Source organism: Pteropus medius, unplaced genomic scaffold (genome assembly GCF_902729225.1).
Source record: "Pteropus medius unplaced genomic scaffold, Ma_sr-lr_union100, whole genome shotgun sequence".
In the NCBI taxonomy this organism is placed as follows: Eukaryota; Metazoa; Chordata; class Mammalia; order Chiroptera; family Pteropodidae; genus Pteropus; species Pteropus medius.
In genome coordinates, this window is record NW_024349224.1 from 939,414 (window position 1) to 1,006,566 (window position 67,153).

At 60.8% G+C, this 67,153-nt stretch overlaps 5 protein-coding genes and 1 non-coding gene across 38 annotated transcripts in view; 2 read left to right on the forward strand and 4 right to left on the reverse strand.

Annotated features, from left to right (window-relative positions):
* CUNH19orf12 (chromosome unknown C19orf12 homolog) overlaps positions 1-4,393 on the forward strand; it is an 8,509-nt gene extending 4,116 nt beyond the window's left edge. For 11 of the 13 annotated variants that reach the window (XR_005656822.1, XR_005656821.1, XR_005656826.1 and 8 more), the window contains 2 exons: positions 33-1,012; positions 2,150-2,284. Coding sequence is in view for 2 of the 13 variants with exons in the window: in XM_039880767.1 (XP_039736701.1) it covers positions 2,150-2,397; positions 3,910-4,047 (386 nt within the window). In the remaining 11 variants the exon portion in view is untranslated. Of the gene's footprint in view, positions 1-32; positions 1,013-2,149 lie in introns of all 13 variants that reach the window. The other 2 variants (XM_039880767.1, XM_039880768.1) reach the window with 2 other exon arrangements.
* A 3,793-nt stretch (positions 4,394-8,186) lies between these two features.
* LOC120617217 (uncharacterized) lies at positions 8,187-12,970 on the reverse strand. The gene is made up of 2 exons (XM_039880766.1): positions 12,561-12,970; positions 8,187-10,676 (listed from the first exon to the last, which is right to left on the reverse strand). The coding sequence occupies exons 1-2, from the start codon at positions 12,937-12,939 to the stop codon at positions 9,823-9,825; spliced, it is 1,233 nt and encodes a 410-aa protein (XP_039736700.1). The 5' UTR covers positions 12,940-12,970; the 3' UTR covers positions 8,187-9,822.
* On the reverse strand, positions 12,799-22,189 carry PLEKHF1 (pleckstrin homology and FYVE domain containing 1). Of its 17 annotated transcripts, none has more exons than XM_039880758.1 (5): positions 20,683-20,741; positions 16,567-16,732; positions 15,461-15,580; positions 14,903-15,007; positions 12,799-14,411 (listed from the first exon to the last, which is right to left on the reverse strand). In XM_039880758.1, exons 4-5 carry the CDS (start codon positions 14,979-14,981, stop codon positions 13,579-13,581), a joined length of 912 nt encoding a protein of 303 aa, XP_039736692.1. In that variant the 5' UTR covers positions 14,982-15,007; positions 15,461-15,580; positions 16,567-16,732; positions 20,683-20,741; the 3' UTR covers positions 12,799-13,578. The 17 variants fall into 17 exon arrangements, with proteins under 17 accessions (XP_039736692.1, XP_039736693.1, XP_039736684.1 ...); XM_039880759.1 differs by having other exon boundaries at positions 14,903-15,010; XM_039880750.1 differs by having other exon boundaries at positions 14,903-15,010; positions 15,461-15,932.
* A 14,347-nt stretch (positions 22,190-36,536) lies between these two features.
* On the reverse strand, positions 36,537-44,583 carry POP4 (POP4 ribonuclease P/MRP subunit). Of its 5 annotated transcripts, none has more exons than XM_039880771.1 (8): positions 44,324-44,582; positions 42,652-42,704; positions 40,872-41,095; positions 39,441-39,518; positions 39,224-39,285; positions 38,917-39,029; positions 37,658-37,759; positions 36,537-36,916 (listed from the first exon to the last, which is right to left on the reverse strand). In XM_039880771.1, exons 1-7 carry the CDS (start codon positions 44,328-44,330, stop codon positions 37,682-37,684), a joined length of 615 nt encoding a protein of 204 aa, XP_039736705.1. In that variant the 5' UTR covers positions 44,331-44,582; the 3' UTR covers positions 36,537-36,916; positions 37,658-37,681. The 5 variants fall into 5 exon arrangements, with proteins under 5 accessions (XP_039736705.1, XP_039736704.1, XP_039736703.1 ...); XM_039880770.1 differs by lacking the exon at positions 38,917-39,029 and adding an exon at positions 43,759-43,983 and having other exon boundaries at positions 44,324-44,580; XM_039880769.1 differs by lacking the exon at positions 38,917-39,029 and having other exon boundaries at positions 44,324-44,579.
* Positions 44,584-55,727: 11,144 nt separating this feature from the next.
* Positions 55,728-55,846, forward strand: LOC120617436 (5S ribosomal RNA). The gene has a single exon (XR_005656917.1). It is a non-coding gene; the product is annotated as a 5S ribosomal RNA (ribosomal RNA).
* A 4,265-nt stretch (positions 55,847-60,111) lies between these two features.
* The window catches only part of VSTM2B (V-set and transmembrane domain containing 2B), an 18,923-nt gene continuing 11,881 nt past the window's right edge, over positions 60,112-67,153 (reverse strand). Inside the window, exon 6 of the mRNA XM_039880774.1 lies at positions 60,112-60,607. Within this exon, the coding sequence (XP_039736708.1) occupies positions 60,519-60,607 (89 nt within the window). The 3' untranslated portion in view covers positions 60,112-60,518. The remainder of the gene's footprint in view (positions 60,608-67,153) is intronic.

A 67,153-nucleotide genomic window follows, 5' to 3' on the forward strand; every position in this document is an offset into this window, starting at 1 on the left:
GGGTGGCCCCCCTCGCCCTGCTGTCATTGCAGGTCACTGCAGGAGGGCCCCAGGGAGGAACCGGGATTTTCTGGGCACCATTTTCCATCAGCCCCTGCGGAGAGTGTCTCGGTCTCTGATGCAAACGGCCCAGTGCAGGAAAAGCAACAAACTGTCCCCGTGGAGTGGTCACCTGCCCCTTGTTCTACCACCTTCTCCCCTAGGGGGCCAGTTCCTGGCACAGAACGAAGTCTGGCCGATATCCCCCACGGCTCCTCAGAGGAAGCTGCTTCCTTTGGACCGGGAGCAGGGAGCATTCCCACCTGGCCGAGACATGGGCTCGGGGGAGTTAGAGAGCTGCCAGCAGGCCTGCTTGGGGTGCCTGCGACGGACCCCGAACCCCGGGGCATCTGCCGAGGGAGTGGCCAGGTGTGGCAGCTTGGCAGACAGGTGCGGGGCAGCCTGTGCGGGCTGCGGGGGCCTGGGGCGCTCAGCCTGGTGGAAGCCCTTCCCGCGCGCTGGACAGGCGACTGCTTCCTGCGGAGGCTGGCCTCGTCCCCCAGCTCGCTGGCAAGGCTTCCCGCTCTGCTCTTGCCTCGGCGGCTGCAGTGACATTCCAGGACCTTGCATTAAGCTGAGGCCACACGGGGAGAAAAATCAGCTCGTGGGCGGCCTCAGACGTTCAGCGCTGCACTGCCCTTTCCGAACCGAATCAGTCCCGATGTCAGCTTCTTGCCGTCCAGGAAGTGGCCAGTGAGGGAGGCGACACGGCCGTGCCCCCGTCCCCAGAGACGGTCCCGTCTTAGCCCCAGCCCTCTGGTGTGCCCAGGGGAGGGCTTGCTGGCCTCGTCCGTCACGTAGCCGCGTCTGGGTGCCACATGCTTCACTCAGGCTGGTGGAGGGCAGGACTCTGCAGGAGGACGGGCACTGGCCACTCGCCGCCCTGATCATGGGTGGGAGCATCGTTTGACCCAGAAAACAAAGGACATCTCTCTTCTCCAGAGAGTTGGGAATTGGCTGGTGACTCTTTGCAGTAAGTGCTGCTCTGAATCTTATTCTTGTGAGGGTCTAGTGCGGACGGCCGCAGCTGCTGTCAGCTCCGAGCGCGTCCCCAGCGTCATGGGGGGACGTTCGTGGGGAAACTTGTGCGTGGCTGGGTTTCCGCCCTGGACCGCTCCTGTCTCTCGGGGTGGAGGGAAGCCACCCAGGGGCAGGGAGAGCCCCCGGCGCGGGAGGCTGGCCGGCCCCCCTCCCTCCCCGAGGACGGCGTGGGTCCAGGCGCCTCCACGCTCAGCTTCCCTGCAGGCCGCAGGTGCTGCTGCCCGTCGGCCGCGTCCGGCCTGCACGCGGGTTCTTCCTGGCCGGCCACATGCTCTTAGATCAACATTTTTTCGGAACAGTATGCGATTGACCGAGATGTTGCAAAGACAGTGCCCAGACGTCCCACGTGTCCCTCCCTGGGTCCGGTTGCCCTGATGTTCACGCCCTGTGTCACCAGGTGCCTTTGTCGAAACCGATGCCTCCTCCCCGCCGTCCTCCAGGCTGTCCTTCATTTTTTCCGGGTTTTGCATTTCCGACCTTTTCCCGCCCCCGATTCCAGCTCAAGCTGCCACACTGCATTTCATCGTCGTCTCCTTAGTTCCCTGGTCTCGGCCCCCGCTGCTTTTTCAGGGTGACGGTTCGGAGGGCCTGCCCCGGCCTTTCCCCGCTGAGACCGGTACGGGTCCTTGCGAAGGTCGCCGTGGAGGTGACGAGCCCTTGCCATTTGCCCTGTCAGGGCCCGGTGACATCCAAGATCTCCCTGATGGTGTTCCCTGTCGTCACCCGGTCAAGGTCGTGTTTGCCAGGTGTCCACCGTAAAGTTCCTGTCACCCCTTTCTATGCGCTGAGCCTCTGAAGTGGGCACTGAGCCCCACCAATATTCAAAAATCATGAGGCCCGTGAGAGATACAAATCTGGGGTTCTGCGTGGCATTGGGGAACCACGGCCCCTTTAGATGGGGTCCGCGCTCTCCAGGCCCTCTCAGCCCGTGTCACCCCTCTCCGTTCCCTGCCTGGCGACCCGCTTGCGAACCTGCCCACTGGCCGTGACGGGGACTCACTCCCAGCGAGCACCCTCGGCGGTGCCTTTTGAACCGGCCCCGCTAACAGCAGCCTCCGTTGCGTTCCAGGGGGCGCCGTCGGGGGCCTGCTAGGGGCCTGGATGACCAGTGGGCAGTTTAAGCCCATCCCGCAGATCCTGATGGAGCTGCCGCCCGCCGAGCAGCAGAGGCTGTTTGACAAGGCTATGGCCATCGTCAGGCACCTGGAGTGGACAGACGCCGTGCAGCTGACGGCGCTGGTCATGGGCAGCGAGGCCCTGCAGCAGCAGCTGGTGACCATGCTGGCCAACTACGTCACCAAGGAGCTTCGGGCCGAGGTGCGGTACGAGGACTAGGCCCCAGGAGCGGGGCTCCCGGAGGGGCCGGGAGTCGGGGCGCCGTGCGTCGTCGCCCGTTGCCTGGAGCCGGCGCGGCGGCCCCCGCGGGACAGACCTCTGCGGCGCTGCGGCGTCACCCCGTGCCAGACGTCGCAGGTGAAGTGGGCACGTGGAGCGGCCACGCCCCCCGCCGTGCGCGCTGACCCCGCGGCGGGTCTTCCGAGCCCACTCCCGCGGCGAGCGGGCGGAAGGTCGCCGTGGTCGGCCTGCGCATCTGCGCCGGTGACGTCTGTCCCCGCCCCCGGGACATTGTCGATGTTTGCCTCCCAGGGGCCCCCTCCCGCCCAGTCACCACCGCGTGGCCTCCGGGGTAGGGGGTGCGGAACAGGACGGTCGGTGCGCCCCGGCCTCCCCCTCCCCGGGCTCACAGCCCCCCACGGTTTTGCTTTTTAAATGAACTACTTGCGGTGAGAGGGACCGTCCTTCCTGGAGTGGTCAGGTCACAGACCACCTGTCGGAAAGGCATCCGCCCTCGCGTTGCGGGGAGGCCGCGTCCCTTGCGTTCACAGCCGCACCTGGCCTGCCCCAGAGCCCCACCCACCTCACTGGCCATTCGCCCACGTGAGTCCGCGGAGCATCTGCAAGCCGCTCACTCCCAACATCCGGGAGCCGAAGGGCGGGGCGGGGGTGGGTGGGTGAGGGGGGGATGAGGGGCATCCTTCCTGTGGCTTTAAACAAGGCGAGAAGGCCACGACCCCAGTGCCAGCCCTGCCCTTCTGGCTGCTTTGGCCGCCCATGCAGTGTGCGCCCTGTCCCCAGCCTCCTCTAGCAAGCATAGTGCCCGGGGTGGGGGGACTTGGGCTGCTCTCCAGGGACAGCAGCTTGCGCCTCCCGCGGGTGCAGGGGACAGCCGGGCTCCACGTACCTGAGGAGACCTTCAGGGCCTCGAGCCCCGAGCCTTCGTGTCTCAGAGCTTGCTCTCCAGCGGCCTGGTCTAGCCCAGGCCACACTCCTGGAGCTGACACCGCAGGCTCCATCTTTCCCGTGCCCTTTGAGTGATGGAGGCAGGGAAGGTCCGTTTAGAGGATTCTCTGAACTCAGAGAAGGTGACTGGGGCGTTGGGGAGGCACCGCCCTTCCCCCCGTTCATTACTCATGTGCCGGGCCCTGCTCTGTCAGGCCCAGGGGACACAGATGGTCTCAGCTCCGAGGTCCCATGCCAATATGTCCACTGAAGTCCCTCCCCCAGCCAGCTTGCCTTTACCCTTGGGAAGACTCCCAGGAAGGAGACCAGTTTGGGGGTGGATGCAGCGGGCCTTGCTGAGCTGTCACCCTGCTGAGCCCCCACCTGGAGTGACTGGCTGTGGGCTTTGAGGGCCTCCCAGACCTTCAGTCCCCGGGAGCTGAAGGCACCTCCTTGCCTTCCCGTCAGGCTGTCCTCCCAGCCCCTGCGTTGTCCTGTTTATCTCAGTATTTTTTTTGTAAAAATCCCCATTTATTTATTTTCGAATAGGCCACACCGGTCAGGTACAAAACTCAGGGGACGCCAGGAGGTACAAACGTAAAAGGGGCTTCGTCTTACACCGACCCCTGCCCCAGCCCCTCCCCAGATGCATCAGTGATCGACTCCTGGTGCATCACCTGTTTTTAGTCTTTTGAAAATGATTCATTTCCTTTTATTGGTCAACGTTTATTGACGAAAACGTAGAAAAATCCAGAAGAATATAATGACATAAAAACCACTACAAATTCTACCACTCAGAAAAAACACTGTTAGCAAGGTGTACTTCGTGCAAACCTTTCAATGCCACGTGTGTGTGTTTATAACACGTGCATTTTTGAACACTTTTACCAAGTCAGCATCAGTGATGGAACTAACGACCCTTGGAAATGTATGTGACGGCTGTATGACACCCCGTTGCACATGGCTGTACCCCTAGTATGGTTCCTTTTGTGAGTTTTTATTATTACAGTGCTGCTGGACATACCCGTGTTAATTTTCTGTTCGTATTTTGGCTTATGATCGATGGCCTTTAGGACCGATTCTTCGAAGTGCAGTTGCTGAGTTACAAGTATGTGATATGTTTTTAAGGCTGTTGTTATATTCAGTCAGAGTTATTTCCAGAGAGGCAGCACCCTCAATAATTTGCTCTCCCAGCAGTAGGGCTTGGGGGTCTCTTGCTGTATCTTCACCAAGAAATAGAATGATAGTGACTTAAACCTTCTCATACGTGATGGGTGATTGCCGAGATCTCGGTTTCATTTGTTTTTCTCTGGATTATGGGTGGGATTAACAAGGTTGGGGTGACCCCCTGACAGCCACCTACCCAGGCAGCTGCCTGCTGAGGATCGCCAGGTCCCTGTGGCGGAGGCCCAGGGAGGGTGAGGGATCCCTGGCCTAGACAGAGGGCCGGCCCTGCCTGTGGGCGGGGTGGCAGCGCTGGACAATGGCGAGGGGCTCCCAGCGGTGTGTGGAGGCAGCCTTGGTGGGGGGACCCAGCGATTACAAAAGGGACCATCTGCTCCGGGTTGATTGTAACCTGTTCCGGGTGTTGGCATGATGGCACCGAGTGAGATTTTTTACAGGTAGATGGTGTATTTTTATCTAGAACAAACTTTCCTTTTCTGTTTTTTTTTTTTTTTGAGCTGTCTGGTGTGGACGTAAACATGACTGGGGTGTGTTGCAATGTGGCGGGCTGGGGGACAGGGCCTGGCGGCCAGGAACTCCTCCTTCCCCAGGAGTTGCTGGGAGGAGCCATGTAATGGGCACATGGCCACCCCCTTTCTCCTCATCCCTCTGAGCCAACAGCGCCTGCCCAGGTCACCAGCCAGGCCAGGATGCACGTGTCTCCAGGAGGCCTCTGTCTGTGTTGTGAGTTCCCCGAGGGCGGGGCCTTGGCCTGCCCCAGGCCATGGCTCCTGCGACCTGTTTGCATATAAACCAGAATGGCTCTCAGTCCCAAACTGTCAACACATGGCAGCTAAGGACCACCAGCATTCACAGACCAGACGTCTGCGGCTCTATTAGCCGGAGAGGCTCCTTGTTCTGCGTGACGACAGGGGTCAGGGGCACCATGAGGGCCTGGCTCGCTGATGGCAGCCTCGGGTCGTGGGGGACCCCAGACGCCGGCAAATGCAGGGAGCTGGGAGCATTTTTCTAAACTGTGGAGCTTAGCCATTTATTCCGTTTTTGTGGGTTTCAAGGGAAGGACTTTATTCTCATCTGCAATTAAGCACATGCAAGGATAATATCTAGTAGTATCTGTTGCACACCAATTAATCAGTAAAGGTAAGTACAAACGATCCAACTCAGAACTAGCAGGGTTGCGTGAAAACGCACGCGCGGGCACACGCACGTGCACACACACTGCAGACGCAGTCTTTTGGGAGAGATTTGAAGGAAAAAAGTCACAGGAACCATAAAATTGTATGTTTTCCAGCCAACAAATTTCACTTCAGGGGAAGCATTACAATAAAATGATTCAAATGGAAAAATGATAAAAGACATTCGCCACACAGCTGTTTACGAGAACAGGCGCGGGGAGCACCCCTGAGGGTGGTCACAGGGAGGCGGTGACCTAGGCACGCGGCAGCACCTCGGGACACGAGTAACCTGGGCTTGTGAGCAGCGTACGGTGGGTCCATGGGGTTCGAGGGGACGACCGCACAGTCTCTTGGCGACAGCCTCATTCTGTGGTGAATCGGGGCCGAGTCTCTCACTCGTTCCCTGTCCCTGGACTCTCCTGAGTCGGGCTGCCCTGTCACGTGACAGCCACCCCTCCCCTGTCCAGAGCCAGGGTATGGGCAGGTCAGCTGCATCAAAGTGCTGGCCACGGGCGAGGAAGGGGGCTTCCTGGGGGGCAGGGCATCCTGTGGGGGGGTGACGGGCACTCCTGGGACTCCCTCCGCTGTCCCACGGCCACCACCGCACTCACGGCCCTCCGGACGCTGGGGGTGTGGCGTGTGTCCCACACCGGGCAATGCTCTGTGGCGCCAGCCGCTGTCCTGCCGTTGTTCAGCTCCATTCTGACACCGAAGCTCACGCAGGCCCCGGGCTCATCAGCCCCACAAGGCCGCCCCCACTTCAGATGCCAGCGACAAGTCCCAGTTGTCACCGTGCTTCAGCCTGACCAGCTACACATCAGGGTTCCCATGACCCCCTCCTGGAACAGCTCACAGGACTCGGGGAGCCCCGTTCACCGGTTTATCGTAAGGGACATGATGATACAGATGAGCAGCCACATGGAGAGACACACGGGGCAGGGGCTGTTGCGGGGGCTCCTGTGCCCTCTCCAGGTGCAGCACCGTCCAGCACCTTGACGGACACATCGGCCCACCTCCACGCGGAGGACAGGGCGAGCCGGCTCTCACGGACTTGCCCCTCGCAAAGCGGCCACGAGGTGGGTGGCCCCCCGAATCTCTGCCCCGGATCGCAATCTCCCCTCTGCTGGGTCACAGAGCCTCCATCGTGACGGGTCACTGACTCAACCTCCAGCCCGACTCCCTCCCTGGCAGACGGCGGCGGGACAGAGGTCCCCAGCACCAGCCGTGGCTTCGGCTTCCTGGGGCCCTCTAAGTGTTGTCTCAGAACAAAAGACCCTCCTGTTACCCAGGAGACTCCGGGGGTCCAGGAGCTGAGCCAGCCCGGGGTGTGGACAGGGACCAGTAGATGCTGTGTGCATCGTTTCACACCAGGGGGCGCCCAGGTCCCAGCCCCCAAACTCCTACCAGCAGCAGGCGGCAGGGACTTGTGGGCAAATTGGTGTGTCATGGCAGAACAGGATTGTAGGGGGCCTGGGCCTGTCCGGGGGTGATGACCTGCTCCTGCCCCCCCAGGGCTGGGCTGCCAGTGCAAACCTGCTCCGTGGTGGCACCTCAGGCCCCCTCTCTGTCGCTGAGCGCCTCTGCTGGATGCCAGCTCCGGCGTGGGCCCAGCAAGTGGCTGGCGTAGCCCTGGTGGAGAAGGTTCCCCTCCTTCCTGGGCCAGGCCTGCGTCCCCAGGCGGCATGTCCGGCAGAGAAAGGAAGGCCCTTTGGCATTTTAAGAATGTCGGTAATTTGAAAACTGTGCAGGGGGAATTGCTGTGGGCAGCCAGGGGCTGGTGTCCAGCAGGACCTGCTGACAAAGCACGGGCAGGACGGACGACTGGCCCCAGGCCCCCGAGGCCCCTCCCCTCCCGCATGGAGCCTGGGAGGCAGGAGCTGTTCTCCAGAAACCCTCGCTCTGGAGTGAGATCTGGCCGGGCCCCTGAGGACATGCGCCGAGGACTGAAATTTCCCCTTGTTTTCGCCCAGAAATGTCGGCCGGGTCTGCCAAGCCCCTGCTCCCCCACCCCGCCCGCCCACCTTTCTGTCATCAGCTCGGGGACATTCCAGGCAGAGCCGGCTCCTTGGCTGGTGCGGGGAGCCAGCATGAGGCAGGACTCCGGGGGGACAGGACACTGCCCTGGCCCGCCCTCTCACCTGGCACCCATACGCTGTCCTGCAGTGTGCCTGCGCCTGAGGCCCTGGCTCGCAGCCCAGACGGTGACGGGGACAGTAGGCGTGCCCGAGAGCTCCCTTAGTTGACATTCGTCTCCCCTGGGTGTGACCTCCCTGCTCTCAGGCTCCAGCCCTCCCTTCAGGACCGGCCCAGTGGCCAGCCTGGCCTTTGAGATGGAGAATCAGGCAGGGGGAAGTAGGGGGCAGCCTGAGGAGGCTCAGGGGTGTCTGTGTATGTGTCTGTATAAGTGTGTCGCGTGCGTGCTCACGTGCGTGCGTGTGTATGGATATATGTGTGTGTGTGTGTGTATTATGTGTGTGTCGCGTGCGTGCTCACGTCCGTGCGTGCATGCACCAGGCTCGCTCCTCACTGGGACGAGGACACTACTCTGCAGGGTCCAGCACGGCCTGGCCCCGCCCCCTCTGCGGCAGCCCCTCTGGCCCCTAGTGCACCACAGACTCCCTCGGTTCGGGCCCGGGTTGCCTGGGAGAGGGGGGAAGGGGACAGGCATGGGAAGGGTCAGGGACACCCCGGTGTGCGGTCAGAAGGCCGATGTGAACGCCCGTGGGAGCGGAACAAGGGTTCGGCGAGCCCGATGGGTCAGTTTCAGACACAGGAGTTTGAGGTCCCTGTGACCCCAGCTCCTGCCAACGTCCCACAGGAGCTAGGGGATGTCACAGAGCCACCTTCGAAGAGAAGCGTCTGTGGCACACGGCCCTGGGCTGGGAGCTTGGGGGCCACAGGTGGACGATGGATAAGTGGCTCTCTGCCCTTGAGCTGCCCGGACCCGAAGGCCCACGTGGGCACCTCATGGGAGACGGAGGGTGGCTGAGGGGAGGCTGCCGCTGATCTGGGAGCACAGATCGGACAGCAAGCCAGGAAGGCTGCAGAGCGGAGGGGGCATCTGCACCGGGTCCCGAGGGAGGGCCCGAGCTCATGGTCCAAGGACGAATGGTGGGCATGGTCAGCAAGGAGCCCAGAGGAGCCCAGAGGCGGCTCCAGAGGGCGTAGGGAGCCTGAGCCCTCTCCTCCAGCTCGCCTTGCTCCCCGTTCTGCCCTCTGGCCACGGGCCCCACGGAGCCTGCTCAGGGCCAGGGCAGAGCCAGCGTGGGGCGTGTGGCCCCTTGGCGGGGAGCCTGGTGCAGAGAGGGGCAGGGACTCAGCCTGGCCAAGGGGTAGGTCCCAGACTCGGAGGTGGCCTCTCCACTGCCCACGGCCCCGGGAGGGTCACTTCCTGCAGGCCGGGTCAGAGGCAGGCCAGCGGAAGGGGCTGCTTTGGTGGGGGAATGTGGCCTGGGAGCCCCAGGTCCTGGCTGAGAACGGGGTAAGCCGTGCATTCGCTCGCTCCCTGCCTGGTGGCGGAGGCCGGAGGGGCCTGGCTTCCCCTGCGGCCTCATTCTGACTGAGTCTGAGAGAACAGGCGGGGGCAGGGGACAGGACAGGCTGTGGGAACCCACCAACACCAACCTGCATGGTGTCCCCAAGGAAGGCCTTGGGCCCTGCACACGGTCTGACGGCACCCCTCCGGACAGGTCTGCGTGTGCGGGCACTTCCTGCCCCTGACCGAGGGGGTGACAGTCGGCATCTGGAGGAAGTGGCTGGTCCCCAGCCCTGCAGAAAGAGGCCAGGGCCCCCGTTCGCATCCCTCATCACTGACTAGAGGCTCCAGGGGTGAGGCTCGGTTGCCATTGCAATATCGCCCCCTTTGGCCCACTCCTTACGTGGTTCATTAATCCAATCCACACATGGTTAGTGCCAGGGACAGGGGGAAATGGTAAACCAGAAGACCCAGAGCCCCGTCCTCGTGGAGACCACCATCTTCTGTTGAGGTCCTCCCCCGTCTCCGCGGCGCCACCAAACGCCACCTCCTCCAGGAAGCCCTCCCTGATCACACAGCTGTTCCCGGAGCTCCACCCACTGACTTTGTCTGTTCCTCTGTAAGGGCTCAGGCTGCCGCCCCTTCAGTTTTAGGATAGCCTTGTGTGAACTGGTTCTGCCTCCCCGGGACCAGCGTACAGATGGGTCTCAGTCGGAGGCAGGAGTCGAGTCCCTCTCCTCCATCATCAAGGAGGGACAAGGTCCCCTGGGCCCTGCCAAGCCCTGGCTGGCGCCCTGCCTCTGGCAGACGGTGCCGGAACAGTCCCAGTACCATGCAGGGGGCCCCTGCTTGAGAAGGCTCAGCCTCTGAGGACCCCAGCAGCCGACGCCCACAGGTGGGCCGCACTTGGCGCCCAGCCCTGCAGGAACACTGTACCCCTGCCCAGAAAATCCTGCCTGTCGGAGTCCCCAAACGCTGCGACTTCATCTTCCACCTGGAGCGACTTCCATCTGGGCCGATTCCAGTAAGGGCGCTCCTGGCTCTGCTGAGGTCGATGGGGCCCAGCGCACCTCGGATGTGTGTGCCGGGTCCTCGGACCCTCCCCTCAGCCGCCCGCGCCACTCTGCAGGGGCACAGAGCCTGGGCGGTGGCTGGGGCGCTCGGGGGGCAGGACAGCTGGTTCCCGTGTCCTCGCCAGGCCTTGCACATGGGAGTGTGAGGGTCTGGGCTCTGGCCCAGGGCGCCCAGCCCTGCTGCCACACCTCCAGCTTCCTCGTGGGGTGAGGGGACATCACAAAGAGCAGAAGCTGGATGCATCCTGAGAACCCGACCTTCTCCTGGTGGCCTCGACACAGGGCACCTCCAGAACCTTGGGTGACAGCACCTGCTGGGAAAGCCAGGCCTTCCGAGAACAGCCCGGGGGTGGGGAGAGGCATGTCCTGGCCTGAACCTCGACCCGAGCCAAGCCAGGCGGATGAGGCCTCTGCAGGGGAACGACCTGTAAGGACTCAGACGGGGCCCCCACCCTCCGTCCAGGGAGGTCCGGATTCCTCCGGGACACACGTCACCTGACACAGCCCAGGGCACCTGCTGTGCTTCCGAGCGCACCCTCTGCTGTCACCCTGACGTCTCTCTGGACAGGGAGGCCAGCCCTTTGGGAGGAGTTGAAGACAGCCGGCTTACAGGTGTCCAGCACCCGCCACTGCGGGCTGACGGGTCGTAACGGAGCCAAGTCCCCTCTCGGGGGTCCCTGGCTCTCTCCTGCATCGGCCCCCGGCACACAGCCGGCGCCGAACACCGTCAGCAGACTTGCTGCCCTGCCGAAGGCTCCTGCACCAGACGCGTCCTCGGGGCCTTTGCCCTTGCTGCTCCCTCCGTCCGGAAGGCCACCTCCCCAGCTGGCGTCATCCTCACCATTCCGGGGCAGCTCACCTCTGCAGAGTGCTGCCCCCACCCCCGTCATGCCTCAGCCCGTGCACACACCAGTACCGACGTCACCTGCCCCTGTGCCTGCCTGACCCCCTAGGCTGCACGCTCCTTGAGGGTAGGGACCTGTGCCTCTCACGTACCGCTGTGTCCCCAGCACCTGTCATGGCATACAGCGAGGCGTTTGCACCAACAAAGACCCTCCAAAGGTGGTTGTCCATGTGAACTCTCGGGTCCAGGCTGGCCCTAACGCCTCGGGGCTTAGGGAAGCAGCAGCCCTGCCCCAGGCCTGGGGCCGGGGGGACGAGGGGGCCAGGTCTAAGGGCCCCGGCTGAGGGCTGAGCCGGCACCTGCCCAGCCCTGGCGAGGAGGGCATGGGCCTCAGCCAGCTGCCCCGCCCGCTGGGGCCCTGTGCTCGGGGCCCAGAGCCGCACGGAAGGCTGGGCTGCGGGGATCAGCTGCAGTCTTCTCTCTCGTCCAAATGGATGCTGCCCTGGTTCTTTACTCCCCTGTGCCAGGCAGGGGAGGTTCCAGGGGACTGTGACCAGCAGGTCTGGGGCTGGAGCCAGACACCCCCTGCCCCAGCACCAGCTCTGGGGTGAACGGACGGAGCTGCCTGGTCTTTTCTGAAAGGAAACTGATGTCTTCAGGAAGTTACCGCTTACCCGTGACCTTCTGGCCGAGCCCTCTGCCCGGATAGAACCAGCTTGGACCAGTCTGTGTGCCTCTGAGGGCCAAGGGCTTGTAAACCAGCTAGTCACGCTCGAAGCACCGCTGACCCTCCCGCCCAGCCCGTGCCCCCGAGAGCGAGGCCTCAGGCAGGCCCCAGGTGCATCGTGCTTTACCCTTCCTGGCTGCCTGCTGATGGCAGGCGGGGCTGACGGTGGGCCCACGGTCATCCCTTCCGGCTGGCAGAGACCCCCGCTCTGCAATGTGGGCTCCGGCCAAGGCCAGCCAGGCGACGGGGAAAGATGGCCGAGCAAAGGCAGGCGACCGACTGTCTGAAGGACCCACTGCTCTGCGGCCAGGTGGGCCCAGCACCCGGAGGCCGGCATTCGTCTCCAGCCCAGCACACACCTGCTCCGAGCAAGGCTGGGCGCTGCCTCGGGGCCTCCCCACCTACCAGCACCAACCCCGGGGCGGGCCGGGCAGGAGGCCAGGTACACAGGAGGGCTCAGCCCGGACAAGCGGCTCCTGGTTTCCTTCGCTCTCCGTCCCTCCTCACAGGGCGGTGGCCCCCAACTTTCTGACACCAGCCACCGGGGCTCCTATGAGCATCTAACACCTGATGACCTGAGGCGGAGCCGAGGCGGCGATGCCAGCGCTGGGGAGCGGCTGCAGAGACAGATTTTGCTCGCCGGCTGCTCACCTCCTGCTGTGCGGCCCGGCTCCTAACAGGCCAGGGACCAGCACTGGTCCGCGGCCTGGGGGTTGGGGACCCCTGATGCAGAGAACTCCCAGCAGGTGAACGGGACAGCCGGCCATGGTCGCGGCACTCAGACCGACTGGCTGTGTCCCTGGGAACCAGCCCGGATGTGGCGTGAATATCTGACCCCACTGTGCTGCCCACGTCCCCAGGAACGCCCGGCCTGGTGGGCAGCTGTTGACATCCCCCTGGCGTGGCGTTAGCCTCTGATGGGGCGGTGCTGAACAACACCCGGACTCTTCGACCGAGCCGTCGATAAACTTTCTTTTTATTACTAGGTCCGTCTGGATAGTTTCCGCTTGCTGAAATTGAGTCCTAACAGAAAACACCGTTTTCCCACAGGGAGAGATAAGGACCAAGACAGGTATCTGACACCTGGAAAGAGGTGACATGGGCCAGAGGTCTTAGCAGGCCGCTCTGGACCACAGGACACTCAGGCTGGGGGCTCTGGGCCCGGTGGGTACCCAGGGCATGGCAGGGCCTTGCCCGGCTCTGGGTGAGCCCACATGCTGGGCCTGACAAGGCCCAGCTGACCAGGCAGGTGGCATCGGCACGGTGGGTGGGCAGCTCTGCTCCCTAGAGGCCTCCCAGGACTGCCAGCGGCTCCCGAGGGTGTGCCTGTGGTTCATGGCCTCAGGGAGGGGGATATTTCATCCAGTCCCACCTTCCCTCTGTTCCCCAGAGGTGCCTGGGGCTGCCCGGGGCTACAGATCACAGCGCTGTTGAATGGCATTTGTTCCCAAGAGGCCTGAGTGTTTTTCGATTTGCTAGATGGAAGGACAATCACTGGAAGTGGAAATAGAGGGGGTCAAGGTCGGAAAGCAAGGGCCACGCCCACTGCCCCAAGGGCCACGCCCACCGCCCCCAAGGGCCACGCCCACTGCCCCCACTGCCCGCTGGGCGGCGTCATCGCTGGGCAGGGTCCTGGGGTGCTCTGCACTTCGGGGACTCACTGTCTTAGGGGCCTGAGCAGCCGAGTCTGCTTGGATGCAGGTGACCCGGGCGCCCGTCCCTCACGTTTGCGGACGGGGTCAGCTGTGGAAGGATGACCAGGAGACGCCCTCGCCGTAGAACTTCACGCGGCTGGGCCAGTCGCCATCCCCACTGCCCTCCTTGTCCTCCTCAGAGTCGTCCTCGTCCTCGCCACTCGACGCTCCGCTGCCAGCCCCCGCGGGAGGCCCCGCGCCCGCGCCCGCGCGCTCCTGCGCCGCCAGCTCGCGGTAGCAGAGGCTGCAGACGCGCAGCGGCTTGGGCGCCAGGCGCGGCAGCAGGAAGCGCGCGCGGGAGCAGTCGGCGCAGACCACGAAGCCGCACTTGCGGCAGTGGTGGCGCCGCGTGAGCGCCGAGAAGCGCGTCTGCGTGCAGCGCATGCAGATGTCCGTGGCCTTGTCGGGGATCCAGGGCGCCGCGTGCTCCGTGCTGGGCGGCCGGCCCGTGGCCCGCAGCTGCCGCCGCACGCACTCCTCGATGTGGCTGATCCACTCCTGGCGCTCCGTGGCGGAGGCGGCCGACACCGCGAAGGACTTCTTGGCGGTCCGGATCATCCAGCGGTTCTTGGCCTGCAGGGTCTCCGGCAGCGGCTCCAGCGTCACCTCCTCCAGCGGGATGATGTGCTGGCTGTGGTACTTGCGCTTGCTGAGCACGATGCTGCCGTACACCAGGATGTCGTTGAAGAGGAAGAAGATGCGCGGCTTGGCCTTCTTGCGGCACTCCTTGGTCAGCACGCCCTCGCCCAGCAGCACGCGGCCCGGCAGCGCCAGCGGCTGCCCCGACGCCCCGAAGCAGCTCTCCACGGCGGCGATGCGCTGGCTGTTGATCTCCGTGTTGGCCAGGTGCTCCACCATCTTCCCCGCTGCGTGGCGCGCTGCGGGAGGGGCGCAGACAGGTGTCAGCGGGCCGGCATGGCCGCGGGCGGGGCCCCACCGTCCCCGCCCCTCTCCGCCATCACCAAGCCAGTGAGCCCAGAGGGCCGCCCAGCAGCGAGCCTTAGACAAGGAGTGAGTGCGAGGGGCGAGTGTGTGCCAGTCAGGGATGGGCACGCAGCAGCAAAGGTGTGCAACAGGACAGGCTGCCGTTGTGGGTGGTGGGGCCTGGGGAGCCTTGAAAGACAGCACAGAGCACACCTCAATGCTGTCCACCCAAGTGGCAAGGACACAGAGCCCCGACTGCTGCTGGCAGCTCCCAGGAGCACTGACTCACCAGAGCATTGGGCTTGCCCGAGGAGGAGGCACAGGACAGTGGGTGCCGGCACTAGGGTGTCTGCAACCCCAACCCCCCACTGGGACCCCCATCCACCAGGCCAGACCATCACGGACCCCGCGACCCGCTCATCCAGCCCACGAGCCCCGTGCTCACCCCGCCGGCTCTGCCGGTCAGCCGGTGCTTTGTTCCCGTGGAGCAAGACTGCCTCGCACCAACCTTGGCGGTGTGGCATCCCCAGACGGGAGGGGAACCCAGGCTCTGCTAGCAAGCAGGGGCCCAGAGCTTGCACCCCGCAGACGATGCCGGGAACCCCTCCACACACACGGGGGAAGAGGCCCACGCTGTCCCCCTCTGCCTGGCCCGGAGTGCGGAGGCCCCCTGCTGTGTCCACACGCCTTGAAGACCACCCGGCCGCTGCCAACCCCCAGGCCAAGCCGCCAGTCCGGCCTCGGCACCGAGCAGTGGGCATGGACCTTCGCCCGGCCAGTGCTTTCTCCCTGCTCGCCTCAGAAGGTTCTAGAACTCGACGTGGCCTGCATAAGCCCAGCCTTTCCCTCCGGCCGTTCTCTCCCTAAACAGAGCCAGCACCCGCCCAGCCGTTCAAGCCCCACCTCCAGACGCACCCCTTTTCCTGCAGCCCCGGCGTGCGGCCCATGGGCAGCGCCGTTTTCCTCACGCCTGGCCCAGGTCTGCCCACTCCTCCCCACGCACCTCCACGGGGTCCGACAGCAAGGCGCCACCGTGTCCTGCCCGGAACGCACTGTCCATGCAGCTCCTTCCTGTGACCTGGCTCAGCTCTCGCTTCCTTTCCGGAAAGGGTCTGACAGTCCCCTAGGAGCCAGGACAGGGTGGCAAATGGTGGCCTGAGGGGCCTGCTTTTGTAAATAAAGTTTGACTGGAACACAGCCATGCACATCCATGTGGCTGCAAAGGCAGAGCTGAGCGGTGGTGGCAGAAGCCACGTGGCCACGAAGCCTAAGATACTGACCACCTGGCCCTTTACAGAAAAGTTTACTGACCCCGTCTGTGGGACGTCAGCCCGCCGTGTCTGTTCTTCGCAGGACTCATCGGGGCCCGGTATGTCCCCGTCTGTGCACCGTGTGCCTGCGTTTTCTGTCCCTCTCTCAGATCCACGTGCAGGGGGGGCGGAGCCTTCTCTTGCTCCCTGCTGCATCCCCGGTGCTTGGAACAGTGCCGAGCACACAGGAGGCGCTTCGCAAGTGGGGACCCTTCCAAAGCTCCTGGGGGCCTGCCATGCGTGACTCAGCTCTCACCTCTGGTGGCCCCCTGCCACCACCCCCGCATGCCCGTGTCCAAGCACATGGCACACCCCTGGCCGAGCTGATGACGCGCTCGCTGCTTCTGGGTCACACTGCAGCTCCACGGGTCAGGCACCTGTGGGGAGGCGGAGCGGGGCCCAGCGTGGGGGCCGGAGGCGCTGCACAGAGGGGAGCTCAGCCCGAGTCACGGACCGCTCGCCTCTCTCAACCACAAGCCTCCCGAGCGGTGCTGCCCACAGCGCCTTACGTAAGAACCGCTGTTTTTAGGCTGCTGATCTTGGCTGCGTGTTGTAACCTAGCTGGTTATCGGCGACAGCCCTGGGCCATCCTGCTGGGGGGCGGATCACTGGGTCCCAGCTGTGGAGCATCTGGCAACATTCCAGAGGCCACTCCAGGGTCTTTGGGCGGCCTGAGGGCTCCATGGGAGGACCTCTGAGTGAAGTGAGGAGACACGCCAAGGGCCGTGACCCTGACCCGCAGTGGGGACCACAGTGCTTAGCAGCAGGGGAGATGGTGAGACAGCTGGGATCTTCTCACACAGTGGCAGAGCGTCTGCCGTTACAACTGCGCCCTACCCACGTGGGTCAACGTGGGCTGACAGCAGGCATCACACGCTGAGAGAAAAAGGCAAGCTGCAGGCTGGGGCGTGGGCGCCACGTGTGTACCAGTGACACGGCATTTAAAAAGGGCTTGAGAGCTCCACCTGTAAATAAAAACAGGTAGGACGCAACCTCACACCCGTGAGCATGGCGACCATCACACGCAGGAAACCAGGAGCGCTGGCAGGGACGGGGGGAGGCGGGTGCCCCGCACACTGCTGGCGGAAACGCGACTTGGTGCAGCCGCTACGGAAAACAGTGGAGATGCCTCAAAAAATGAACTACCTCAGGACCCAGCAATCCCACCGGTGGGCAAAGAACTAAAAGCAGGTCTCAAAGAGGTATCTGCACACCCACGGTCACAGCGGGATCATCCACGACGGCCAAGGCGCGGAAGCAACCCTGTGTCCACCAGCGCGTCCGTGGATAAACAGACGCGGTAAACACACGCCATGGAATAGTCCCTTCTTAAAAACGGGGTGAAACCCGCCAGACACAGGAAGAAAGGCCCCTGTGGGCCCACTCACAGGAGCCATCTGACGTAGCCGGATTGGCAGAAGCGCAGTGGAATGGTGGTCACCAGGGCCACCAGGGAGGGGAGGAAGGCGCCCCATTATTGAATGGGTGTGGATTTTGTTTTGGAAGAAAAAACAATTCTGGAGACATTTCACAGGAATGGGAATACACTTAACGCTACTGAACTGTACACTTAAAAATGGTTAAGATAGAAAAAAAGGACAGAAACCAAAGTGAGGAGAAAGGGGCCCGGGGGAGGGGACCTGCGTGTAACCAGGATGGGGCGCCAGGTGACTCCGGGAAGTGCGACACAGCTTCCTGTTCTTGCTCTTCCCTAATGTAAGGGCCAGAGGGGTGAGCCCTACCGGCAGGGGGCGCACCCCGCAGCCTCAGCGGTCACCTGGCACCCTCCCCACCACTGCCAGCACAGCCTCAAGACCTGAGTGGGGACTGCTGTGTCCTCCGGCACACCTGTGTGTCAGGCGTCTGGCAGGACTGGATGGAATGCCACAGTGCAGCCTCTGACCGAGGCCTGGCCCCTTCTGCAGCCAGGGCCGGCGGGCTCCGTGCCGGGGAGGCGAGAGCCGGCGGCTACACTGGCCCCGTGGGAATAATGGGCTCCAGAAGCCCGCTTGCCAGGTCCCCTCTGACTCAGTGACCCAGGTGGGTATAGGCGTGGAGGGAGCTGCAGGCAGTGGGGGACCTCCAATGCTCTCCCTGCCCCTCATAGGGGGTGCTGGACATCCCACCTGAAACCCCCACGCTGCTGTCCCCAGTTGGAGACTTACAGACCTCCTCCAGGTGGCCCCTGTCCAGCTGCTGGCAGTGAAACGTGGCCCAGATAGTGTGGGGGGTACCCGGACTCCGAGTTGACCCCATACGCTGACTAGGGTACCCAGAAGGCTCTATACTCCCTCCTCTGTGAGTGGGGGGTCCCAGACAACATCCTCCAGGAGCTCCCCAACATCCACCCACTCTCCCCGCGACCATAACGTCACACCCTGGTTTGACATGGCCTGGAGGTTTTTCTTGGTGAACAGGGCAGAATGCAACACCCACCCCCGTCCCCACTCAGCAGACGGGGGACCCTCTTTTCCGCTGTTCTCACCAGAGAATTGAACCTCCCTCCCTTAGCACAAGCCATCTCCGCTCCTCCTGGGGCCGGCCTGGGACCCTGGTGTGGTCCCCAGTGTGACAGAGGGTGGACACTCCCGGCAGTTGGCGTCTGGGAGTAAGGATGTGAACAGACCTGCTCTTCCTTGGAAGGGTTCGGAAGGTGGCTGGGACCCCTGAACGCACGCGATGCCACCACCAGAGCTGAGCTGAAGGTGCTCCGGATGAGTGCTGGGGCCTGGGAGTGTCACTGGGTGGCCAGGGTTCTATGCAGGACAGTTGAGGTATCACACGTGGTCTAGCCACGTCTGACCCGCTGCCGGCTGTTCTGAACACTGTTTACGGGAACACAGCCGCATGCGCCAGAGACGGGCTTGCAAAGCCTCAAATATTTACGACTCAGCCCTCTACAGGAAGTCTGGCGAGCCCTCGTCTACCCTGCATGCGCTGCTCAGGCACGATGTGCCTCCTTCCAAGACACCAGATGTGCCCTCAGGGAAGCATCCCCACCCCTCCTCCACCCACACAGCCTTTGGGGTTCCAGGGAGACGTCTGGGGCTGCGACCCGGGAACCTAGAAAGCAGGGGCCAGTAGGGGCCCTGGGGCCATCCCGTCCATCAGAGTGACAGTCGGAGATGCTGCTCATCAGAGAGGGAGATACTTGGCCAAGGTCACTGAGGGAGGATTTAGGACTATCCCTTCTTGGGTGAGGGCTGATTTACCACCTGCCTGTCTGTCTCTCCGGCCCCAGCCAGGCCCACCCCACCTCCACGCCTGCCGATTTCCCCTTCCAAATAGCTACTGGCATCCCGTCATGCACCAGGCACGGCCCCACTGTGCTAGGCACCAGGTGACAGCGAGGAGCAGGGATGAGGCCCTTCAGTGATGAGGCCCGGTGGGACGGGTTTATTAGAAAGGAAACCAACAAGGTCATTTCTGGCCCCGAGTGCTGAAAGCCACGAAGAAAAAGGCTGATGTGGGGGGTCAGCGAGACCTGGTGAGAAAGCGACCCGGTGCCAGCCCGAAGGCTGTGAGGGAGCCGGCCACGCGAGGAAGGAGCCGGCCACGTGAGGAAGGAGCCGGCCACGCGAAGGCCGAAGGCTGGGGAACAGCTCAGGGACACAGCCGAGGAGGCCGCAGAGGAGGGTGGGTAAGAGGTCAGGTCCCGGGGGCTGGCCTGGGCCCGCGTGGCAGGCCCACAGCCTGGTGAGGCTTGGCGTTTTCTCCAAGTGCGCTGAGGGGGTGCCATGGTCCGGTGTCGGCCTTGCCAGCCCTGAGCTTCCTGGAAGACACCCCCCCCACCCCCACCCCCAAGCGAGCAGTAACAAGGAAAACAAACCAGAGGCACCGCTGAGAGCTTGTAGCTGGCCAGGCACATTACAGGTATTCACTCCCTTGCTTAATCCCCACAAAAGCCCTGGCTGGGGAAAGTACCGCCCTGCCATCCGTTACTGCCCACGGCCCAGCCCAGTGACCAGGAAGCCCAGCTCTAAAACCACCACGCGCTGCTCTGGACCACAATCAGAAACCCTCAAGTCCAGAGAGCAGGGTCCCTCCCCAGATGGCTGATCCCGCCCACCCCAGGTCATGGGGCCCCTTGGGGTAGCCTGGGCTGAGTCTCTTAGCTCAGCGGGGCTGTCCAGCCAGCTGCCTTCCTGCCTTGGGGCGGGCTGGGCTGCCTCGCTTTCATGTCGCAACAGCCCTGGGGACCGAGTGTGCAGGGACACGGGCCGAAGTCAGAGTCATCTCTTGGCCGGCACAGACCCCAGTGGACCTTACGTGCCCAGGACACCCCAACACCAAGTGGGGATTATGTGCCAAGAACGACACTGGCAACGTTCAGATTCCAAATGTGTACTTCCCGTGGGCTGTGGGGGGTCAAGTGTCAGTGACTGGGGCCCTCCGTTTTGCCCCCTGCACGGCCTTTCCGGTGCTGGGAGAGAGAGAGGCGGCCACTCCAGGGAGGCTGCGGGAAGGAACCGCCGTCTCTCCGGGCCCAGCCCCGCCTCCTTCGACAACTCCCAGCACAAATCGCAGACTCAACCGCCTCCCGGCTCCCAACGGGAGGCGGGCGAGTACCAAGCGCTGCCACCCTCCCGCTCCTCCGCGCCCCGTCTGGCAGCGGTCCCTGCTCACCCCTCCAGACCCCAGGGACTGGGACCAAGGAGTGAGGCCCCGACGGCGCCGTAAGGCCGGGGCTCTGCAAGCCTCCCCTGGACCACGGGCGCGCCCCGACCCCTGCAGCGCACGGGCCCGGACCCCCGTGCCGTCCTGCCCGCTGTCCCCGGGGCCCCTGCAGCCCCCGCGCCGCCAGCCAGCAGGAGCGCCCTTCTCCGCGCCTGGCTCGCGTTTAGAGTGCGGGCCGCCCCGGCTGCGCGCCCCCCAGCCCCGCCGCCCCGCCGCCCCGAGCCCGGCGGGGCCTCACCTCCTCCGCCGGGGCCCCGCGCCCGCCGGTCCACTCGCCGGTCCGCTCGCCAGCACCGCGCGCCGCGTCCCGCGGGCTAGAGCGGCCGAGCGCGCGCCGCCCACGCCGCGTTCCGACTCTCGCCGGACACGCCCCTCGCGGCGGCTCCGCCAATCGCGGCCCCGGCACGCGGGCGGGGCGGAGCCTGGGCGCCCCGCCCCACGGCGCGGCGCGAGCTCCCGGGACCCGTGCGCGGGCGGAGCGGCCGGGGCTGCGGCGGGTGGGCCGGGCCCGCAGCCCTTCCGCTCGCTCCCGCCCCGGCTCCCCAGCCCGAGCCCCCCGCTTTCCGCCCGCCGCGCTCCGCACGCGGCTGCTCGGGTCCAGCTGGAGCGGCGCCCCCGCGCCTCGGCCGGGCCAGGGGCCCGGTGGACTGCGGCGCCGCCGCCTCTGGCGGGTCTGCCTGCTGCTAGCTGCCGTGGTCATCTCCCCTGGGCAACCGAGAGGCCGATCACCGGAGTATTAAAAGTCCGCAGCATTTTATCCATTTTATATTTTAAACTTTTTTTATAGTGGAAACTTTCAAACACACGAGAGAGACCAGTTTCATGGATTCCGTGTACCCATCACCCAGCTCCCACTAGACCCGCAGATTAGGCCCCCTCACGCCCACGCACCTCCTGTGACACGAATGAGACTCCGAGGGTCACTGCTGTGGCCTGCCCCCAACACCGGCTTCTTCCTGTTCCTCAGACCACGAGGTTGTTTACACCTCCGCGACTTCGCACCTCCCTCGCCTGCAGACTTTCCCATGCTGCCTTTTTGGCGTTCAGGTCTTGGGTGCAAACTGCCACCTCCTCAGAGCCTTCCTGACCACCCATCGCCCTCCCCCACCTCACCCGGTTTTATGTAAATCTCCCCCAACCGGAAGTCATCGGATTACTCACTTGTTTATGTGTTCAGGGCTTGTCTCCCCTCCTGGGCCCTGGGCCCCCGGCCCCATGGGCTGGACTGATTCATCTTGTTCTTGCCTTTGTCTCCAGGGCTGAGGACCCAGTTCCCGCTCTGTAAATGCCTGTCACCCAGGTGCACCTTGTCTTGCCAATAGGGCAGACCCTGGGGACTTTGCAGAGGCTCTGGCTCTGGCCGGTTCAGTGCCTGCTGGGCCCGGAACCAGGCCAGGACAGCAGCAGGAAGGGCAGCTGGTGGGCCCCAGGCCTCAGGGCAGACCTCCCACTCTGGCCTGGAGACCTAGTGCGAGAAGGCTTGAGCTGGGTGGTTGTGCCCAGCCTCCTGAATGGCTGGCAGAGGCTGTGAGGTGGTGCGCAGTGTGGGGATGCGCCTCTCGCCGCTGCCGTGGAAGGAGGCCAGGACATGGGCAAGGAAGGGAAGGGCTGGGGCCAGCGGGGAGAGACAAGGGAGAAGCCAAAGAAAGAGGAGGGGTCGAGCTGACAGGCAAGTGACAGGGCCACCAGCTGCGGTCTTGGCGCGCCCACGTCCCCACCACTGACACCGGCCCAGCTCCACCCCCTTCACTGCTATTACCCTCGTCAGCCAGGACGGACAGACAGTGTTTACTGAGCGGCCGACAGAAGCCCCAGCCTCGTGAAAGTCGGTGAAAGTCGGTCTTGATTAATGTGTCGCCAGCATTTCATATCGAGAGATTTCACATGAAAATCAGGATATTCACGGGGGCTGTCCGGTTTGCGGCACCCGCCCCCACTCCTCCTCCCCCACCCTGCCTCTGACACCGTCTGGTCCAGAGCAGGCTCCAAGAAAGGGGGTCTTTTCCAGATTCTGGAAAGCTGGAGGGAGGATGCATACCCGTTGGTCCTGGAGTCAGAAGACCCTGACTCGCCCTTTCCCACGGCTGTTATGGGGCCCACCCAGGCCTCAGTCTCCTCCTCTGTCCTTCCCTCCAGCTCTGACATTGCGGGGGGGGGGGCGGGGAGCTCTGGGAACCCCCCTGGAGGCAGCACAGGCCCTGACCCTCCCACTGTCCACCCCATCCCCACGGGGACCCGCCATGGACAGAGAAGACGTGGGTGCAGGGCCGTGCCCCTTGAAGTAAGAGGAAAAACTCGTGACTCAAGGAAAGGCAGAAGCTGAGTCAGCCAAGCCACAGGCTGTGGAAAAAATGAGGTCTCCCTGAGGACTCTGCTGCTCCTCGGGCAAGAAGCCCTTGCTGAGGGACGGCCGGCTTCCAGACCGTGGGAGTCGGGGCTCCGTGCAGGGCCAAGGTCAGGATTTTCGAGGTAGGGGCTCCGGCAGCCAGCTCTGGGAAACGCCAGGTTTTATTGGATCGTTTATGAGGTTCTGTCCGAGAGCCAAGCACTGCGTAGTATTAGCTCACCCCTCCCCAGGCCGACGCCGCAGCGTTTGGGAGTGAATCTCGAGACCAAATGCTTCAGCGAGAGCGAGAAAACCACGGGGCAAAATGCCGACAACTGGTGACGCCAGGTCTCAGTGACTCTAGGAGGACTTTTTCTGTAAAGGGCCAAACAGTAAGTACTTTGGGCTTGGCCAGCCGGGCTCTCTGAGGCGACCACCCAGCAGCCGGCCTGCGGGGTGCACGCAGCCCAGACCGTGGGCACGCACGAGGACAGATGGCACGTGGGGACGGCGACGTCTGGACGTCGCGGCATTTCTGTGGGTTACAAAGCATTATTCGTTCAGTTTTTCCCCACTCCTGCTTGGCTTGCGGGTCTCCCAGAGGCAGGCCAGCGTCTGCTAGCCTCAACTTCCCTTCTTGCCACATTTCTGTCACTTTGCGAATAATTGAAACCGACAATTTCGGGGGAGCAGAAAAAGAAAGTCGGGAAAACAAATAAAGAGAAAAAAAAAAAGGAAACAGAGATCGTTCTGCCGATAACAGGCAGATCTTGACCTTGACTCCAAACGAATTCGATCCCGTGGTTCTCTGAGCCACCTGTGGGGAATGTCCTCGAAACACTGAGTCTCACAGCCACGGAGGCGGGACGAGCGGCCAGGATTCCTATTCCCACGGTGACGAGGACGGCTTAGAGGAGGCCCCCTGAGGTGTTTGCAAACTGCAGGTTCAAAGAAAACCTCGCAGACCTTTGGGCTTGGGGGGGCTGCGGCGTCGGGCCGGACGGGGGACCCTGCCTGCCCGTGTCCTGCCTCCCCGGCGTCAGCGTCCACCCCGTCTGCCTGCGTGTGTGCCCGCGCTTGTCCCTCTAAGTCTGCACATCCTTCCCACGTTTGTGGTCCCTGTTTTGCCTTCTTCCCACCGTGGGTTTCCCCACGAGGCTCTGAGCGGGCCGAAGGGGAGAACGAGAAGAATGGAGAGAAACCAGGGCCTCTGAACGATGCTCGAGTGGGTGAGTAAGTGCCGCACGTAAATACAACCTTCAGGGGGAGTGAGACGCACCGTTTCTCAAACGGCAAAGCCGAGAGGCCCCCGGCAGCAACCGCGCCTCCTGTGGAGGGACAATCTGTGGGTACCCCTCCTTCGGAACATTCCCTCTGGCAGGGTCCACCAAAGCTCTGCACACGCCACCCGTGCCCCGGAAAGTCCATCCTGGGTACACGTCCAAGAGAAGTGAGGGCACGTGTCCACTACCGTCGATGCCCAGGGATGTTATAAAAACACGATTCATACTGGGCCCTAGGTGAACGCACCCAAATGTCCACCGGGAGCCGAATGGGCGATAAACGGTGACGTAGTCACACGAACGAACACTCCACGGAGTAAGGAGCACACTGCTGTACAAAGGAGCCCGCGCCTCACCGTGCCGACGGAGCGAAGCGGACGCAGACGCGGACGCGCTGTGCCCCCTGAAGTTCCCAAACGGCGGGACGGAGCTGCAGGGACGGGAACCGGCATAGTGGTTACCCCGGGACGGGGCCGGTATCCACGGGCCGGGCAGCGGGGAGCCAGACGGGTGCCGAAGTGTTTTACAGAATCTCCTCCATCTCGACATGGGCGATGACCCCGTGCGTGTGTGTGTAAACATTTACAAATCTGTACACTCAAGATTTGCACACTGCTTTGTATGTATACCTCAACAAACTACAGTAAAAGTAACTGGGGAAACTTCGAGCTTGAGTGCTTTAGAGGGTGAGCACATCCTGGCTCCGCGCGTGCCCCACCGCTGGGGCTGGTGGCCATCTAGGCACGGAAGAAAATCACTCTGAGAAGCTTCTGAGTCCCGATTGTTAGCAGAGGGGACAAAAAAAGGCCAGGGCCATTGTCCGTTGTCCAGGACTCTCTCCCGCTGTGCTGTAGGGAGAGGTTCTGCTTACGCGCCTGGGGGCTCCGTGGCATTTCCTGCAGGGGGGCCAGGGACAGAGCCCCCTGCCCTTTTCCAAAGCTGCAGACGAGAAGGCAGGGTTTTCCCCACCCCCTCGAACCCAGCATGCAGGACTCCGGCGAGTAAGACTCAATCAGCAAAATCAAAGATGAACAACAAGAAAACTCAAAAACACCCCACGCCAAAAGAAATCTAACAAAACTAGAAAAAACACGAACAAAACAAAGCGAGACAAACAAGCCATTGAGGCTCGGGATTGGCCTTTCAAAGGCCACGGAGAAACAGCACAGCACAAGTCTTTTCGGGAGGCAGCTAGAATTAACAGACGAAAGATTCCAGAAACGAAGCGAGACCCGTCACCTCCAGCCCCCAAAGCCCTAAGGGAGGAGGACGAGCGAGAGGACCAAGGAGAGGACCAAGTCCTGGGATGACAGCTCGGTAACCCTTCCAGCTGCGGGAGAGGAGGCTGCTGCTGCCAGCGCCTCTGGGAAGAGGCGGAAGTGGTCCCTGGCTTCCTGCCCCCCACCTGCAGGCTTTGCTGCGGGCAGGAAGGACCCCCTGGACCCATTGTTTTGATCTTTCCTGGCTGGGGAGCACAGCTAGAGACGGGGACAGATCACGTCCCCATTGTTCTAATCAGGGACCTGGCGAGCAGCTGACGGCTGTGGCTTCTGAGAACAGCTGGCTGACTACTCATCTAGAGCGCGCAGCACTTTGATCTCTGATTGCAGTGAAGAAGGTTCTGGACCCACAGGGCAGCGATTGCCCCTGTTTCCTATTGAAGTCGGTTCCAAGCTGTAGGCAGGACTCACGTGCTGGGCTCTGCTCCTGCACTGGTGTGTGTGGGGGGGTGTCCCATCATCCCAGCGGCTCTGCCATCCACAGTGACTGGGGCGCGTACTAGGAGCTCTGCCTGGAGCCTACAGCCAGGCCCTGCCGGAAGTGTGGACAGAGCCTGGTCCCTTCAGAGGCGGTGTTAGAGCCGGGTCATCTTAAGGCATCTGCAGCCTTACGTCAGCAGCAGTGACAGTGGCTGTGCTCACAGGGCATTTGCTGCGTGCTGGACAGTGGGCTAAGCCTCACGACAGCCCACTCCATGGTCACCGCGTGATCATCCCCTCTCGCTTGTGAGGCAGGTGGGGCTCACGAGTTTAGGGACCTTCCCTTCCCTGGCTGGTACAGGACAGGGCTGGAGCTGGCAGCAGGGCCGTCTGCCGCCGGGGTGCGTGCTGTTGGCGTGCACGGGGGTGTCCTCGCCGTCCTGGGTCACCTTCGCGTCTCTGGGGACTTCTCAGATCGTCATTCACGTCTGTTGTTGAATGGAAGCCGATCCAGATCCTCGTTCTGGGGACCCCTGTGCCTGACCCCCCCCCGCCCCCTAGGTCTCCCCAGTTCTGCCTTCCTCCTTGTTGGCGTAACCCCAGTATAACTGGGCTCCCTCAGTGTGCGGGCACGTGCCAGTCACAGAAAGGACCCCAGCCACAGACTGACGGAAAGGCTCTGACTGCCCTCGGGCCCCTGCGGGACTGCCATGCCGGAGATGCCCTCTCGGGCTCAGCCGGTGTCCGAAAGCCCTTCCTCCCCACGACCACCAGCTTCTTCCCCCCGCTGGACAGCAACGGCCCTCCACGACTGCCTTCCTTCCCCTGGTCCCCCGAATTCTCCCCGACGCTCGGCCAAGGCAGCCTCTTTGCCTCCTCATCTTTCCCCCAGCTCAGATTTCTGCAGCGCAGACTGACGCTGCCTCTCTGCTGTCTCAAGTTTTCTCTTCCCTTCGTCTGCTATCCAGACCCGGCCCAGCCAAGGGTAGGTCAGCAGCATAGCACCCAGAGTGCAAGAGTCCTCCCGCCCGGGAAGCTGGACAGAGACGGGGGAGGCTGACAGGACCCTGGCGTGAGACCCCAGTGTCTGCGGCGTGAGCGGGATGCATGGGAGGCAGGCCGGCTGGCCAGGCAGGAGGAGACAGCATCGCAAAGTGAGATTTCCCCGCCTGCCCGCGGACACACACCACCCGCTGTGCACAGACCTATTCATTTGTAAAGATGTTAGCGCCAGTCCAGCTGGATGGGCCCCCCGTGGGGTCCAGCATTTGAGCAGGTTTGAGGGGCAGGGTGCGGGGAGCCGCCCATGGCCTGATTCTGCCCCGATGACAGCTGGGATCGGCATGGACTGTCCCCAAGCAGCCAAGTGGCTCCTCACCCCTCCCGCTGCAGCCGTTCCGGAGCGCGATGAGCCGACTCTGGGGAAGATCATCATCCCACAGCGACTCGGGGCGCCATTGTCTCACGGTCTCATCGCATTCCAGGCTGATCGGAGCCCCTCGTGGGGACCGGACGCCTCCGCAGCCCCTGGCCGTGGCCTCAGGAGACGGCCGCCAGGCCTCACGGAGCCTTATTGCTTAATTAAAAACAAATTTCCGAGTAATTTACTTTTTTATTTTTCTATTTTTCGTCTTCCCATAAAACCTCCAGCCACACGAAGGGCCAGGGGTCGGGAGAGAAGGCCGCGGTCTCCAGCTCCGGCCGCCGGGCTGGCCCCCTGCCACTCACATGGGTTGATGGTGGATGGGAAACGCCCTGTGGGGCCGGGCCGCTGGCCCAGGGCGGGCCCGAGTGTGCAGGCACGGCTGTGGCTTGCCTGGGTTTCATTAAGTGAGGTCACCCTCAGCCCCTGACCCGGGTGTTGGTGTGACTGTCACAGCCCCTCCAAAACGCCACCACCCAAGTTGGGGCCTAAACCTACCCACCTGTGGCTGCTGGCCGGTCCCCGTGGGGGCCTTGCAAGAGTCCAGTCTGTGCCCTGGGGGGAACACAGCCCTGCCCTGCCCACTTCCCAGCATGGCTCTGGGCCACTTGCTTTTTCTCTCTGGGCCTCAGTTTCCCCTACTGAACGAAAGGGATAGGTCCCACCTGCCTCACAAGGTGCCGAGGGGATCGGAGTAGCCGGCGGTGCTGGAGAACCTGGGGTTCCCACTCTTGGATGGGCGAGGAGGACAGTTTTGGACGAGGAGACAGGAGTGCCAGCCTCCCAGCCTCCCAGCCGGTGTGGGGGCGTTCTCTCACTCCTTTGTGCCAGGATCCACGGGGAGTGCGTGCGTGTGCGTGCGTGCTGGGTGTGCAGGCGTGCTGGCAGCGTGTGTCTGCGGGGCCCGGTGTCCCCATGTCCCAGGGCGTTTCTCTGTGGGTGGAGAGCGGCGTTAAGGGCACACACTCTGGGGCCAAACCCCAGCTCTGCTTCGGGCGACTGCCCCAACCTCCCTGTACCTCGATTTCCTCGTCTACGAAATGGGGCTAATGCTAGCGCCGACCTCGCCGGTGAGCGTGGAGTTGCTGAGTTCCAGCCTCAGCTGGCAAGTGCTGTACACGCGTTTGCACGTCAATAAGCCTGTGTGCGTCTTCTTAAAAATCACACGTATATCGACTTCTCCAACTCAAGTCATATTTTCCCATAGGCTTTATTTTTTAAAATTAGGGATGAGATGTCTAGAAATAACTTTGTTCCTATGATAAAATAAAATCATCAAAAAGTGGCCAGTCTTTCCATGACAAGTCATGACTTATGCAGGAATGAGTGTGGCTTACCTTGGGGTACAAACTGCATAGAACCGCAAACTGACTTCTCTTCTCTACCTTATAATTCCAAATGCCTAAAAAATTGCCTCCTGAGTTTACGACTTTAATAGGAGTGCCGAGCCCCTCACTCTCCTCTCCTCCCCTCGTCACTTCAGAAATAAGAGCCAAGTGGCCAGAATCAGCTCTGGGAAGATTGCAATCAAGAGCAGAGATCTGAAGCCACTTCAGAAAGAGGCAGCCTTTCCTGAAAAATTTGAGGGTCATTCATTAGCATCTGCAGAAAAAACATTCCTGAGCAGAGAGCGCCCAGAGCTGCTCAGGGGAGAACTTGACGGTTAGCAGTGGGTGCCCAAGGGACATGCACAGGGCCCCGAGAGTGACTGACTGTCCGCGAGGGCAGGCTGCTCCCGCATCCCTCGAGCGGCCGCTGGGCTTGCCTCCTCTGAGAAGTGGACAGGACCCGGCGGCCTAGAACAGCCCTGCTGAGCTTGTAGGGCTGGGGGGCTTCAGAGTTGGGCGTCCAGAGCTCAAGCCCCCGCAGCTCCACCTTGCCAGCGGAGGGCCACTTCCCGAGGCTCCTCGGTGAATCTGGACATTGGGGCTGCTGTTAGGACAGGATGTGCAGCGGCTCTTGGGGCACCCGGTGGGGGCCGAGTCAGGGTTCGCGCTGCAGCTGCCACCGCTGGTGTCTGCACGCGTCTGCCCAAGGTCCCGGTGAGTCTGGAGCGCATTCGCTGGCCACCACCGGCAGGGCCAGCTGGAGGCCCTCGCACTGAGATGCGCCCGGTCCTCACTTCTGCCCCACGGGGTGGACAGTCCTGCCGTACGACGGGCAAGCCCGACTCCCAGCGGCCGACTGCCCTGCCCGGCCCGCAGGCTCGGAAGACGTGCGCTGGTATCCGAGCCCAGCTTTCCCACCACTAACTGGGACACACGACCAGGCTCCACCCCAGGGGTGGGTTTGTGGGGTGACCGACTGCCCTGCTTTGCTGGGGACCGTGTTGAGAACAGGGCGGTCGGCAAACCAGCCTGGGGCTGAGGGCAGGGCGAGGTGGGGCCAGGGACTGGGGAGAAGGAACTGCGTGTCTCCCCGCAGGAGGCCGAGGAAGTGAGGCTACCTGGGTCCCGGGGAGCGTGTGGGGCCGAGGAGAGAAGCGGCGGGCGTGAGCCTCGCCTCCCTCGTCTGGTCTGGGCAGTGGAGCACAGTCTCCGACGCCCGGGGACACGAGCTCTCCGTCTTCGCTGTGTATGGCCACGACTTGCCGTCTCCTCATCAAAGCCCGAAGGAGGCTGCCGCCGGGAACACCCCGGCCGGGGCCCAGGCGGCCGGCCGCGCAGACAGCGCCATTTACAAGCACTAGGCCGCTGGGCGACAGGATTCAATGGTGATCGTGGTCTTCACACTCTGCAGCAAGGGCCGCCGGGAGCCGGGAGCTGGCAGGGCTTCCTGCCTGGCAACGAGCAGTCCTGTCTCCCCCCGCCCCAGAGCGTAAGGGCTTTACATTCTGGGGTGGGGAGCCCCCGAGCACTCTGCATGAACGCCAGCTTGGGCCGGGGAGCCTGGCCGGTGACCCACCCGCCGCTGCGGGATCCTGGGTGAATCGGTCTCAGTATGCTCGGCCACAAATGGGCCACTCGGTGTCGACTTCTTGGGGGACAGTCCAGGGTCCATGCAGAGTTCGCCGTGAGGGTTCACACAGACGAGTGACAGGTCTCAGGTGCTTGGAAGCTGAGGCCACACGGTCGCATCTCCCAGGTGCTGGGGTGACGCTGCAGAGGGAACTTGCGGCATGATGCTTGTTCTACAGGTGAGCACGGTGGAGCGCTGAGGAGTTTGGGGTGCTGCCTTGCCTGAGAGGTGTGCCTGCCCTGCTCCCCACCTCTGGCCCCACCCTCCCATCTTCGTCCTCATTCTGCCGTCCAAGGGCCCCTTCTTCCGGCCTGGGCCCACCCCTCTTTTCTTTGAGAAGACCCCAGCCGCGGCCTCCTGCAGCTTCCTTGGCCCCACAGGCCATGCGCCCAGCCCTCCCTGGCTGGCTGGGGCCGACCTCCACTCACTGGGCCAGCTCTGCCCTGACAGGCCACCACTTGTCCTTGAGTGGAGGCCCAGGTAGAGATTTGGGGGGCTTGTGAACCTGGCTTGTGGCCTTACTATGGGGTGCTACGTGCACCCCTCAAGCCTGTTTCTGTGCATCCCTGACACCTCGGCCAGGCCGCTGCCTCCTTGCTGGTCTCCCAGCCCTGGCTCTGGCCGTCCTGGCTGCATGCTGCCCCCTTCAGTGCTTGAAGCCCCTGGCTGACACCCCTCCCAGCTCAGGGCCTCACTCTCCCCCTCCAGCTCCCCTGCAGGAGGTCCCCCTGCCTGCAGGACTCCAGCTCCGCCCTCTGGCCCAGCTCAAGGTCAGGTCCCAAGGGAAGCCTGCTCCACCTCCAGCCCTGCCAGGCGCCTGACCTGGGCCTCCTCTCACCCTGCCTCTCCCTGCAGCCCCCACGCCCTGTCCCACCCCTCACCGTCTGTCTCACCCGCTAGATGGGGAGCCCCATGTGGGCGGGGACCGGGCGACCACACCCTGGTGACTGTATTGCTGATCTCTTGGTCCCCAGAGGTGGAGAAGACGTAGAACGATGAGTTTGGGGACACACCCATTTCTTAGGATTTTAGGTCTCCTTGCTTTGAATCCATGGTTCTTCGGCAAGAGGCATGAGGTGACCCAACACAACCGCTAAAGGCCAGGACTGCAGAGGACACGCCCAACTTCCCGCGGCTTGCTGGGCCGCGGCAGGCGCGCAGAGCCCACACTTGCTGCAGTCCTGAGCTGTCGCCGGCCAGCCCCAGGCCACGGAGCGGGGCTCCTGTGCTTCCCTCCCGCCCTCGGTGCCCAAGTCCTGTGCCGCTGAGTGTCCCGCGGAAGGGCTCTGCCGAGACGGACCCCGCTCAGGGGTCCTGCGCACAGGGCTCGACTGATCGCTGCGTCTCCTGCCGACGCCGCGGCCTGCGTTTGGGGAGTGCCAACGCCACGGGGGCCACGCGGGCTGCCGGCGGGTGGCGTGTCAGGAAGGGGTGTGCGTGCCCTCCCGTGGGGACCAGCCCCTCCGGCCTGCCCTGGCCTTGGGCCTGCATTAGTTAGGAGCCCCGTCAGTCACACACTTTTGGGGGACAGAGGACAGCTAAGGACTTCCCATGTCACAGCACTGCAAGGCAGCTTGCTCTGGAGGGAAGGCAGGGCCATCGTCAGCTCCTGCTGTGAGGCGACCCTCTCTGCTCCGCTGGCAGACACAGTTTGAGTCACAGTTTCATGTTCTTCGTGGCTGAATCTGCAGGTCAGGAGTAAGCTGAGCCTTGCTCTCGGGTCTCGTGACTGAGCGCCGGGCTCCTTCACCGCAGCCTCTCAGGCTGCGTCGCCCAGCACCAGCACCCGATCCCACCTGCACCCTGGGTCCCATGGGTGGGACTGAAAGCAGAGAAGCAGCAGCCGCACGCTGCAGGCCGCAGCTGCTCATGGAGCGTGAGCTCACCTGGCTGAGCAGCCAGGAAGGGCAGGGCCTGAGGACGCGGGCTGCAGTGGCACCGGAGGTGGGGTGGGGTGGGGGGGTGGGGGCGCCCCTGGGGGCGCGGCCAGCGTCGAAGTGTGGAGTGCCGTGGGTCTCGGGCGCGGCACTCTCTGCCATACACAGCCGTGGCGGTGGGGGGGCAGCTGTCTGGGCCAGGTGGTGTCACCAGCCGGTGCCATGACTGCCATGTGTGCCAACACTTACGCATCCCTCGGGCCTCCCTTGGGCTCGTTTTCCTTCTGGTCGGACAAGCGCGTACGTGAGCACACCCGCGCGCAAGGCCGCGTTCTCGACTGCCCGGTGCTTACCGGTGCCACAGTGGGTGGGCGAGACAGAGGGGACCCAGCATTCATGGCGCTCGTCACTGGGTGGGGGAAGGTGACAACAGAAGAGCAGGTGCGGGTGCCAGGTGCTGAGAAACGGGCAGGAACTGCGGGACGGGGCCTGACGGAGGGGCCGGTGGGGGCTGCCGGGCGGCACGGGGGGCCCCCGGGGAGGGAGGCCAGTCTCCGTGGAGGGCCGGGTGCAGAGGAGGCGACATGCGGCTGAACGTCCAGGGGGAGAGGCCCGAACAGAGGGAGCGGCAGGTGTCGAGGCTGAGTGGGGCCGCGGCGTGCCCAGAAGAGGGGATGCTGGGGGCGGGGGCAAGGCACAGCGCACAGGCGCTGTGTCAGGGCTGGGCCGGCTGTGATCCTGTGTGTGGGAGGTCACTCGGGGCTGAGCCCAAGAGGGACACACCCGACTTGCGCTTCATAGGCTGCCGAACGCTTCCCGTGGCAGGTGCATGAGGGCAGATCTGCACCCGGGGCTGGAGCAGCACCGTCTTCCAACGAAGCTGACCGGGACGCATGACCGCGGGGCCCTGCCAGACGCCAGCCCGACACTCCACCGTCTCTGCATCTGTCTGCCTCGTGGTGCTCGTCCTTCACAGCTCAGGAAAAATTACCAAGAATGTTATTGACTCTAATTTTAATTTGTCTAGCACTCTTGTTAATGACGTCTATTTAAGACATCCATTAAAGGCCCGCGAGGTTAATTAAATGGACAATTCCAATACAGTTCTATTAGAGCCCCCTCTATTAAATTAATATTATAGACATTTAACAGATGTCTTAATTAGGCATTATGGCTAAGAAATGCAAACTAAATCAGAACGAAAGCCATGTCCAGAAAGCTTTTTACCATAATTTATGGTATTTGGAGCGGGGGGGGGTTCATGTTTACTCTTCAGAACCTGAGATCAGCCATTTGACAATTTTCTCCAGCACCCGGAAAACGCCATCCCAAGTCCACAGTCTTTAACCACAGTCCTGACGTCAGAGCATCTGCCGTCCGCTACCCTAACTGTCAGAGATCAGAGGGACCAGCTGGGGCTGCAAACGCCAGGCCGCCGAGCCCCCCTGGAGCCGACTTGGCTGAGGACCTGGCTGCCGGTCACATGCGCCCTGCTGGGGCCGGGACCTCCAGGGTCCCACTCCAGGAAACCTTCATCTAGCCTCTTGGCTCCGCTTGGCAGGTGGTGACAGGGTGACTGGGTCCGTAGAATCCCACATCCTGGCCTGGAGGTTCGAAGGTTTCCAGCAGCTCCTGACATTTCTCTCTTCCCACTTAGCGGGGCAGAACCTTCGGCGTCTCCGGTGGGTTTGGGACTGGCAGCCAGAGCCCCCCAACCTCCTCCCACCTCTCCTGGCCCTGATCCCAGTGGGCAGGTCACTTTCTGGGTCCTCGATGGCTCTGCAGGGCTCTGCCCTGAGCCTCAGTGTGACCACGCACTTTACAGGCCACAGCCGCCTGCATCCAGGGCCACCTCCTCCAGGAAGCCTCCCCTGCCCACCTTGCCCACTTGTGCGAGCATTTCGTCTAACCAGCCTGGCGCTGGCCCCCAAGGGCGGGCAAGGGAGGAGCCCAGCTGTTTGCAGAAATGAACGGGAAACAGCGATCCCAGGGCTCCTGGAACTGCAGGGAGCAGCTGGACCCAAGGGCCCGTCTGAGTCACGCGGCAGTGGTGCCGGGAGCTCAGCACCCAGCATCCGGGCTGCACGGGCTGGCTAAGGGGCCACGTGCCAGGTAGGGTGTGGGAGGCCAGGCCAGTGTCAGAACGGGGGCTGGGACAGCTCCATGGACGGAGACTCAGACTTCCATGTCGAAGCCCTAAACCTCGCTATGTATTTGGAGATGGGGCTTCTGAGGTGATTAGGGTTCAGTGAGGCCACATGGATGGGGCCGCAGTCCCACAGGGCTGGTGTCTTTCTAAGGGGCAGACGCATCAGATTCTTCTCTGAGTGTGCGCAGAAGGCTGCATGAGGACACAGCGGTGGCGGCCAAGGAGAAAGCTCTCAGCGGCCACGACTGGATGGCACCTTTGGACTTCTGCCCCCGGGTGGTGAGAACGGGGGGGGCTGCGGCACGGCCATGGCCCGTGCGCACTCGCCTTCCCTATAGGCGCCTCTGTTCCGCTGTGGTCCCTGCACTGCAGCCATGTCCTCCACACGGTTGGCCCTGGGGAATCTAAAGGGCCCAGGGCCAGTTCACTCTGGGGAACAACGGGTCACTGGGCCGACGTCTCCTGGCCCCACAGCCTCTCGCATCCCAGCCCAAGGCGTTAAGTGCCCTGTGGCTCATGGCCTCTGGGTCACGACCTCACTGTGTCTCACACAGGCCTCCATGCCCACAGCTCCAGCCCTCCTGGGGTCCTGCTCCCCAGGGAGTGGAGACAGGAGACTTCAGAGTACACGCTGCCCTCCGCGACAGGCCCTGGTCCTGTGCCCAGGCCTCGGGCCCTGTTCTGGGTCTCCTAGCAGTGCTCAGCGAGGCCGCTGCCCTGCCTGGCCTGGGCCCTCCCGTCCGCGCCTCTGCCCAGGAAGATGGTGTAGTCTTTGGGGCACAGGGCCCAGTGGCCTCTGGGGACAACAGGGTGTTCTAGAAACAGACATGCACAGCAGCAGCTTTGTGGCAGGTGAGTGTTCTTCCTGACTCTCCCTGGGGAGAGGGCGGCAGTAGTCTACAAATTAAACAGCCACTCACGGACGCTTGAGCCTCTGCCAAGTGAGAAACAGACTGCACGTGCAAGTGGCACCAACTTCTCCGGACAGTGACTGGTGGTCTCCCCGCTGCAGAGGGGGGGCAGGCTGCTGCGGCTCAGGACAGCCATGCTCTGCTGTCCTGAGCGGCACTTTCAGGTGGCTGGGGACAAACTGCTGGAGGCAGAGGACAGACTTCCTTGGGGCCCAGGTCACAAAGGGAGCACACGTACGCTTCTGAAGTATCTGCTCACCGTGCCGACAGCGGGCCACACCTTGGCCCCGGCCCCTCAGGGCAGGGAGCAGTGGATCTGAGTGTCCAGGCGGCACAGGGACGGCGCCACCGCCCAGGGCTGGCACTGGGCCAGGCTGCGCCTTCTGAGGCGGCGTTGGGACTTGAGCTCTGGCCCAAAGGCAGTGACAGCGGCACTAGGGACAGCGGGAAGACACTCGGAACCGGCCTGGCAAGCAGGGCGGCACGTGCCGCCGGAAGCAGTCAGGCCGCGGCCAGTCTGTGACTCTGCACTCTGAGCCTTTGGAGGCAGCGGCCCAGAGCCGCCTCCCGTCATAAACTCAACGGGTCCCTTCTCCCCTGGGGCGTTTGTCCTGGAGGGTGGAGTCCGAGGGCGGAAGCTGAGGAGTGAAGCTCGGGCATCGCTGCCTCTTTCCTCTCGGGGCGTGAAAGGAAAAGCACGTGGCACTTGCTCCCAGTTTGTCGCCAGGAATGGTCTGCCCTGACCTCACTTGGTGGCAAACGCCTGCTTCCCCGAGGGAGAGCAACAGGCGCCCCCGCCGCCTGGCTTCTCCGACACAGATGCCGGGGGACTGGTCCCCGCCCCACCCTCAGCCCCCGGGCCCGCCTCCACTGGGCCCCATGGGGAAGGGCCTCACCTCCGGGCCCGCGGGCACACTGCCGCACAGGGCGAGGGTCACAGGGGAGAGCCAGGCCTCGGCTGTGAAAACGGGACTACAGATGCCAGCGAAGTCCCCTGCTGGGGCCTGGCCTTGGGAAGAGCTGCAGCCGCCCCGCTCTGCGCTGACTCAGGAGCAAGAACGCGGCGCTGAGCGTCAGCTCCTGGTCCCGCTACAAGCCCCGTGAGGCACTGGACCCGGCGTCTCCCTTCGCGACCCAGCCCGGTTCTGATTCCTGGAGGATCGGGCCCTATCACCAAGCAACTGCCCCGGTCACTGCTCTCCGACCGTCTCAAACAGCGAAGTCTTGCTTAGGTCACAGTTCAGGAGCAAGTGCGACTTAAAGGACCGTGACAAAGATGCACCGCTGAGCAGGGGACACGTGGCACCTGATGGCAGGTGTCTCCAGAAGTGACGGGGAGGCCTGCCCTGGACGTCTCCCACCCCTGGCGCCCTCCGCGGGCCGAGTGCATGTGCACTACGCGCACTTAGTATCACGTAGGTGACGGACCTGTCACAAAAAACACAGAAAACAAAACCCAAGAGCCTGCCATTCGAGTCAGCCGGTGTCGAGCTACTGTTCTCTGCCTGTCTCCCCTTCCCGTGGAGGGGTGAAAAAGACCATCCCCCAAACACCCACCCGCACGCCCGGTCTCCGCTCAGCACAGGGTGCCCCCAGCGGGTGGCCGCTCTGACCGGCTCCGACCGGCTGGCGGCGGTGTCCACCAGGGCTGGGCGCTCGGGGAGTCTCCACGTCCGTGGTCGCGAGGGGCGCAGGAGGCAGCGAGGGCTCACAGGTCGATGGCCCCCTTCGCTTTGAACTTCTTTGCGGACCGCTCACTTGACCGGAGCTGGAACTTGCTCCCGTAAATGTAGGACACGAAGCCGTCGGTCTCCACGGCGAACACGCAGTTCAGCTTGGGGATCACTGCAAAAAGCAGCAGGACGGGGGTGAGGCTCCCCGCGGGGTGCGCGCTGACCGCCTGACGCCCGTCTCAGAAGCAAGCTGACCGGCATGGGGGACCCATGGGGGCACGAGTGGCGGGCTTGCAGGGGTCACTCCACCATGAGGCCTCTGCTCAGCCCTCACACGTAGCGCACCCCCTGACTTCCAGGATCAAAGGCTCTGCGCCACGCTCCCCGAGAGCTGCCTCACTGCGAGGGGCCCCGAGGTGTCATGCTCGCTGGGGAAGCCCGCACACCTCCGGAGGTTTGAAAGGAGGGAACAGACATAGGAGGCGGGAGGAAGGAGCACGAGGAACCAGCTCACAGACGACAGGACAGAACCTTGGACAGTGCTGAGGTCCCCAGACGCACGGGCTGCACCCGCCCGCTCCAGTGTGAGGTTTAGAGCTCACCCCCCCTCCAGCCCAGGGGGCACGCCGAGGCACAGCTCCAGGGACTCCCGAGACTGGTTCCCTTAGCCCGTCCCCGTCCCGCTGTGTGTGTAGGCACACCTGTGGGAGGCCCCAGTGGCCCTCCTGCCCTGGGCTCTATCTGGCCAGGCTGCAGCTGGGCCCAGGAGCAGCAGTGGCCTTGGGCGAGGACACAGGGTCAGCAGGTACCTGGGGCTGGTGCTGACTTCAGCCCAAATTGAACCTTAGAAGCACAAGGCGGGGCGGATAGTGATGGGGGCCCAGCGCACATGGCGCTCGGGGACAGTAGGTACCTTTCAGGCGGTCTTCTTTGGTGATTATTTTGAAAACATGCTTTGTTTCCTGCAGCAGGATTCCTGTGACACCCACGTAGGAGGGACACTTGGACTTTGTGACTGCAAAGGAAGAGACCAACATCACTTGGTCTCTGTGATGTTGGGGGGCCATGGGCAGCCAGCAGGGGCAGGAGGGGTGCCGGAGGGGCAGGGACGAGCTGCTGAGAATCTGGCTTCCCACTCAGTGCCTGTGACCGGGCGTCTCCGGAGGGGTCTGACGAGGGGTCTTTTAGAAGGCCTGTGGCCATGGGGGTGTGGGAAGGATTCCAGGGCCAGGAGGGCAGTGTGTCCAGCAGTGCCCAGAGCCAGGGCGCTTGGACACGGCCAAGTCTCACGGGGCCTGGCAACACCCACCCCTCACATCTTCCCATGCGCTTCCGAACTCTGGCCAGCATGGGACCCCTTGGGACCCCGCCACAGGCTGCCTAGGTGTGAGCGAGCAGAGCTGCCACTGCGGGCCACAGGCTCCTCGCCGGACCCATGCCCGGCACAGTGACGTCCGCCGAGCACCCGCTCCGTGCTCGGCACTGCCCTGGGAGGTGCTGGGCACAGCAGCGAGGACAGCCGGCGCCCTCTCACGGACCCGTGTTCCAGCGGGGCGAGGGCGACGCGGGCCGGGCCGGACCGGACAGCTGTGCCTCCTGCTAGTGGCACATGGTACAGAGAAAACAAGGACAGGGTAATGGCGGGGGCACCGCCGGCGATGGCTGACCCTCAGGGAGGTGACATCTGAGTGGGGACCTGAATGAGGAGTCCGCGTGTGAACACAGGACTCTGTGCGGAGCGAGGAGCAAATGCACAGGCCCTGAGGGGCCATCCCGGTGTGACAAGCAGGAAGCAGGCCTGTGGGCTCGGTCCTGCGGCCTAGGGGACCTGGGGGGGCACCCTCCAAGCCAGGTCTGGGCAGGAGCAGCGTCAGCCAGGGAAGGTCAGGCTGCTCCTGTGTCATCCAGGGAGATGGCGGTGGCTCTACTCAGGTGCTCGGACGTGCCGAGGGGGTGGGGTGAGGAAAGAGGGCGGGGGACACCTCCGGGGCTTTCGGCCTGAATTGCCACGGTGCGCGGTGTCCTGTGAGCTGTGGCGAGGGAACAGGGCGGGGCCGCTCTGAGGAGAGGCCCGGACTCGGGGCTGGCTGTGTGACGTCTGCCGTGCCTGCCGGACGCCCAGGGGGCTACATTCGCGAGTTCTGGGCAGAGGTCTGTGCTGGAGGTGACAACCTGGGAGCTGCCAGTCCACGGGGGACATTCAGGACCGTGGGACTGGATGAAAGGGGCTTTCTGTTCAAGATTCCGGGCTGTGGGCGCGTGCCCGCGGGAGACCGGCGGGGGTCCTGGTGGGGGGAAGGCACAGGGACGACCTGGAGTATATGGCAAGTGGCCAGAGCTGGCTAAGGTGGCTCCAGTGATCTCCTTGCTGCTATCTGGGGACGTCTGCGCGGCGAGGGACATGGCTAACACTACGACACAGCACTGTGCTGCCCAAGGGCCTGGGCCCCCCATGGCCACGCGACCCCAGGCGAATTACCTGAAATGACAGCGCCGTGAAGATCCGCCTTCAGCAGCTTGGCCTGGATCACCTGCGGCTGCCTGTGAGGCGGAGAGACGCTCTTATCGTGCGCCGGGACAGGGAGCCCCACACGCGGGCAGCCAGGCAGGGTGCACGGCTGGCTCCTGGCGCATTCACAAGCAGCATAAGAGCTGGGCTTGGCCCCGAAGGGCGAGGCTTCGGAAATGCAACTCACGTGTCTGGCTTGAGACCACCGCACAAGTCCCGGATGTACTGTTTCCAGAGTTCGTGCAGAGGAAGAAAGAGATTGTATCTGTGGCAGACAGAAAGGGGTCGAGAGTGAGGTGACCGAGCTTGGGATTATAATGTCCAGAGACTACAGGGCTTGGCTCGACGCCGAGGACGGCCTGGGGTCACTGGGACTGGGGGAATGTCCGGGTCTGCTGCGGACAGCCTGACTCAGGTCAAGGGCCTTCCCCTCTCAGAGCTCCCTTCCCTCCCTGGGGGCACGCTCCTGACGCTAACCAGACGAGGAATCCTCTGCCCCTCATCCTTCCTGCTGGCGAGGCCGGCTGTGACAGCTGGAGCGCAGGCAGACAGGTGAGGCCAGGAAAGGGGGTGGAGCAGCAGGGACACGCCCGGGGCAACTGCCTGGGTCCCTGACGGCTGTGGAGCCACCTGCCACACCAGCCCAGCGTGCTGTGCGTCTGGGCGAAAGGTGCGGGGAACTTCTATCCTGGTTAAGCCGCTGTGCTCTGGAGATTCTGTCATTGGAAGCTGACTAGGTAAAGTCCTCATTAGCCAGAACAGCTGGTTGTCACGCCAGACCTCCTGTGAGGTGACAGGTCTGTATGGAAGGTGAATGAGCACGTGGTGGGACGAAGGGGAGGGGGCGGGTGGGAGGACCCCAGAGGCTTCCCTCGGGGGCCATTATCACTCGTCCTGGTGCCTCTTGGAGATCTGTTCACTCGAGACCGTGGGTTAGAGAGATGAGGACCGGGAGCTCAAATCCAAAGTGGGTTCTGCCGGTGGGGACAGTGAGGCACAGCCTGGGTGGGCAGCAGCCACCTCCACCACCCAACGCCCAGCTGATTTCCCGAGAGGGGCCCTGGACGCAGCGACAGCCTTTACTTGTCTAGTGGGGTGTGGGAGGCTATTTGGCTACAGATCTTGAAGCGAAAGTCTACAGTCCTAAGACACAAACACAGAGCCTGGCCAAGGAGGGCGGGGTGTCAGCCGCGGGGAGGGGCAGTCCTCCCACGGTGTGCTGGTCTGGCTCAGAAGCTTCCGAAACATGTGGGCAGCAGTTCTTTGGCAATAAAACCCCAGGGGGTGAGTCTGTCTAGTGCTATTAAAAGCCATGAAGAGATATATATTAATACCCGTTCCTCTTTTCCTAAGAAAGCTGAAAGACAAACAGCCCGTTGCCACGGGCAACAGACTCACTACTGGCAAGGGTCTCATTAGTTAAGGCTAAGACGGAAGCCAGTCTCAGCCTGGATAGCAACAGCGGTGCCCGAGCTCGGTCCCAATAAGCGAGGGACGGCTGCCCCCTGGTGGCGGAGACGGGAGGGGCGCCACCGCCGGGTGCGGCCAGGTTTGGTTGGGGTCAGCCCCGGGGGAAGGCGCCCCCAGGGTTCAGGGGGTGGGGCGGGAGGCGGCGCACCTCTGCTGCTCCGGCTTGACGTCGAACAGCCGCAGCCCCCGCCTCTGCCTGGCCGAGAGGCCTCGGCACCGCTTCCTCTTCTCCTTGGGCGGCCGGCGCGCGAAGTACTCCAGCACCACGGCCTTGCGCTGCAGCTGGTCCTCGCGGGCCTGCTGGCTCAGGCGCGGCGTGCTGCGCTTCAGGAAGGCCCGCACGAAGGCCTCGGCCCGCTGGGCTCCCGGGTGCTGCGTGGGGACAGGCGGCGCCAGCTCAGGGCTCTGCGGGGCACAGCCAGGGCCCCTCACAGCACTCCCCAGGGACACGCTGGCTCGGTGGAGCCGCCTGTCCACCCGCAACCTCTCATCCCCCAAGTGTCCCTCATGCATAGCTGTCCGGAGGTGAAGTCACATCCAGATGCCAATTCGTGGCTGTCCCACAAGACAGCTAGGACAAACTCCGACTTCCTACCCTGCTTCTCTGAGCTTATTCTGATGAGGATTCAAAAAGCCACTGTATTTGAAAGAAAAGACCTCCCTGACTTTGGCAGGGATGAATGACAGAAATGTGTGACACCGGCGTTTATCCGCTCACGGCCAGACGAAGGCACGCTGAGAGGAACCAGGCGCCCTGGAGGGGGGCCCGGCCCTGGGAGGGGTTTCGTCACTGTGCCCATGTCACTGGGGTCTTCAGCTCTGTGGACCCGTGAGGCTACGCTCAAGTCTGCTCCCGCATCACCTGGGGACAGGAACTGTCAGCACTACTCCCCGCCCCCGCCGTGCTCACTCTCACGAGTACAGCACAGCATCCCGTGACCATGACTGAGCACAGGCGTTCAGAGGGCTTCTGGGCAAACTCATGGTCCTAACTGCGTGTGATTCTTGAAGGGACTCCAAGCATCACGCCTCTCAGGCTGGAGGCCACTCCCTACCCGCCATCTGTTCCCTCATCCAGGTGTGTCTGCCCTGGGTCTGCCACAGCCCAGAGGGCACTGTCTACAGATGTCCTGCCTCTTGTCTGGGCCATTTCCTGGATCCTCTTTGCACAAGGCTCGCTGTAAATACCCTGAGGCTAATGTGTCTATAATAATCAAGCTCTCCCCTCATGGGATTGGGGGGCGGTGTGTGACAACATGTGACATGCATAATCTTAAAAGTAGCTTGCAGTTAAGGAGGGTAGGCAGCTTCAACTTTGTACCTTTAGATGCTAACTAAAAATCCATATCATGACTATTATCACGGTAAGGGAACACTTATTTGATTGTTTTAAATTGTTTAAATAAATGACCCTTCCTTCACAGAGAAGCCAAATAAAAGTATATCGATCTTTCACAATCGTGATTTCAAGGTCTCTCTCTCCTCATGAATCGTGGGGCTTCTGCCAAACTGGCAGATCATGCTGGCAGCATCCAGATATAATCCCTAAACCCCACGTAGGAAACGAGATTTGCCTGCCCTCTTTGGGGGGAAGGGGGCACAGCGACAAGGTGCCTACAGTGGTCATACGGTAGTGCTCACCAGGGCAGTGTCAGGCGGGCATGGCTGGGCGCTGCGGGCACAGTGGGACCTGACACTAGGTCGGGGAGTCCCAGTCAAGCAAGCCTGACTTCGGCATGACGGGAATGGGGGCCAGCACAGGCAGACAGGCCATCGGAAGAGCAGACCCTGACCGAGCCTAACCCATCTACCGGAGACAGGAGTAGGAGCTGAGAAAGGACACCTAGAGCAGCACTAAAGGCTGGGAAGCCCCCAAACCATCTTTGTGATCACCTTTGTTGCCCCAGACTTCCTGCCAAGCGCCTTACCTGAACATCTAACTCTTTTGCCTCTTTCTGAGACAAGGCATGGTAGATCGCACCTGGGAATTAAAAAACAAAATGATTCCTGTTGGGTATGACTGTAAGACCCGAGACTTTTAAACTATGAAAATAACTATGCTTATTCAGAGACAGGAGAAGGTGGGAGTGGTACGAAGCACAAGTTCAGAGCTTTCTTGGATGCCCCTTACCCAACCCTCCGGCCACGTCCACTGTAGAAATGTCAAGGGTGTGCTTTAAAACAGCGGTTCTCAAACATCAGTGTGTATAAGAATCTCTGGGGGTCTCATGAAAATGTAGATTCTTGGGCCACACTCTCCTATCCTGCTTCCCTACCAAGTTCTCAGACGTTACTGCAGGCCAGCAGACCACACTGGGAGCCGCACTGCTTAAAATATCACAGGTTAACAGCCTGAGCAGTTCCTCGATTAGTCTGATAAAGTAACTCATGTAAAAGTCATGTGGTAGAGCTTTCCAGGCTGCAGATGGTGGAAATACCGAATTTTGTTAAGATATTTAAAAAGACTTTTCACATTTTAATATCTATGAAATTGGAATGTACCATACGACTGGTGTCCTAAACTGATAAAATACCGTAGATCTTTCCTTGAGCTCAAAATATACAATGATCCACGAGGTTTCAACCTCTAAAATCTTCCACACTCCTGTTTCTTACTGAATTTGTCTAAAGAAGAAAACCATGGCACTAGAGACAGAATATGGGTGTGAACAGAAGAATGAGACAATGGCCTGGTTTAAGGGCTAGAAGACTAGAAAATTTGGTTCACACTACGCTCTATAAATTTCATCCCAGCTCCCTGTGCATTTACTTGATAAAGCAAACCAAGTGGTTACAAGTTTTATATACGGAATCTAGTTCTCCTTCAAAGGTAAGCTAGGGATTAAAACCTGTTTGTAGACAGCAACTTATAGGGCCTGGAATCCCAGGAATGACTTTGCTTCACCTGTCACAGGTGCCTACCATCAGACCTGGGAGTCTTTTCTGTAACAATACCCGTCTAATACCTGGTTAAAAGCTACACGTTTGACCTCATTACGCTTTCTGAGCAAGCCTTTAATGTAGTTATCATTAACCTGACATAGGCGGGGACCGACAAAGGCAGAACTAAAAAATCTGCCCCGAAGCCCCATTTTAACGGTGTCTGCACTCCGCTGCCTGTAACCGTCTTGGATGCTTGCTCCTCCTCCTCGGCACATCTCCGCTCAATTCCCAAAGCCTTGGGTTAGCGATTTCATCGTCCAGCAACCTCCCAGCTTTACACCACACAAGGGTCGTTGACAGGCACCATTATCAGTACTCTACAGAAAGGGAAACCAGGTCGCAGGGAAGGGCAGAACCTTGACCATGGTCACCCAGGGAGGTCGCGGCCAAGTCGCGCGCCAAGACCCTGGGCCCTCCTCTAGCGCCACACACCACTGAGCAGCCCCCAGAGAGCCGGCCTCCAGCTCTGACATCAACCGGTAGCTCGGGGACTGGGCCAGGCTGGCCGGGCCTCCGGGCCTGTTGCACTGATGCAGGGCGGGGCAATCCCCACGGCAGTTCCAGCAGGACTCCGCAGCGACCCTTTTCACCTAGCTCCAAGTCCCCGATCTTTTACATCTCACCCCCCTCCAATTTCGTGGCCCTCCACCCGCTTACTCTTCATCCTCGGTCCGCTTCCGGCGCGCTCTGATGACGTCCCCTTCGGGCGCCGCTCGCCCTTTACCTCGCCCCACTTTCTTCAGCAGCCGTCGCCCACCAGGGCCTCTCTCGTCAAGGCTGGTGGAGAAGTTCCCGGTTCCCGAGCTCGCGCGGCAAGCTGAGGCCACAGGCTGACACGCTCGGACGCGGAGCGGGGGGTCGCAGGCGCGCCGAGCTCGTGGACGGCGCCTCCCGTGACGTCACCGCCGCGCGCCGACCTGGCGCGGCGCATGCGCAGGGGAGCGGGCTCCGCTGCAGGGGAGGCGTGGCTGGCCTGCGGCGCGGGGCGAGGCGGGAAGCTGCGGGGCGTGCGGAATGCTTGCTTCTGTCCTTTTCCTCCGCTTCCCTCCGCTCCCCTCCCCTCTCCTCCCCTCCGATCCCCTCCCTTCCGCTCCCCTCCCCTCCCCTCTCCTCTCCTTCCCTTCCCTTTTTTTTAAATAGCTCTGAATGATAAACTTTCAAACACGAATACGGTTTCTTCCCACTAGTGATTTCGTGAAAGTTCCACGGGAAGTCGCGGTTCGATGGCTTCATCGCAGGTGACGCCCACACAACCCCCCAAGTTTACTATGAACCACTTCAGATATACAGGAAAATGGAAGGAGTTTACAGTGAGCACCCGCTCTTAGGCTCTACAGTTAACGTTTTGCTCTGTTTGTACGGATTCCTTCTGATTGCCACTTTAAGACAGGCTCTTAGAAACTGTGACCCATAATCAAGACAAAATACTGTCACTAGAACAACATTATAGATGACTCACATGTTTGCACTGGAAGACAAGGTTTTCAAAACACATAAATACATCGAATAACTTAGAGGAAAAGATGGACGCAGTGGATGAAAAGATGAAGAATTTCAGTAGACACATGGACTTTCTGGAGCCGAAAAATACTTTTAGTGTTTCCTGTGATGGCAGGTGTCTCCATGTTCAGACTTGACATTTTCGTACCTACAGAGACTACATCCCCAGACCACACACCCTTCATTTGGAATCCTCTGATAAATCCTACGAGCCCCGAGGCCTCTCTGGGCCCCTGTGTCTTGCCTATTAAATAAAAGAAGGGAGCCATGGGGGTCATGTCTGGCTTCCCTGCAGCCCCTGTACGGCCCGGTGCTGGAGGTGTCAGGTCCTGGAAAAGGTGCTTCCTGTGCTCTCAGTTCCGAGGGCCCCTCCACGCAGCTGGGAGCCCTCGGGGGGTGGGGGGTGGGGCTTCAGGCATCTGAAGAGCTGGGCTGTGGAGGTTGCCGGCTGGAGAATGACTCCACGTCCAGCTGGTCCATGAATCGTCTTCTGTTTTCTCAGCACCCACGTCCATCCTCACCAGTGAGGCTTCATCCCTGCCTATCGCGGTAGCAGGAGGGCTGGCCCAGTTTATCCAGCGCTGGTCTGTGGAGCAGTCAGGCTCTGGGCTGGGCTACAGCCCTCTTTGTGAGCTGGGGATGGTTCCTCTATTTCTCTCAGGTCTTTTGACTCAGTGGGGGACCCCCACAGAGCCATGGAGTATAGATAGAGCATGGGTCTCTAACACACACCTGGAGGCCTGTTGACCTTTGCTTTTGGAGGGCTACTGGCTGTGAGGGACGCCACCACACTCTCCCCACAGGAGCCAGGAGGAGGGCCACAGCCCATCTGACCCAGGGGAGGGCGGGGAGTGTGAGAACGCGAGAGTGGAGGTGGCTGGAGGAGCCAGTGACGGCACGATGCAGAGTTTGACAAAGGTCGAGTCTGCTATGAACCCTATTTTCCTGTATAATGAGAGGTTCCTTGATGCCCGAAGAAGATCTGGCTTTAATATTAATTTAGCCACTTGGACTATGACAGGTTATATTAGCATTCATTATTTATTGGTTTACTTTTTCTCCCCTGGAGGTCTCGGAATGTTGGACATAAAGGCTGTCTGCAGTCCCAGCAGGATATGCGAGGCTGTCACGAGGTGGCGGCCTAACACAAGGATTGAATCAGAGGCTGGCGGCTTCTCCCCTGTCAGCCCGTCAAAAACCCGGTTTACCGACTGCTTCAGAGAGTCGCAGCCCTTGGCGCTAAAAACCACGGCCATCCAGGAGCCGGGTGTTTCCCTACTAAGTGTAACCTCATTTTGATGAACGCCTTCCCTGCCGGAAGGAACAGTTACAGACTCAGGCGGTTTACGTAAGATAGAGGTGAAAAGGAGAGGAATCGTGATAGCCTAGGGAAGGGGTGTGGTGCTACACGACACTCAGAAATTGATGGCGCGTTGGCGAGGAGGAAGGAGAGGCGGCCAGGACGGGCGGGTAGGCGGCGGCCTGTTCCAGTCCGCCGTGGGGCGGCTTGCGGGAAGGTGAGGATGCGGTTCCGCTCCCGGCGGGTTTGCTCGTTTGTGGAGGGGCCGTTTCCCCGTTCACTCTGACATGATTTTCTGCCCGGTGACCTTGTTATGACCAGGGCAGGAGACAGTCACACCTGCAGAGTAAAGAATGCGGCATTGGCAGTGATGTATGGACGTGAGCTCCTGAATTTCACGTGACAAGTGTCCTTTTCTGCGTTTATGGAGGTAGGAACTGAGACGAAGGGAGTCGAAGTTACTTAGCAAAATTGCTTCCAATTAAGAGTTGTTTATTTATTTATTTCGACGTTAGAGACTATACGGTGCCACTTATTTGTGACATCTGGGCTAGGAAGCACTTGATTGCGATTTTCTCTCCTTTTCAAGGGACAGCACGTGCTTGCGGCGGAGAGGCCCCCACGGAGAGGCCAGCGGGAGTGCTGAGCCGCCCACAGGCTGCCTGGGAGACTTGTGCCTCCGGCCCTGGCAGAGGTTGCTGCTAAAGAAGGCACAATGGCTGAATCTGACGCCGCTGGCAGGCACAGGGAGGGGCCGCCTCCTGCTGAGGCACCAGAGAGGGAGACTCCGGGGCACCAGAAAATGCCCCCGTCGCCTGCCCCCCGACGGTGCAGTCACTGGCCAGCTCCCGCCTGGAATTTCAACAGGAGACTCATTCTCTCCGGCAGAGCACTGCTTTCTCCAGCGTTTTATTTTGAAATACAAATACCCCTGCCGAAGGTAACAGATGACCCCTGCCGAGTGACACCATGAGCCCTGAGCCTGGCAGCTAAGCTCTGACTGAGGGGTCGGATGGGGGTCGGGGGGGGGCAAGGGGAAGACGCGAAGGGGGAGGCTTGGGGCTGACAGCACACTCGCTGATTTCACCCTCCGCCTTTACATTGGACCCCCGGACTTAGGATTTCGTCTGACAGGACCGAGTCTTGTGCCCGCTGGCCGTCCCTGGGGAGAAGCGAGTCATTTTCCTTGTCCTCTCCACTGAGGAGCGGCACCAACGACCACTGGTGGCTGCCCCTTCTGTGGGGTGGCCCCTCGGGTGGCCCCGCTGTGGCAGGCGCCGATACGAGGTGCCTGACTTCCCATCCCTCCCGCTCCTCTAAATTCCTCATCGTGCTTGGAAGGTCGTCTGTTATCTGTGCAGAAACCAGTCCCGAGGTGCGTGAGAGCCACGTAGGAGGCACATAAATTCATTCTGATGCCAAGGAGGCTCCCCCTTTTTTTTCCTTAGGAAATTGATCAGCATCATTGATCAGAAAAAGTGATGCCCTGTTGACCATATATATTCACATGAAGATCAGTGGTGTTAATTTTCGGCCCGTCAGTTCCTGCACCAGGCAGTAATGGGAAGGGATGAAGCTGTGTAGTGTGTTGCCAGGTGGGAGACTTGATTTCACCAACCTATTCACAGGTAACGAGTGGGAAATTGCACCTCGTAGAGGGGCTCTGAAGACGCAAGTGTAAACGCTGTTCCAGCTCTCTGATCCGAACGCCGGCTCTCCTTTCTGGGACAGGAAGACGACATGGCAGAGCCTGGAACAGCCCTGCTCCTTGTACCCCAGAGCTGTGGGTCCCCCCTCCCCCCACATACCCTTTCTTTCCTAAATCCCATGTCTCGTCACCATTGTAAGAAAAACCTTCCCTTGAAAAATGACAATTTACCGTCAAATATAGGGAAAGCCAGCGACAGTCCACCAGCAAAGGCTTCTGGGGGTTTACTTTGAGTGCCTTTTTGTTTTTTTGATGTCATGGGTTTTTGTGTTTTGGTCATGTTGAAGGCATACCTGAGTAATTCCCACCGTCGTGAGAAATGCGTGTCATGCTAGGCGGGAAAGTGCTGGCTGGGAGCCGAGGGGAGAAGCCCAGTGTTGGGGCCTCTGCTGTGGGGTCGTGTGTGCCTGTGACGGACGAGCTGACAGAGAGAGGGGACACTGCCCAGACGGTGGCCCAGCTGAATCACACACTGGAGCCCAGCCAGGCTGTGGCGCTGGCAGCTTCTCTGAGCCCAGGTTTTGGCTGAAGCTTCTGGATTCTCAGACGCGAGGCTGGAGCCTTCCCTGTGACATGTCACCGCTTTTCTGCATTTTCCTGATGCTGAATGGCAGTGACAGCAAGTGCCATGACGCCGGGCCAGGGGACCACATTTCCTTTTTCTACCTGCCCATTTAACTTTAAAATGCTTCAGGGGTGTTTTCAGCAAAAATTACTGTTAGAATAACGAAGAGTTATTTTCAGTGGCACCAGAAAGTCAAGAAATGGGGTTTGGATGAAATCAAAGGGGATCGTAGTGAGATAATTTGACCAATTTGACCAACAGGGCACACTAGGTGGTTGAGAGAAAGGGTTGTGGGGGTTCTAACCAGCAACGAGATCTTGAAAATGGAATAACCAGCTACTAGAAACGTTGCCATCTCCCACCCACCTGGCGTACATACATTGGGAAAAATACTCAGTACTCATAATTCAGATAAAATGGGCCCATTTCTTCAAAGACACAAATTACCAAAGCTTACTTAAGGAAAAAAAAATAACCCAAAGAGCACTGTGTCTATTAAAGAAATTAAATTTATAGTTAAAAATGTTCCTACAAAGAAAACTCCAGGTTATGGTGGCTTTGGTGGGGATGCCTACCGATCATGTAGGGAAGAATAATACTAATTCTATCCAAACTCGTCTAGACAATTGAGATGAAGGAACACTCCTCAATTCAGTCAGTGAGGCCAGCATTACCTTTTAATCTCAAACCCCGCCAAAAATATTGCAGAAACGAAAACGGCAAGTTAAGGTTTCTCATGAGCACGGATTCAAACATTCTCAACAAAATTTTAGCAGATTGGATCCAACAATACATGACTGAGTGAAGTTGGTGCCGGGAATGCAAAGTCAGCCCAATGCTTGAAAATAAACCGATGTAATTCATTTTAACAGACTAAAAAAGAAAATAGTTGTGTCAATAGATGCAGAGAAGTCGTCTGACAAAATCCAACATCCATCCGATCGTGATTTAAAATCCTCAGCGAGCTAGGAATAGAAAGAATTTTCTCAACTTGATGAAGAGTATTCAGCTACCGACATGTGTCACGTGAAGGCGGAGGTGCTTTGCCGTGAGGTCTATGACAAGACAGGATGTCTGCTTTTACCGTGTCCATTCGTTCTGTGCTGGACGCGCTGGTCGAGCAGGAAGCCACGCCACAAAAGAGGAGGCCGCATGCAGTTGCTGAGGGATTAGCAAAATCATCTCTATTTGCTAAGGAATCTACCTAAAAACTGCAGAACTTTTGAGTTTAGTGAGGTCATAAAAAAAAAAGATCAATGTGCACGAGCAGCGATCATGAGTTTAGATTGAAAATCATGCGATTTACATGAGCATCAAAAATTTGAAATACCTAGAGATAAATTTGGCAGATGTGCGGGTCCCGTGGTCGGGGGCCTACGACTCGCCACCCAGGGGCTTAAAGAGGCCTCAGCGCGTGGGGACAGGTAGGCCACGGTCGCGAGTCAGAAGGCTCGGTGTTTTGAGATGTCGGTTCTCTTTAATTTGATCTATGCATTCCACGCGATCCCAGTCAAAGCCCCCGAAGTTTCTTTGTAGAAACCGACAGGCTAATTTTAAAATTCATGTAGCCGTGCAAAGGTCCTCGAATGGCTAAAGTCGGTTTGGAAAGGAAGAGCAGAGCCGGAGGGCGTGCACAGGCCGAGGGGGAGCAGGCGAGTGGCTCTCCTGCCTGGGATCTCGCGGCCAGACCTGGATGCGGCAGATCTTCCGCCTGCGTCTCGCGGCCAGGGGCGAGTCACTTCGTGCTGCGGACTGAGGGCTGTGCCCACCCGGACCCTCTCGGTCACGTTCAGCGACCCCACGCACCTGTCCCCGAGCATCCGTGTGCTTCCCCTGCTAACAGACCGCACCTGCGACCTCCTGCGGGCTGCCCGGCCCCGAGGCCCCGCCCCGGCTTGTAGAGAATCTGTTTCTCCCGGAGCAGCCCAAACAGGACTGACTGCCGTGGGGGAAAAGCCCAGAACCTCTGATCTGGGGCAGGTCCTGCTGTGGGCGGACTCTGTGCTGCCCGGGGCTTCACCTAGGCTTCACCTGGGGCACGCCCTTGTTTGCTCTCTCCCGTCTCTATCCTGCCTCCCCCAACTCCAGCCTCTTCGGCACCCCACTTGCTCAACAAATCAATTGCACCCAAGAGAGGCAAGGACTGGCGAGCACTAGCCAGCCTCACGGCTCCTTATTTACTGTGCTTTTTCGCTTAGAGACTCAGCCCTGGGCTCCCCCTCGTGGAGAAACCTCTGCTGTCTCCATCACCCAGTGGCTCTGCTGGCGTGTCTGTGTCCCCTCACTAGGTGACTCTGCTGGCGTGTCTGTGTCCCCTCACTAGGCGGCTCCCCCGCAGCCAGGACCTGAGCCCCCCTTGTCTGGGTGTGCCCCGTACACACACGTTCCCAAACTTCCCGTCTCTTCATGGGGTTCTGCTTGGTGGGCGGCACGAGGTGTGATCCGCTGCCCCGACGGGACAGAGCTGGGACGTCCGAGGGGACAGCTGGACGGCGGCCCAGCTCTCCCCGCCGGTCTGGGGCCACTTTCCCAGCTCCGGGCTTTGCATGAGAAGTCACGTCGTCCCGCTCCCCGGCATTACAGCTCCCGAATTACACGCTCCCTCGCTGGGCAATTAAGCAATAATGCAGTCGGAACTAATGCAGCAAAGATGATGGGCCATTGGAGACGACGCTTCATTTAAATATTGAGCTCAGTGCAGACAAATAATAAACGTGCGTTTCTGCTTTTTTTTTTTTAACATAAGGAGGAATTGGTCTCAGAACAGTGATGGGTTTTGTGAGTCGGGGCTCCTGTTCAGCCCGCAGCATTCTGCCGTGAGGTGCATCTGAGCTGCGTCTCCCCCGTGGGACCCCCTCTGCTCGTCCCCACTGTGCGGACCCCTCTGACATTTCTCCATGGAGCGTCTGCTGCCTCGTACCTCCCACCGGCTTCCCCCTCCTGGGGCCAGGGCGCGTGCCGAGTCAGCGGCAGGAGGGGCCGTGGGGCCGAGCCCCAGCCGGGAGGGAGCATCTGGGGGTCCCACGGCAGTGGCCCCAGGAGGGGTCAGGCTGGGGAAGTCGGCCCTGGAGAGTGACGCGGAGTGACGTGGCCCCGTGGCTGCAGAGCGAAGCCCTCCTTACGGAGCCGCGGCGGCGGTCTGAGGTGGGGCCCGTCCTGCCCTTCGGGGTAGAGTGGCCCTTCCTGTCTGAGAAGTGAGGAGGCGTCCCCCGCCGCGCTCCTGCTCGCGACGGCCAGTTTCCCATGTTCCACGTTAGGCCGAACCACGGGAAATCGCCGACAACCGTTCTGATCGTTAAAAACGGCAGATTTGCTGTTATTTGATGAATGAAAACGGCAATTTCGGCTGGTTCGACCTAATAATTTTACTAATTCACATGACACCAAACATCTGGGGCCCGAGGCTCGTGGAAAGCCCTTTATTCTCAGACCTGGTGGGTTTAGGATCCGGCGTGCTGGCTCCCGTCAGCCCCGGTCTGTGGGTGGGACTCACGACCGTGTCCTCCCGCCTCATGCACGGGGTCACGGGGTGGCGGGCACAAACTGCCTGTCATCTGGTCAGGGGCCTTGAGCGTGCCGGGTTAGCGGCCTGCTGTCACGGTGGCTCTAAGAGCAGCACCCCCCCGGGCTGTGTTCCTTTGTTAACCCCAGGTTTTAGCTCTTCGGGATGAAGACACCCGGGGGTGAGCTCTGGGAGTGGCCGAGGTGATCGTGAGAGGCCGACTCTTGGATTTGCTGTGGCGGCATCTCGCCAAAAGCAGAACAATCGGGTTAAAAGTGCGAAACCCAATCTGCCGGTTACTTTGTCTTCGGGAGGTTATGCGACCAGGTTGGATTTTTTTTTTTTTTTTTAAAGAAATTGACTTAAGAAAAAGCCTTGAAATTCAGTTTTCCCTTCTCAGGGCAGCTTAGAGACCATGTTACTTATACAGTGTTTTGAAATTCTTAGCGAGAATAATATCGAAGAGGAAAAGAGTCCCTTTGTCCGAGACTTCTAAGCCTCCTCAAGTGACTTTACTCAAAACTCTGCCAGCTCCGTCCTTGCAAAGGGCGTTACGTGGTGGCAGATGGTGTTTCTGTTACAAACGGGGGTGGCGGGGGTGGGAACTGTCAGCTGTCACGTGACTTCAGGCCTCGGGGACAGGCAGCTCCTCCTACTTACTCTTTGGAGATGGCCGATGTCGTCGGTGCCTTGAGTGCGTCCCTGTCCCTCTCTCTCTGCCTGAATGGTCCTTGTCACTGGGCACACCAGGCAGGCATCGGTGCACAAACGCCCCAGCTCCCTCGTCCCGCAGTGGGACCACTCTGAGGTGTGATTCGCAGTCTCCGAGTGGAGTCAGCCTCACGCTACCATCCGGGCAGCAGGAAGCCAGATGACACACTCCTCTCTGGCCGCCTTCCCGTCTCTGTCTCTGTCAGACCGGTGGGAGGAGACCACCTCCTTCCCTAAGGCTCCAGTGAGGTCCTGGGGTTGCCTCTCGTTGTCCTGCCTCGGGCCGTGTGGCACTGTGGCAGGGAGGCGTGGTGCTCCCATCGGCGGGGCAGGAGCCACAAGCTGGTCACGAGACCTAAGGTCTGAGGGTGAGAGGGAGGGACGCCGAGGGACGATGCACAAGTTCTTACCACTGCAGTTACCACATATGCTGTGACACCATGTCCGGGGACAAGTATGTCCAACACGACCCTCTGTTTCTGGCTCAGAGGGCGGGGCCGCGCGCGCACCACGTCCGGACCCGGAACGTCGTGGCCTGGGTCGCCGGCTCCCTCGTGCAGCCCCCTCCCACAAACCTGCACACACGGGGAGCAGCATGATTCCCGAGGAAACAGCCGGTGCCACCGTGAAGACGCGATTGAGGCTGGCAGCCACCTGCACAGCTCTGTGTCCCTACCAGGGCCTGGGCCAAGGCCTGGGGCTGAGGTAACGGATTTGAAGATGGTTCCAGAGACTGAGATGGCGGCGGCAAAGCCAAGGAGGGCTGTGCTGTCCAGGCCGTCCAGAGAAGCAGGCAGAACGCCTTCCAGAATGATCTGCGGGGCTGAGGGGCTCAGGGACACTCACCCACGGGGCCCTCTGGACACCCCCAGCCCCAGCGTGCTTCCGCCGCACCTGCTCTTGGCCAAACACGCCCCGTGGCTGAGAGGGAGGGTGGGAGAGTGCGGTGGCCTGGCGGTGGCGGGGGGCAGGGGGAGTGGAGCGGGGTAGGGCTCTCAGCTGCCCTGCTTTGGAAAGGCTGAATGATGACCTCCAGGGGACTTGCAAATGACCTTCCAGCAAAAATCCCCCTTCGGTCTTCACCAATGGCATACATCGAGAAACCGGGAACCTCGTTTGCAGTAACAAGCCAGGACAAGACCCCTGAATTTTCTCTCTGGTTTAATGATTTCTGTTTCGCAGAGAACACACGCGGCAGGATGCCGAACACCGTGCATCCCTTTGATAAATAAGAATCAGTTGCTGAAATATTTCCTGCCCGATCGATTGTTTTCTTGGTCCCCGCCTCGTAAAATGTAGCGAGGAGACGGCAAGTGTCTCACCGGTCTGGCTGGTCTGAGTTTCCTGCGCTGCCATCGAGTGGTGCCTCCTTTGGACCCGGGAACGCCTGTCCGCTTGCAAAGCCTCGGCGTGTCCCGGGGGGTCTTGCACGGAGCCCGCCTCTGACACGCCTCAGTTCTATGTGCGTGGCGTTTTCCTTGTTACTTGTGATGTGTGGTGTGTCTGGCAGCCCCACACCTGTCTCCACCATGGCAGGCGTCCCCTCATTCACGCGGCCCAGCACCGCCTCCCAGGCGCCACTCCCGGCAGCTGACGCGACTTTGGGCAGGAGCTGGGTGTCACAGTGCTGCCCCGAGACCCATCCACGCTCATGAGTGGGCTCAGACACCCAGCAAGCTGCCTTTAGCTCAGACACTGCGACCCGCTGGGTCTCGTTTCCACAGCTCAGCTCACCTCAGAAAAAGATGCGAGAGGCCGCTGCTTTCGGTGACAGCCACTCGTGAACGAGCACTGAGTTTTGCCCAAGCGCCAGCAGCCCTGGTATGGGGGAATCCAGCTGCGTCGGTGTCTGAGAGGGCTCCCCATGCGTCAGAGCGAGGGCCCAGCTCAAACGCCACTTCCGCTCCCTTCCGCTGTTTGACGAGCCCCTGCCATGCCTCCCCTGCCCGCTGTCACGATTAATCCTTCCTCCCTGGGGTCCGTTTCCACTCCATCACTGTGCTCATCACTGTCACACTAAATTCCAGTCCACTGTGGATGTGTTCACGCCTCCTGCTGGGCCACCAGCTCCTTCGCGGGGAGCGGACCTTTCTCCTACAGGGGGATGTTCACAGAGTAATAGTCAATGTGTGTTTGTCGAATGAATAAAAGTGGCTAGTGACCAGGTCCTGCAGACCTCATGGGCCCATGGCCCCCGCGACACCCCAAACCCTCAGCCGCCCTTTGCTCTGAGTCCTGGTTGCCACTCGTCCAGTGCTTGGGCCAAACAGATCCAAGCCCTTTATGCCATCTTTTGGGGTGGTGGGGTGTGGAAGATCCCCCACCCCAGAGTGCGAGCTCCCCGCGCCGGTCACCTACTTGGTACCTCCACCTTCAGGCACCCTGGGGCCAGGTCTGAAAAGCATCAAGTGCCCAGAGGGTCCCTTTTCATCAAGTAGATGTTCTTCTGAAAACCGTTGGGATGTTACATCTTTATAAATTGAATTTTCCTTTTTATTTGGTAAAATTGTCTTTTCTTTAATTAAAAAATATTTTATCTCTTTCATCTTGTTACAGAAGTAATAAATGTTCATCACAGAAAAGTCAAAACCTCACAGCCAGGCATGAAAGTACACACAATCTCACCTGTCACAGAGACAAACTTTTAATACCTTGGTGTACAGCTTTCCAGACGTGTATGTGTGTGTGCGCTTCTCTCTCTCTGTGTAATAAAACTGAGATTCAAATCCTATTTTAAACATGTGACAGGAGCTTGTTATTTTTAAAGAAATCTAGGTCTACGGCCAGGCCACCCTGAACAAGCCCGATCCCATCTGATCTCGGAAGCTAAGCAGGGTCGAGCTTGGTTAGTACTTGGATGGGAGACCACCTAGGAAGACCAGGTGCTGTAGGCATAAAAAATTAAAAAAATAACGGATTGTAAGCTGACTAGGTCCTTGCAATCTGTGAGGTCAACCAAGGGTTGCCTTGCCTAAAAAAAATAAAATAAATAAAATAAAAAATCTAAAGTGATTTCTTCTAGAATGTGAATAATTTTCTCTGAGATTTATTCATGCTACTGGTTCAGGCAAGTCATCAAGTGTTTATGTTTGAGTGTGTCTGTGTCTGACAATCTTTGGGAATTTTTATCTGTCTTTGCCTCCATATCCATCTACCCATCCACTTACCCTCCCATCCACCCATTCACGTATCCATCCATCTACCCACCAACCATTCATCCATCCATCATCCATCCATCCATCCATCCATCATCCACTGTTCGTCCGTCCATCCATTCCATTCATCTATCCATATCCTCCGCCCATCTATCACCCACCCACCCATCCATCATCCACCCACCATTCCATTCCCATTCCATCATTCCATTCATCTATTCATCCATTCCACACCCAATTCCATCCATCCCACACATAATTCATTTCATTCACCCATCCCACCCCCCATCTGTTCGTCATCATTAGTCTATCATACATTTCCTATTGAGTCTTGAGAGATTGACATAAAGAGGCAGGCAGGGAGGCAGGGCTGGCTTGATTGAGTGCGTCCACAGGGAGCCTCGCACACTCAGTGCCACGGATTTACGGGGTTCCCCAAGGACCGGATCACACGGCCGAAGAGGGACGTTCCCACTGCACACATTACAAATGCGTGCTCTTTGCAGCTCGGAGCGGGCTCGCCGAAGATCAGCATCTTCTCTTTGAACAGCGTAATTGAATGTCTCACAGCCTGAACCCTCGCCGTATTGATGTGAATTAATTATTTGTGCATTTGTAATCTCCTGGCTTCCCTGCCCAGGAGTGCCCTGCGACGCGACGCTGTGCGGCCGCCTCCTCCCCAGCCGCCACCTCTACGCGGGAGCCTTTCGCTGTTCTAAAGACAATTAATCACTCAAACGGAGCCGGGTTGTGCTGGCAAAGGGGAGCCTTCCCTGTGAAACCGACGTCCCGCTCTGTGGGCACTAACCTGCGGAACGTGACTGCGGTCTGCCTGCATGAGAAGCACCCGTTCGGGAGGACCGGGCTCGGAGAAGCTGTGGGAGGTGGAGGTGGCAGCCTCGCTCCCTCAAGGGGCGCAGAGCCGGGCGGGCGGAGGGGAGCTGGAACCACGCTGTGCCTTTCGGGGGCGGGGGTGGGCAGGATTATGTTCAGCTGCAAACAGCTGATCAGGCACTTAGTCGGCTACGCAGGTAAGAGAATGTTGGTAGACCGTGTCGTAGACGCACAGCAGACCTTGCAAAACAAATGGAAGATTGTGTATACTATAATTTACTAAAAAAAGAAGAGGCACAGAAAAATCAGCTTCTGCAAGATAACTCGGGTTATCTACAATCTACTTTAATGTCTTCGCTGTGTTCTTAAATAGAAAACTGGATATGTGTGATTCGAAACATCAGTTACGTGCTTTGGGAGTGGGGTGCGGCTAACCCTGAAGCTCGTTGGGCTTTGGGCCTCTTTGAGGCCCGTTCTGAATGGCTGTGATGCCTTCTGGCCCTGCGAGGCCAGCAGACTGACCGCAGTAGTCAGAGGCAGGGTGGAGAGGGGCAGAGAGGCTCCTGTGTGCAGGCGGGTTTGCCCGCAGGTGCTCGCAGCCCGTGTGCCTGCACGAGGCAGGACGGTGGCGACAGGTCTGGAAGGGCTCGTAAGGAAATGTGGATGGAGATTGTGCTGTTTCGCAGGGGACGGCTGCCATATGCTACACGAAGGACCCGGTGGGTCAGTGCCACGAGGCGCCCGTGTCACAACTGGAGCATGCGGAGGCTTCTCCCCTGGAGCGGGGTGTGTCTGCGTCACCCCAATCTGCCCGGCTCCTCTCCCCGCCCTTCCTGCTCTCCGTCACTCCCCATCTCGCCCGGCCTCCAGCTAAGGCGGGCTTGCCCTGCGGTCACTTCCCTCCTCCACCCTCTGGCCTCCTCGCCCTCAGTTTGGAGTTTGTTGCGATGCTGACCCACGGCCCCACAGTCCCTCCAAGCCGACTGACCAGGTGGCCCTCCCGGGCTGGGACCAGACCTTCGGAACAACCCACGGTGCCTTTGTCCCAAATCGAAACAAACCGTTCCGTCCTCGGAGCCATCTGCCGTGGGCGGCGAGTCCGATCCCACAGTCTCCGTTTCTGGTGCGCACTTGACCCTCCTGGCGTGTGCGCCCCACGAAGTCCCTGGTCTGCCGTCCTTGTCCTCACCTTGTGCGCTGCGTGGTGGCCCCAGATGCCACCGTCCGCTTTGCACACTGTGCTTCTCCCTCCCAGGCCGCTGAGGCAGCAGGGAGGCCGGTCCATGGGGCCGCAGGGCCAGAGGGTCTTGCTTTGGCCTCCCGGGGACCCTAATTCCTCCTCGGTCTCAGTCTGACTGCCATTTGCCTCTGTTGGGGGGTTAAAGTCCCACCCCAGGGAGTGACCTGCCTCACCCACCATTTCCTTCCAGAAATGCTTGGTCCCCAGGAGGAGACCTCAGGGCCCACCCCTCTGAGCGTGAGGTGCTGCCTCTCCATGCAGAACACGGGGCAGCCCAGGAGAGCTGCCCCCCAGAGCACAGCGACCTCTCGCCGTGCACACCACACCGGGGCCAGCAGCGTCCAGGCACTGTCTGGCCGACGGCGTGTCTGCGGAGGGGGCTGGTTTGCATGACAGAACTGGCTCTCTGGCTCCTGTCCCTGGGGGGGTCTGGCATGAACTCAGCCCATCACGGACACGTCATTTCCATTCCACCGGGCGTCCGGGAAGGGCCTCGCTCCTTCTCGTGCACGGCGGGCCGGTATTTAACCCGACGTCGGCCCACGGCCGCATCGAGCTGCCTGCAGAAAGAGATAAGTCTTCAGTGCAGAGCCACTGTCCACCGGACAAAACCACCAGATTCACAGCTCGGCTGGTGCCGACCAGCAGAAGTGCAATGTGAGACCAGGTGTGGGGTTCGCCAGAAACTGCGTGCCTGATGCCGCCTTCTCCCCCGCAGCCCAGCCGGCCAGCGCCGCGCCGGGCCGTCGCGTGTCTGGGTCTTCCTGACGCACGGCCCGCTCCTCTCTCCCCTGCGAAAGCGGCCGCAGGCCTTGCCCGCACCGCGGGGACGGGCCGGGTCATGCCGGGGTGACAGCGGCGGCAGCCAAGGCCGACTGCTCATCGTGCTGGCGCCTCCAGTGCCGGCTGGCAGGGGAGGCTCCTGCACGTCCTGAACTGCCCAGTCGTGGTCATCAGAGGAAGGGAGTTCTTGGGAGGGTCTTGCACTAGCAATCAAGTGCCTGGACTGGAAGGCACGTGTGTCCCTTCCATCCGCAGCTCACTGGCCAGAGCCCGTTATGCGGCCCCGCCCACCACAGGGCGCCAGGAAGCGTGGTCCTAACCAGGTGCCGGCGAGACGGCATTCAGCGAGTGACGTCAGTGACAGGCACGCTTGTTTACAAACGGACCGCATTTTGTACGAATCCAAGAGATCTGGCTATTTAATGCGATCCTGGCACGGAATGAAGACTAACGGCCCCCAAGCCGTGTCTATTTCTTTTAAGGCGCGTGTAACCTGTCCCAAACACACGCATTTCAGAGGCTCAGAGCAATCTGCAGATGCACGGAGGAGTGTGGAAAGCCCCATCTGGTCACCTAATTGCCCCTCCAACTGGCAGTGAATCCAGTAACAGCAAATACCTCTAGACGCAGAATCTCGAAGAGGGCGAACGGGTTGGTTGATTAGTTTACACCGAAAGGGAGAGGCTGGCTCATGATTCATTCTCATGCTCTTGCCGGCGACCTGCTTTCCATCAGCTTCTCTCTCTCCTGGCTGCCCGGGACCTCCGGTCCTTAGGGGAGGCTGAACGAGCACTCCTGTCTGCTCAGTGTGGCTTTGGCCAGGTGCCCTGGGCTGTCCTCCATGCTGGCTGCATCTGGCTGAGGGTACAGCTGGCATCGAAGAACGGGTCACAGCATCCGGGCTGCACAGAGGCTTCACATTCATTCATACATGACTGTAGGAAGCTTATTTCAAAGTCATTTTTTATTCAACCGTTATTCAGCAATATACAATACAGTTTATAAACAAGTGTCAGACCTCGTTTCCAATGTTTATTTAAAAATAAATATTATTGACAGTGAATTTTAATTATGATAAGGTGTATCTTTTTTAAATCAAAATGTCTCAAAGGAAATAATTTACTTTAATAAAAAGAGGTAAGCCCCCAAAGAAAAAAAGTAAATTAAAAAAAATTCCCAAACACGAAAATCTACTAAAAATATTTTGCTTTGTCAGAAAGGCTGCAAGCCAATGTTTTCACGTCGCGTCCTAAAGGTAACTGCTCAACCATTCGTGCAAAATGAAGACCCGGAGGCCGAGTCTGGGAACGGGGAGCGCGCGGGAGAGAAACCGACCCCACGCGTCAGCGCAGGCCGACCGCGTCTCGTCCGGAGCCTGGGCGCATTATTTCGGGTGTCCTACATTTGTGTAACTTCCTCAAAAATATGCTTTATTTATTTCCCACATGGACTTAGTCATGCTTCTCAGTCTTTCACCGTCCGTCTGGCGACACGATCCTCGCCCAGGCTCTGAGGGGCCGCGTGGGTACCCAGGACGCGGACGCGGAGAGTCCGTCACTGCCCCGCCAGCTGGCCGAGGAGCTTATGCAGAGCTAACAGGACCAGGGACAGGAGCGGGTCTGTGGTGTAGGCGGGGCCCGTGCCTGCAGGGGACAAGAAAACGGGCACGGTTAGCACCTGGTCCACGAGGACCGAGCGGCCTGCCCGCGAGCAGACGGGCCCGCGAGACTGCCCGGGGCCCGGGGCCTCCGGACGGGCTGGCGCGTGGAGGCTGCTCCTGGGCGCGGAAAGCATTTGCTGACTGTTTCACTCCATTCCCGGCTCCCGGCCTGCAGCGGGGCGTGCTGGACGGCAGATTTAAAGTCCCGGTCACTGTTTCAGTTGACTGAAAAGACAATATGCTTCCCAGCCACCCTGTCGCCCCCAATATTACGTTGTAAAGTGCCCTCAGCGTTCAAGGCCCAACTTCCCCACTCCTCCAGGAAGACTCCGAGATTGCACACAACTCCAACCCGTCCAGCTCCTGCCCGAACTGCAGAGCTTGGCGCTCATCAATACCCTGACTTTCTGTGCAAGTCTTTCCATGCCCTTGGGGTCCAAGTGGGGAGCTCAGAAAGCTCCGGCTGGTGCAGGTGGGTGGGCTGGAGTTGCTGGGGAGTGAGCCCGGCACTATTCTGGTGGAGGTAACCCCCACTTGCTTCTCCAGTGCGGCACTAAAGAGGGGTCCCCTGGCCACGTGCCCTGCCTTCCTCCTGCCACACCTGGGCTGCCCGCCCGGCTCTCTACCTGTCCGTCATCATCGGTCGGAAGGCCTCTGGGGCGAGAAGGGGAGAGCATGCTGTGAGCCCCAGGCCTCACCCAGGGGATGCAGTGCTCCCGCCAGGGCTGTGGAGGGGAGCCCGGGCAGAAGTGCTGCCCGCTTGCTCCCGGGTGCTGCCCCCACCCCAGAAGTGCGCTGCTAACTGCTGAGTCCGCTGGTCCTCCCCGAAGCAGTTTCCCGCCCACCTGCACCAACGGAAGGCCCCGCCCCCTCACAGACCCTGCCAGCTGGGCTGGAGATCCCACCCGAGGGAGCCTCCGGAGACCCTTCCCACGGTAAGCAGACCTGGTGCCCACGGGAGCCGCGGCCAGGATGCCAGTTCTGTGGCTTTCCTGACCGGCCGGGCCTGCACCTGCAGCCTCCCTCTGCCGGTGGTCAGCTAGTGACCAGTGGGGACCCAAGGTGTCCCCCCAACCCCTAGTCGTTCTTGCTCTGCTGGTAACTGTCCTGGCCACGGGGGCCACTCCCCAGGCCCAGGAGGAAGGGTTGGACGAATGCTCGGGGCCCTTCCGCCTTGAGGTGCCGGGCTCCCTATGTCCATTCTGGGAAACGAGGCTGTGCTCAGACAGCTCATGTGGGCCACCTGCGGTGCACACTGCGTCGACAGGTAACGGATTCCAGGCGCGGTCCTGCGCCTGCTGGGGGGCGGGGGCAGGGCGGATCCACACGCCCAACCTTCCCCGTCGGAGACTCAGTCGTCACTCCTCGCAGTGTGATCCACGTGGACATCCTGCCTGGTGCCAGCTCTCAGCAGGCAGGGCCAGGGGGCGTGGTCACCCCAAACTCAGGACCTCCTTTCCGCTCCTCGCTGTCACTCGTCACTGGGAAGGACGAGGGTGGATATGGTGGCAGCGGCTGCCGGTGAGGAAGTCCCCAGGCTCAGGTGCTCAGTGAACGGGCAGGGCCAGCACGGCACTGCCTCCTGGGCTTCTGGGCACCTGGATCACCTGGCTCAGACCTTCATGCTCCTGCAGACCCTGGCGCTCAGCCGGGCACAGGGGAGCCGGGGCAGCCACAGGAGGCGTTGACGAGCAGGTGTGCCTGCGTCCTGGACCCTCCAGCGTCTCGGTCCTGGGTCTGACGCAGGCTGCGAACCGGGAGAACACGAGAAACGGTGATTTGCCTCCAGACACGGCTGGTCTTTCCCACGAATACAGTCTCACCTGCTCATGCTTCAGCATTTCAGAATGACACGAGACTTTCTCAAAAGACCCCAGGCGGCAATGGCAGGAGGCTGCTGCTGACCGGGTGTCCCAATGGCCTGTCCTCTAGCCCCTCCGTTCCCCAGGAGAAGCACGGGAACAAGCTTACCTGTCCTGGGCGAGCTGGGGAACCGGGCGAGCCGAGAACTGAGCCGCTGGAGCCCAGGCGGAAGGCTTTGAAGGAGTAATTGCTGACTCATTCTTTGTATCAAACGACTGTCACCACTGTGCTAATCATTCGAAAAGAAACAAAGGCTGCTTTGGCTCTGTGAGTATCAACTTCCATCATTCGATGGTGCGCAGGATGAGCAGCCCTCCGAAGCCTTTCGAGAGGCTCCCGAAGCACACGGCGGGAGTGCCCCGCCCCCGCGGAGCGGCAGAGGCGCCAGCACCCCACTTATTTAGCAGAACCAGAATTCCAAAGGCCCTGTCGGAAACAGCATGGGACTCTGGCCACTCGATGCCCCACGACAGCAGTGAAGGAGGACGCTTTGCTCAGGCCGTTCTCTGAGACCCTCGCTGACCTCGCCACGTGCAGGCCAAGCCCATGGGTCAGGTGGCTGGGGGGGGGATGCAGGGGTGGCAGCTGGTCACCCCCATTCTGGCCTGGCTGCACTGAAGGGACCATCCCCACTCCGTGGACATCAAGATCACTGCAGGCTTTGCCCCAGCTGACCAGGGGGGACAGTGTACAGAGTAGCCACTGCCCATTTCCCCGCCCTTCAGGACCACGGACAGTCCCCCGGGCCTCTGCAGTGGTCCGCAACACCTGCCTGGTGGCTGTGGGTAGCGTGGCTCGCAGACAGCCGCGGCCACCCCCCCAGACACACCTGGCCCGTCGCCACTGCAGGCCGGCTGGTGGCCGAGGAGCTGCAGCCGGGGGACAGGGCCCTTCCGTCTGAGGTCGCTCAGAGCAGAGGCTGCATTTTCTTTTTTTTGTGTGCTATAGCTTAACAACCAAAAATTATTTCGGATTTCAGAAGAGTAAGTAAAATTTAAATACACTTGAGGCCTGGCTGTGCCTACCAGAATGGGGAACAGGCCGGTTCCGGCCCTTGGGGCGAGGGCTGAGTTGGAGGTCCAGTCTGCGGGCTGACACCGCGGTGCCTGGCCTTGCCCCGTTCAGCGCTGCATGAGTGCAGGTGGCAGGGGACAAAGCCACTGCACCGCTGCATAGCTGTCTGGACATGAGGACGCCGACGAGCACCCTCCTGTGCCAAGTGGAGCGAGGCCACCTGCATGTGTCCTGCATTTGGTGCTGTTGTAACTGTCTTTTGAAGAAGGCTTCCGGCTAAAGAAGCAGCAGGCCAGGCCGAGGGCCCTGGCTGAGCTGGTCAGCTCGCCTTTCCCTCCGGGGCCGCCTGAGATAGGAGAGGAGGGGGCCCATGTGGCCACAGTCGGAGCCCGGCCGGCCCTGATGGGCTGGACTTAGGCATCCACAGCCCCGGGACGGAGGCCTGTCTGCCCGCAGCAGCTGGGAGCGGACTGGCCCTTAGCCCCGTTCCCATCACTGGCCAGCCTGGGCCCTCGCCGAGGGTGACAGAGAAGCCTTCGTCTTGGAGCTGGGCCTGGCCACGAAGAGGCAGGAATGAAGGACCAGAGGCCTGAGGGCTAGGTGGGAAGGGGCCCGAGGCCGGGGTGGCCAGCCGGCCAGGACACAAAAGCTCCCATCCTGGGGGCGTCTGGACCTTTGTGTTTCACAGTGAAGACTGCAGAAACACAATCTAACTGACAAGGGTGATACATTTTAACTGCCAAGGGACGGTGCTCTGAAAATTCTATAACATGTGCTCATTAAATAAGATCAGCCCAGAGGAGCTGCCCAGGACGTGTCACGTGTTACAACATGACTCTGCGGACTGGAAAGCATCGAGAATCACTGCCTTGCGTATTTTTTGTTACATTAGTCTGTAATACAGATACCATTACTCATCCGCCCACCTGCAGGCCTAATTTTTTAAATGCGTGAAAAAATTATATCTACATTAACTTCAACATGGACAGTAACCATCGAATCTTGGCCAGGCTGCACCCACTGAAGTGCCCAATGTCCAGCAGGTGGAGGGGTCCCAACCTGGCCCTCACCAGAGAGGGATAGTGGTGCCATCTGCGGGCTGAAGGGTCGGGGGAGCTGGGGCAGGCTGGGGACTGGCTGTGTCCACAGTGGCACATGTCCCTCCCGTGGCCTGGTGACCGCAGGCAGCAATAGGCTGGCACGGCGTTCTGGGCTCTGCCTGGGGCCTTTCTCTCTGAGGACGACACGGGCTGAGGGTGCAGCATTGGGGTGTGGGCAGCGCCTGCCCTCAGCACGTCTGGAACCCAGCCTTGCGTCCTGCGAGGCCCAGCGTGCACGATACACACACACACCTCCCCGTGCATGCTTCAGCCGCGTGTCCACCCATCCTTCCTCATACCCACACTCGCCCCTCCACCCAACTCCCCTCCACGCGCTCCTCGCCCCTCCCCTTCCTCCAGCCTTCCAGTCACACACCCTTCTCTTGTCTCATCCTCCAGCTACTTGCTTTCCGCCCGTGCGTCCAGACGGGCGCACGCTGTCCTCTGTGGGCTGGATCGCTGCCTCTGAATGGTCTATGGTCTCCCACATCCCACACCCGCTCCACCTGCTTCTCCAATCTCCACACCGTGGCCAGTGCCATTTCCAAAAGCGTCATGCCCTGCCACCCGCTCATTCCCCATCCTGTTGCCCTGAGGATAATGCCGAAGCTCCCTCCCTGTCAGGCGGCCTCGTGGAGTGTGATCCCTGAGCTGGTCCTGCCTTCTCCGCCCCAGCCACCATTATTTTTTGTCAGGCCTCGTGCCCCCTGCTCCCTACTCTGCCACAGGACCTTTGCACAGCCTGCGTCCTTTTCTTGGAAGGCCTTATCCTCTCTTACTGAGCCAACTCTTAACCACCTTTCAGATTATGGCTCAAGGGTTACTCGCTCAGCGACCCTCCTCTGACCGGTCAAGACCCCTATTCTCAGCTCCCAAAGCCCACGGTCCTGCACCAGCCACGGCGGCAAATTTCCAGCCATGTGACTGATCAGTGTCCGTCTCTCTCTCCCGGTGAGGCTCTCAGGACCTGCTAGGTCTTACTCACATTGAGCACCTGCACACAGAAGGTGCTCAATGGACAGCTGACTGAATGAGTGACTGGATGAATGAACCAGGGCCAGGCCCGGGGAATGTGAGTAGTAGGGAACAGAGACTCATCAGCTCGGGCCGCCTTCCCGGGTGTCAGTCTGGATGGGGTACTCGGCCAGGCACCAACTCCAGGACAGGGGAGGGAATGTTGGGAGCCCCAAAACAGCAGTGGAGACCTTCTGGGTGCTCAAGACGGACGAGACTGCTTGGCTGCAGGGTCAGACAAGCCTGCTGACCCTCTGTGAGATGACCCCCGACTACCAGCCCGCTTGGCCCCGAGCCCTCTCACCTGCTCGCTGCCCCCTAGCACCTTCCCCGAGCACCTCCTGCCCGGTCTGGCCGCCCCCTGCCGCAAGGGCTGGTCCGCCTGGTGATCTGCAGGCTCCCGCGCCTCCGCCGGGCCAGGCCAGACCAGAAAGCGGCTGGCCAGGGACCCCCGCCCCAGCTCCGCCTGAGCCGCACGTGGTGTCAGCCCCGCTCCCCCTGGTTTATTAAGGATCCTCCCCCTGGGCCAAGTGGCGTTTGCGTGAGAATCAGTTGCAATAAAAGTCGCTACGAGGGGTCGGGCGTCACAGATGGGGTTTCCTGGCTTTTGGAGAACCGGGCCTTCCTCCCGAGGAAGGACGGTGGGCGAGGGCCGGGGGTCAGCAGAGGAGGGGCTCTGTATGAGGCGGTACCCTCTAAAGGCGGTGGACCTCCTTTCTCGGGGAGCCTGCAGTGGGCTCTGTGCTGGGTGGGAGGCGGGCTCAGGGGGGCGGAGGGGTCCTGGCCCTGCATGCAGCCAGCTAAGGTGCCCAGCACCTCCTGTGGTGGCTCCGTCCTGCTTTCCGCGCACACGCCCCAGGGTGCCAGCAGCACCTTTATGGTCGGTCGTCAGGCACAGAGAGCCGCAGCGAGGGCAGCTGGGTGGCACGCGAGCACGGAAAGCAAGACGCGGGAGCCTGGCGGGAGAGCCAGTGTGCGCCCGCGACGTGGCCCGAGCTCCAGCCTCGCGCCCGCGACCTGGCCCGAGCTCCAGCCTCGGGAAGCTGCGCTTCCCACGCGAGCCGTGCCGGTGGGGGAGGGGCGGCAAGGCACGTCCTCGCCAGTCCAGGCCTGCCCAAGTGGCTCCCCGGCCACCTGACCGTCACCGTCTCCCACGGAGATGGCCGTGTCTAGGGCACGAAGACCCGCCTCTCCTCACCTGACTTCCTTGCCGGCCGCAGGGCCCACCTCCTCCCGTCACTGCAGCCTCCCTGCTGACGGCGGCCTGTCCAGCAGTGACATGAGACCTATCACAGCACAGGCGCATGGCGGGCCTGCTGGCAGGGCCACCAGCAAGGCACTGTGGAACACGAGAAGCCACAATGGACTTGTCCTTGCTCCCCAAGGGTCTCACTCACGGAAAAGAGCCACTGCCGGGCAAGGACGAGGACATGGCATCATCCCATCTCCTACCCTCCCCTGCGAAATGGCACGGACAGAGGGAGGACAGAAATCGCCACTCGCCGAGCCACGTGCAAGCTGATGGCACTTTCTGTCCT

Excerpts from the sequence above, each read along its gene's own strand:
- LOC120617217 (XM_039880766.1), bottom strand. The coding sequence starts at position 12,939 with ATGTCACCTCTTTCCAGGTGTCAGATACCTGTCTTGGTCCTTATCTCT. Across the intron at positions 10,677-12,560 it reads GGGAGTTCTCTGCATCAGGG|GCCTCATCCGCCTGGCTTGG; the intron begins GTCCCCAACCCC and ends TCCCCTGCAGAG.
- PLEKHF1 (XM_039880750.1), bottom strand. The coding sequence starts at position 15,923 with ATGCAGCAGGGAGCAAGAGAAGGCTCCGCCCCCCCTGCACGTGGATCT. Across the intron at positions 15,011-15,460 it reads TGCTGTCGGACCCCGTGGAG|CAGAGCCTGGGTTCCCCTCC; the intron begins GTGCGTGGGGAG and ends CCTGCTTGCTAG. Across the intron at positions 14,412-14,902 it reads TGACCGGCAGAGCCGGCGGG|CGCGCCACGCAGCGGGGAAG; the intron begins GTGAGCACGGGG and ends CCCCTCCCGCAG.
- POP4 (XM_039880770.1), bottom strand. Across the intron at positions 39,286-39,440 it reads GGTGGTCTCAAGCCAGACAC|GCAGCCGCAGGTGATCCAGG; the intron begins GTGAGTTGCATT and ends TCCGCCTCACAG. Across the intron at positions 36,917-37,657 it reads CAAAGAAGACCGCCTGAAAG|TGATCCCCAAGCTGAACTGC; the intron begins GTACCTACTGTC and ends TGCTTTTTGCAG.